Genomic DNA, 71,546 nt, shown 5'->3' with positions numbered 1-71,546 from the left:
GAGTTAGAATAAAGAGACTAAAGTCACACTTACTCACGTCTACAGTACTCAATCACATTACTTTATTCTGGACATAACAACTGGCGACAAGATAACGAACCATCATGCAAAAATGCAGAGAACTGTTGGTATCCTGGAGAAATCCTCAGAAGGGGATGACTGGGAGGCCTTCGTGGAGTGAATCGACCAATACTTCGTGGCCAATGAGCTGGAAGGGAGTGTGAACGCTGCCAAACGAAGGGCGATCCTCCTCACCGTCTGCAGGGCAACAACCTATGGCCTCATGAAGAATCTTCTTGCTCCACTGAAACCAACAACCAAATCATATGAAGAACTGTGTACGCTGGTCCGGGAGCACCTAAATCCGAAGGAGAGCATTCTGATGGCAAGGTATCGATTTTACACATGTCAACGGTCTGAAGACCAGGAAGTGACGAGCTACGTCGCCGAACTAAGGCGCCTTGCAGGATATTGCGATTTTGATGGATTCCTTGAGCAAATGCTAAGAGACTTTTTTGTGCTTGGCATTGGCCATGAGGTTATCCTTCGCAAACTATTGACTGTTGAAACACTGAACCTGAGCAAAGCCATAATGATAGCCCAGGCATTTATGCCCACCAGCGATAACACCAAACAAATTTTGCAGCATAAAGATGTTTCAGCAAGTTCTGTACACAAAGCAACGTCGTTTTCAGGCAGGAATGCATATGGCAGAGCGTACACGCCTGCAGCTGCACGACCTCAGATGACTCAGAGTGTTAATACGAGGCAGTTAACACCTTGTTGGTGCTGCGGAGGTGATCATCGAGCCCATCAATGCCGCTTCAAACACTGCGTGCAAAGGAAGTGAAACAATGGGACATCTCCAGCGAATGTGCAGACGAGCTACAAACCCTCCAAACCACCACATTGCAGAGGAAGACCGATCTATGGCGGATCAAACTGAACTAGAGACTCAAACCATAGTGGTAGGCAGAAGTGTATGGGGTAGACACCTTCACCACGAAATGTCCACCGATCATGTTAAAAGTTGAACTGAACGGAATTCCAGTATCCATAGAATTGAACATGGGTACGAGTCAGTCCATCATGAGCAAAAAGACCTTCGACAGGCTGTCGTGCAACAAGGCACACAGGCTCACATGCAAAACCTGGAAGAGGTTCTAAGTCGGCTCGATCACATGGGACTCAGGTTGAAATGCTCGAAGTGTGTTTTCCTGGCACCGGAGGTCGAGTTCTTCGGGAGAAGAATCATGGCAGATGGCATCAGACCCACCGACGCCAAGACGGAGGCCATCAAGAACGCACCAAGACCACAGAACGTGACGGAGCTGCGGTCGTTCCTGAGACTCCTCAATTATTTTGGTAATTTTCTTCCTGGGTTAAGCACCTTGCTAGAACCTCTACACATGTTGCTACGCAAGGGAGATGACTGGGTATGGGGGAAATCACAAGAGACAGCTTTTGAGAAAGCCCGAAATCTGTGATAGTCCAACAAACTGCTTGTCTTGTATGATCCTTGCAAACGTTTAATGCTAGCTTGCGATGTGTCTTCGTACAGGGTCGGGTGTGTGTTACAACAGGCAAACGAATCAGGAACATTGCAACCAGTCGCTTATGCGTCCAGGAGCTTGTCCAAGGCCGAAAGGGCCTACAGCATGAGTAAAAAAGAAGCTCTGGCATGCATTTACGGGGTAAAATAAATGCATCAGTAACTGTTTGGGCTTAAGTTCAAGTTAGAAACTGACCATAAGCCGCTCATATCACTATTCTCAGCGAGCAAAAGTATCAGTACCAATGCCTCTGCTCTCATCCAAAGATGGGCGCTCATGCTGTCTGCATATAACTCTGTAATTCACCACTGGCCAGGCACAGAGAACTGCGCTGATGCCCTCAGTCGGCTACCATTGCCCACCACCAGGGTGAAAATGGCACAGCCTGCAGACTTGCTCTTGGTGATGGATGCATTAGAAAACGAAAAGTCACCCATTATGGCCTGCCAGATCAGGACCTGGACCAGCCAGGATCCTTTACTGTCCCTTGTAAAAAACTGTGTCTTCCATGGGAGCTGGTCCAACGTCCCAGCGGAGATGAATGAAGAGATCAAGCCGTTCCAGCGGCGTAAAGACGAAATGTCCATACAGGCGGGCTATCTTTTGTGGGGTAATCGCGTGGTTTTGCCCCGAAAAGGCAGAGAAACGTTCATACGCGACCTACACAGTACCCATCCAGGCAAAGTAATGATGAAAGCTATAGCCAGATCCCATGTGTGGTGGCCCGGCATCGACTTAGATTTGGAGTCTTGCGTGCGCCAATGCAACACTTGCTCTCAATTGAGCAATGCACCCAGGGAGGCACCGTTAAGTTTATGGTCATGGCCCTCCAAACCGTGGTCTAGGATCCACGTTGACTTTGCTGGCCCGTTTCTAGGCAAAATGTTCTTGGTTGTTGTGGATGCTTATTCAATGTGGATTGAGTGTGTAATAATGTCTACAAGCACGTCCATTGCCACCATCGAAAACCTACGAGCCATGTTTGCCTCGCACGGCCTGCCTAATGTCCTTGTCAGCGACAATGGGCCGTGCTTCAATAGTGCTGAATTCAAGGAATTCATGACTCCCAATGGGATCAAGCATGTCACATCTGCCCCTTTCAAGCCTGCATCCAATGGCCAGGCAGAACAGGCAGTCCAAACCATCAAGCAAAGCTTGAAATGCGTGTCGGAAGGCTCCCTGCAGACCCGCCTGTCCCGAGTCCTGCACAGCTACCGCACGAGACCCCACTCGCTCACCAGGGTTCCCCCCAGCCGAGCTGCTCATGAAAAGGGCACTCAAAAAAAGACTTTCTCTCATCCACCCTGATCTCCATGATCACATTGAGGGCAGGCCGCATCGACAAAGCATGTACCACGATCACGTAAATTTGTCACGCGATATTGAAGTCAATGACCCTGTATTTGTACTCAACTATGGACATGGTCCCAAATGGCTTGCTGGCACTGTCATAGCCAAAGAAGGGAGTAGGGTGTTTCAGGTCAAACTTGCAAATGGACTTACATGCAGAAAGCATTTGGACCAAACCAAACTGCGATTCACAGACAGCCACGAACAACTTGAAGGGGACACCACCAACGTCGACCCTCCGACACACACATACACAAGTGGTAACCGACATCACGGTTGACCACAAAGCTGAACTCATCATCCCCAGCCGCCCAGCAAGGCCAGCTGCGCAGCAGCCCAGTGAAGAACCAACCAACTCACCTGCACCTTCATTTGTACTGAGACGATCGACTAGGGAGCGAAAAGCCCCAGATTGTCTCACCCTGTGAATAAGTGTACGATTGACTTTTGGAGGGGAGTGATGTTATGTATGCAACCCTGTGTAACCTGAATTCTACCGCCACCAGAGGGCGTATCTGTTGGAGTCCCAAGGGATCCCAGAATCCCTTGGGTGCACTGCATATAAGCAAACCTCCCATGCTGTACCAGCATTCTGGAGTTAGAATAAAGAGACTAAGGTCACACTGACTCATGTCTACAGTACTCAATCACATTACTTTATTCTGGACATAACAACAACTATTTACAATTTCAGCATTTCCATGAGGTGAAACTTATGTCAGCTCTTAATGGCTCTTAGCCACACTTTCGCCTTCCCATCAGCCCCCTCCCATGCCTGCTACTCCTCATCAATGAGGCCTCAGTGTCTACAGCAAGGCTGCTAGAGGGCTGCTGTGTTGGGGGGAGCAGACAATGCAGACGGCATCTGAGGACGCCCTGATCCAGCTCTTGGCCTGGAAGGCCCGGCTACGGACTGCTGCGTCTCATCATTGGCAGAAGCAGTCACTGGTGGCTGGGGTATCAACAGTACATGGTGCAGGGTTAGCGAGTCAGTGGTGGGAGCTGGAGTGCTGCCATCCTGAGGAAGGACAGCACCTTCCATTTCCTGGGAGCCACTGACTCTCCGACGGGGCTGGGCCTCAGCATCCGGAGCACGATGTGTCTCCACAACTGGTCTGCTTTGGCATTGTCACTTCCCCATTGGACAGTGGGGAACACAGAGAGAGAATGGCAGCAGTCATCAGTCGCATCACATCACCCAGCTGAAGCGTAGCTTGTGCCTACGATTTTTGCAATGCTGCAACGTGCTCACGGGCACGCGCCACACAATCTGGAACACCACTGTCGCTGGTGAGGCCACTAGCCTCTGTGTGTGGGCAATGAAGGCCTCGCTGCACTGACAATCTGTGATTCTGCGCCCGCAACACTCGCAGTGAGCTTGTCGATGCTCTCTGGGATCCATCCCAATACATCCATAAGCTCACGGTGCATTCCTGTGTTTTCACTGGACATTTCCACCAAGTCCAGTTCCATGTCTGCCTGTCGTTGAGCAGACCGACTTTGCCGACTCACCCTCCGGAGAGCTGGCCTGTGAGATTGCCCTCTCACACTGTGTTGCTGTCGGCGACTGGGGCCAGGAGCCTCCAAAGACTCAAACATCTCAAAGATCTCATTGCCGCCAGGTGATAAGTGTGGAGATGGGGCGACTGGAGCTCAGTGATGTTGGTTGTCTCCGCTGCCTCGTCATCACCGCCATGGCCAGACGTCGATGTGTCCCGGGAAGGCTGGCGCGATTGTGGCTGATCTTCTGCAAACACAAAAACACATGCGTGTGGTTAGCAGCAGGGCAGGGGGCAGGCTGACATGAGGAAGGTGGCATTGTACATGTTCACTTGAAGAATCGCCGCCACTTCATAATACGTCTCAATGCAGTCTCTTCAGGCACCCCATCCATTTACATACCCTCACTACCCGAAGGGGGCTCAGCATCGCCCCTGGCAACTGTCCGAGCTGCTACCCCAATTAGGGCTGATACCCATTCTTCAACATCATTCAGCTCGAGTATTTGAGGCGGCCCCCCGCCTGTAGGCAGCTGCTCTGTCCTGTTGTGGGAGTGCTTCAACTGCAAAGAGAAAAATAGGAAGGGTTCAGAAAGGGTTACTCTCCTGTTGTGGCACATATGCCTACCATAGTACAATTTGTGAGACTGTGTGAATGTTCCAGTGGCTTCCGTTCAATCTATTTCGATGTTGCATGAGCTTCATGAGCGATTGTTATGAGGTTAGAGGAATGTAACATAGGGGCTGCATGTGATCTTTCTGTGAGCCACAGCTGCAGTGCGAGTGTAGTGTGAGGAAGGATGTAAATTAGTGAGTTCATGTGCATCGATCATTCAAAGGCAATGGGTGTAGAAGTAAGCCTTCATCTTTGTTATACTTTGTGAATCCCACCCCACAGACAGCAAGATTTTTGAGAGGGACCATATGCATGAAAGACTTCACGTAGTGTGTGAGATTCATGTTAGAAGGAAAGGAGGCATAAATGTGAATGGTACTCACCCTGAAGAACCTAATAAGGTCATTGAACTTTTTCCGACATTGTGTCCCAGTTCTGGGCACAGTGTCTGCAGCAGAGACCTCCTGCGCGATGTCCCTCCACAGCGTCTTATATACAGGTGGGAGTGGTCTGGCTCCCCCAGCATGATGGAGTGAGGACCAACTCCTCTCCACTGCATTGACTAAGGCCTCACTTGCCTCATTGCTAAATTGCCTGGCATGCTGCCTTCCCTCCTGCTCCTCCATCTCTGCAGAAGTGGCTGAAGTGGAGTGGTTTATATGTGCATGCGCGCAGGAAGCTGCTGCACCCTGCATTAGCATTTGCGACCGGGAAAAAAAAACACTGCGCATGTGCAAAATGGCCACCTCCTTTAACCACACAGGTTTCAGCTCGTTGTGCAATGCCTGACTTAACGCCAATGCTCCTCCAACTTACTTTTTTACCAAAACTTGCAGTCGAAAATACAAACTGTTTTCAGACGCTAACTTTAATGCCCCATCACGATTAATGCCCCAACATCCAAAAAGCCCAAAATTTAGCCCCAAGTCTAAAACTTCTTAATTATCAAAATAGGCTAAAAAAAGAGTTGGGACTCTTTACCTTAGAGCCGTGTAGACTGAGATAATGAAAGGAATAGACAGTGTCCAGCTGACAGTTTATTTCAATGAAATAGGTTGGGAAGGACCAGGGGTCACAAATTTAAGTTGTAAAAGGTGAGATCTAGGTTCGATGTCAGAAGGTGATTCCTTTCCCAGAGAATAATATACCTCTGGAACAAGCTGCCATTTCATGTGGTGGATGCAGACTCACTGAATTACTTCAGGAAAAAGCTAGATTTGTTTCTGGGTGCGGCGGAGATCACTTCTTACTGAATGTAGATGCGGCAGGGAATTTAATGGCCAGAGTGATCTCTTAGATCCGATCATCTAGTTGGGTCGGAGAGATATTTCCCAGATTTTGATTCCCAAATTGGCCTGGGATCTTTATCTGTTTTTTTGCCTCTCCCAAGAGATCACATGGTTTCGGGTGGGGTGGAATGCATATATTGTGATACACAAGGTATCGCAATTGTGTGGGACAGGCTTGATGGACCAAATGGTCTTTACCTGTCTGTTATTGTTTGTATGTTCATACACCATTGTACGGATTTCAACTCAGCATCAAAGAACTTGTAAATTAAACAGTGTAAAACTAATTGTATTTAATTGACAATAGAGTATTGGCTTTAAAAGCACAAGCAATACTTTGGAGTTACATAGAAACATAGAAACATAGAAAATAGGTGCAGGAGTAGGCCATTCAGCCCTTCGAGCCTGCACCACCATTCAATAAGATCATGGCTGATCATTCACCTCAGTACCTCTTTCCTGCTTTCTCTCCATACCCCTTGATCCTTTTAGCCGTAAGGGCCACATCTAACTCCCTCTTGAATATATCTAATGAACCGGCATCAACAACTCTCTGCGGTAGAGAATTCCACAGGTTCACAATTCTCTGAGTGAAGAAGTTTCTCCTCATCTCGGTCCTAAATGGCTTACCCCTTATCCTTAGTCTATGACCCCTGGTTCTGGACACCCCCAACATCGGGAACATTCTTCCTGCATCTAACCTGTCCAATCCCGTCAGAATTTTCTATGTTTCTATGAGATCCCCTCTCATTCTTCTAAACGCCAGTGAATACAGGCCCAGTCGATCCAGTCTCTCCTCATATGTCAGTCCTGCAATCCCGGGAATCAGTTTGGTGAACCTTCGCTGCACTCCCTCAATAGCAAGAACGTCCTTCCTCAGATTAGGAGAAAAACTGAACACAATATTCCAGGTGAGGCCTCACCAAGGCCCTGTACAACTGCAGTAAGACCTCCCTGATCCTATACTCAAATCCCCTAGCTATGAAGGCCAACATGCCATATGCCTTCTTCACCGCCTGCTGTACCTGCATGCCAACTTTCAATGACTGATGTACTATGACACCCAGGTCTCATTGCACCTCCCTTTTTCCGTATCTGCCGCCAGTCAGATAATATTCTGCCTTCATGTTTTTGCCACCAAAGTGGATAACCTCACATTTATCCACATTATACTGCATCTGCCATGCATTGACCCACTCACCTAACCTGTCCAAGTCACCCTGCAGTCTCTTAGCATCCTCCTCACAGCTAACACTGCCACCCAGTATAGTGTCATCTGCAAACTTGGAAATATTACACTCAATTGCTTCATCTAAATCATTGATGTATATTGTAAATAGCTGGGGTCCCAGCACTGAGCCCTGCGGCACCCCACTAGTCACTGATTGCCATTCTGAAAAGGACCTGTTTATCTCGACTCTCTGCTTTCTGTCTGCCAACCAGTTCTCTATCCATGTCAACACATTACCCCCAATACCATGTGCTTTAATTTTGCACACCAATCTCTTGTGTGCGACCTTGTCAAAAGCCTTTTGAAATTCCAAATACACCACATCCACTGGTTCTCCCTTGTCCACTCTATTAGTTACATCCTCAAAAAATTTAGAAGATTTGTCAAGCATGATTTCCCTTTCATAAATTCATGCTGACTTGGATCGATCCTGTCACTGCTTTCCAAATGTGCTACTATTTCATCTTTAATAATTGATTCCAACATTTTCCCCACAACTGATGTCAAGCTAACCAGTCTATAATTACCCGTTTTCTCTCTCCCTCCTTTTTTTTAAAAGTGGTGTTACATTAGCTACCCTCCAGTCCATAGGAACTGATCCAGAGTCGATAGACTGTTGGAAAATGATGATCAATGCATCCACTATTTCTAGGGCCACTTCCTTGAGTACTCTGGGATGCAGACTATCAGGCCCTGGGGATTTATCGGCCTTCAATCCCATCAATTTCCCTAACACAATTTTCTGACTAGTAAGGATTTCCTTCAGTTCCTGCTTCTTGCTAGAACCTCGGTCCCCTAGTATTTCCAGAAGGTTATTTGTGTCTTCCTTTGTGACAACAAAACCAAAGTATTTGTTCGATTGGACTGCCATTTCTTTGTTCCCCATTATAAATTCACCTGATTCTGACTGTAAGGGACCTACGTTTGTCTTCACTAATCTTTTCCTCTTCATATATCTATAGAAGCTTTTGCAGTCAGTTTTTATGTTCCCAGCAAGCTTCCTCTCATACTTTATTTTATCCCTCCCAATTAAACCCTTTGTCCTCCTCTGCTGAATTCTAAATTTCTCCCAGTCCTCAGGTTTGCTGCTTTTTCTGGCCAATTTATATGCTTCTTCCTTGGATTTATCCCTAATTTCCCTTGATAGACATGGTTGAGCCACCGTCATCTTTTTATTTTTATTCCAGACAGGGATGTACAATTGTTGAAGTTCATCCATGTTGTCATGTATGTAACCTTTATGTAACTGTAACCTTCATAACAACACTGCATACTGTATACACCTAAGAAATGCACACCTTGACCACAGGGGGTGAACTTGTGGGAGACGCTCCTCACCTGGTCATCCAGGTATATAAAGGGAGGTCCCATGCACGGTCATCACTTCTTGGTCCTGTGAATAAGGTTCAGGTCACAGAGTGACCTTGTCTGCAGAATGTGCCTCGTATGAATTTATAGTAGTGTGTAAGGACATTACACATGTGATCTTTAAACGTCTGCCATTGCCATCCACCGTTAACCCATTAAGTATCATTTGCCAGTCTATTCTAGCCAATTCACGTCTCATACCATCGAACTTACCTTTCCTTAAGTTCAGGACCTTAGTCTCTGAATTAACTGTGTCACTCTTGTCGAAATCTCGACCTCCGAAAAGAATGACTCCGACACTTACAGCTCCGGTAGAAGTTTCCTTTTTAATTTACTTGCTCGCAAGGGGTAGGTTTCACTCAGTCAAGGGCTAAGTGATCACCTCCGCAATGGTTCAGTTTAACAAGATATTTATACAGTAAAACCAAAGTTCTGGCCTCTCCCTGTGCATTGCTCTGTCTCACATTCAGTGAATACAGATAAAGAGTTAATTACTATATCCTGGTCCTGACATGGTGTCCAGATATTTCCTTTTGTCAGGGTTATCAGAAAGCCAAACGGCCATTACTCCATGAGTCATAGGTAATGGGCTATCACCTGTCTTGTATTGTGTCAGGATTGTTTCAATTTCCTGGTCAGTTTATCTGTTTGCATCAAATGGATGAGGTCTCGGAAAGAGATAAAGGCTAGAAGATAAGGGTGGGGTGACATGGAACTCCTGTAGTGTAGACAATAGGAGAGCACCATGGGGGGTTACTTGTCTCAGCATGACTTGTCTCCTAGCTGTCTGATGGCCATCAGCCATCTAACAGCAGGTTTAGCTGTTTATGCAAGCTGACTGCTAAAATGCAGAAAGTTCTGGAAGGGCCAGGACTCCATTTTAATCAAAAGGCACACAAATACCGTATGGTATCAGCTTAGATAAAAATACTTTCCACATTCCCCCATTTTGTCCTTCACAAGGACAACTCAATCCATTCTGATCTTGTACAGTCTCTCCATTTCCATTTTCTTTAGTTTCATTACTCACTAGGCATATTATACCTTCAGGATTTCCTATTCTGGGAGTAATGCTTAGGAAGGGAGGCTGATGGTTATTATCATAATTGGGCTGGTACCATCCCTGGAAGGCTGTAAGTTTATACCCTGCCGACCTCCATTCTGTTTGCTCCTTCGTTTCTGGCCCCTTAGTTAGTTTTGTCCTGTTTTGCACTGTCAACCATTCTACCATTTCTGATTCGTTAAAGGGGACGGATCTCAGGGGAATACCCCCCTGGAGTGGACAGGTACATGGGAACATATCCAACAACTCGACAAGTTTCTTACTTGAGCATACCTATGACTCAGTGCCATAAATACGTTTACGTGCAATTCCCTTCGGTAGTGGGTCTGTACCCCTGGTGTAATCAATAATGTGAAGTAAAACCCTGTCAAGCCCAGCACCATCAGTCCCCATAGTCCATACAGTTCCTTATTCAGTCTTCCTTTTTCTGTTCCTCTGATTCCTTCGTCCCTTCCTCCTGGTCGGGTGCCCGTTTGCAATGGGATGCGTGGATCCATGTTGGTCTTTCCTTTACCTTGATTGCAGTATTGGTCGCCAGCAAGACCTGGTATGGTCCTTCGAATCTTGGCTGTAGACTGCTTTTCCTTTTAAAAATCTTGATGTAAACAAATTCCCCTGGCTCCAGGTTATGACACTTCCCTTCCGCTGGCTTGACTTGGGCTTCCTTTACCTGTGAATGAAAGCTGGAAATACATTTGGTTAGTGCAATACAATAATTCAACATATTTTCCTCCATTTTGTGGATGTCCATCTGTTTTGCAGTAAATGGTGCTGTAAAAGGTAGTCGTTGGGGACGTCCCATAACTATCTCATGCGGTGACAGGCCTGTTGTTCTGTTGGTTGCAGATCGCATTACCATCAAAGCTAAGGGCAGCAGTTCTGTCCATTTCAGTCCAGTGTCATTGCATAGTTTTGCCAGCTTATTTTTAAGCATTCCATTATATCTTTCAACAAGTCCAGCTGATTGTGGATGATAACTGCAATGAAAACGTTGATTAATCTGTAAAGCTTTACACATTTCTCTTATAACAGTTCCGTGAAATGTGACCCGTTATCACTGGAAAGCTTAGCAGGGATTCCGAAGCGCGGTACAATTTCTTTTAACAAACATTTAGCAACAGTAGTGGCATCGGCCTTTTTACATGGAAAGGCTTCAATCCATCTAGAGAACACATCTACAATAACTAATACATACTTGAATCCCATACACATAGGTAATTCAATAAAATCCATTTGTAAATGTACAAAAGGCCTGACTGGATTTGGGTGGGAGGCAGATTCTACTTTTTCCGTCTTACCCGGATTCATTGTCTGACAGGTAACACAATTTTCGCAGATTTGTTTTGCAATTGCCGAAATACCTGGTGCATACCAAGTTGCCAAAATATAATCTGCCAATCCCCCTTTGCCTGCATGTGTGAATGTATGAACACATCGGGCAATCCATGGAAGTAAGGATCTCGGGGCCACCACGCGGCAGTCATGGTGAACCCATATTCCTTCTGGATTTTATAACATTGATCCTTCGTCCAGGTCACCACCTCCTCCGTACCGGCCTGTGTCTGAAAGGCCAGCACGTCATTAATAGTGGGTGGCGGGTCTGAGCAATTATTTTTCCTTAGTGGGAACAATGACACCTGCATCCCCCCTTTCGACAGAGCTGCTGACTTAGCTGCATTATCAGCTCTGGCATTCCCAAGTGCCACCTCATTCGACTGGCCTGTATGTGCTTGGCATTTGATAATGGCAAGTTTCAAAGGGCATTGAATGGCTCGCAGGAGATTTTCCACTTGTTCTGCATTTTTGATTGTCTGAGCCTGTTGCATAGCATAATAAGCTGCTGCCAACGAAGGAAGACATCCTGGTAGTCCGCGTGCCACTGGGTCTAGTTGGGTACTGAAATATGCTACCGGTCGCTGCCTGTCCCCATGTAACTGAGTCAAAACAGATTGTGCAAAACCCGACTTGTGATGCACAAATAAGTTGAATAGCTTAGTGTAATCTGGTAATCCCAAGGCGGGTGCTGAAGTGAGGGACTGTTTAAGGTTCTGAAAAGCATTCCGGGATACCTCATTCCAAATCAACTTCTCTGGTAGTGCGGGCATGGACATGTCTAACAGTGGTCTAACAATCTCGGAATAACTCGTAACCCATTGCCGGCAGTATCCTGTCATGCCGAGAAGGTGTTTCATTTCTCTCTTGGTTACTGGTAGTGGGGCAGAGCAGATTGCTTTTACTCGGTCTTGTGTCAATTGTCTCGTATCTCTGACCAATTCGTGCCCTAGATACCGAACCTTTTCTGAGACAAATTGTAACTTTGCCTTTGACACCTTGTGTCCTTTCGAGGCCAGAGCTTTTAATAACACAAGGGAGTCCGTTTCGCAGGCCAATTTGGAGGGTGAGGCGAGCAATAAGTCGTCAACATACTGCACAAGTGTAGAACCTGCTGGTAAAATTACATCTTCCAGATCCCTCTTTAGGCATTGTGAGAATATAGTAGATTCATTCACAGCTCGTAGGTCATGGACAAACCTCCATTTGTGTGGGCTTCTGAACTGGACAAATCTGTGTGTTACACGGACTTCTCATTTATGCTTATGGTGATTCACAGATCACAGAATGTAAAGTACTTGTTTTCTAATTTTATTAAAAGGCTTCCAAACCCAAGATTTTTCCAATACACCCAAAATGTTGATCAAGAGATCACCTGAAATATCTCAAAATCCCAATTCAACTATTGTACTGTCACTCTTTATCAAAAAAAAATCCTCTTACTGAGCTAGAAGCTTTTGTACCAAGAATTTACACCAAGGACAATGAGAGTGTACTCCCCCAGCCTGCACCTCGAGAGACCCACAAAGGCTTTTTAAAAAAAAAAGGCATTACAACTTTTAACCACCATGTCTCAACAAACCTATCCTTTGTGCATTTCCTAGCTCCGTAACCTCTCATCCGAATAAATCCACACCTGCGCTTCTAACTTAAAATGTCTTAAACTTCCCACTTACAGGACAACACTATGAAGGGTTAAAAAAACTTCACTTTGTTTGAAAAAGTGGGTGGAGCTAAAACAAACAGGCAATTCCACAACCTTTCCAAACAGGTTTCCAGACACAAGGAAAAAAGACAGAAGCACTCTCATTCAAAGACAAGACATTCACGCACTCTCATTGAAAGACAAGACATTCACAAGTCTCTCTCCATTCAATAAAGCTTTTTCTTTTGCTAGCTTCATTTTTTTTTTAATCCATAAGTCACTATCAGGTTCTCTTTTTTTTTTACATTTGATTTATTTCCTCTGTTAATTTTACATGGACTTGAAGAATCGGAACCCAGGCCTTTTCTATTACTTTCCTTTTTTTTTTCTACCTGGATCTCTGTTTATAAGACACTCCTGGAGACAAGTTGTTCTCTCTAAATTAAATGAACCATCGGGTGGAAATGGCCTGTTTTCACCCTTAGTCCATTTTACCGTTTTTGTTTCTTTGGTCAATTGAAGACTGACCACAATTCTGGAGCATGACATAGGCTGGTGTGCCTTTTGTGGTGTTTTAACTTGCTCCGGCACCCATTCTGGATGATTAAGATTTTCCCACAGTTTCTGATCTCACAATCCTTTCGGCCAACCGAGTTCTCTACGCCCACTTCTCCTGGCCGTTACGTGGCCTGAAAAGGCTCTTAATTCGGGCTCAGTCTGGGTGTGTGAGAGATGTTGGCACGAACCAATCGTAGTTGATCAATCAGTTACTGTTTCTTTTCCTAATCAATCCTTGTGTTTTTTTTTCGAATCACAACTTTCCCTGGTGACTCTTCCCGTTTCTCTAATGGCAATGACTCACAAAGGTATTGCACCCAACAGTAATACAAGGACAACAAACAATATTCCCGTGAGTACACAAATCATAACCTCTAAACAAATTCTCAGTCTGCGTTATACGCCACTACAGACCGAGTCCTTAACTTATCCTAATAACAGCTGATAAAACTTAAGGTTCCGTACCCAAACTCTTTGATCGATTGCGCTCTTTTTTTTTATAGTCTTATCACATAAGAACCCCTTCCGAATTAAAAACAATAAAAATCTTATCACATAAGAACCTTCGATCGATTAGCGCTTTCTTTTTTCTTTTTTTTTAATAGTCTTATCACATAAGAACCCCTTCCGAATTAAAAACAATAAAAATCTTATCACATAAGAACCTGGAACCCTTTTCGATCGACTAGCGCTCCCTTACCTACTGAAACCTTCCCCGGGCTGTCTCGAGGTTTTTTTCCAGAACCTGCTCTCTTCTGCTGGCGAGCTGAGAAAGAAATGGTTATAAAAAAAATACCTTTAACTTTTAAATGCCGAGTCTTGTAGATGCAGTACCTCAGCTGTGGACAACAGATTACATCTGCGATTCAACAGTGAAGAAACCTCTTGTGAGCAAAGGCTCACCTTGTTTGGCCACCGAAGCCTTTCACTGGAGAGGCACTATGCCTGTATCCGTTTTACTCACAGAACAGAGAGTATGCATCTCGGTGGAACCTCCAATAACTGTCGAAATCTCGACCTCCGAAAAGAATGACTCCGACACTTACAGCTCCGGTAGAAGTTTCCTTTTTAATTTACTTGCTCGCAAGGGGTAGGTTTCACTCAGTCAAGGGCTAAGTGATCACCTCCGCAATGGTTCAGTTTAACAAGATATTTATACAGTAAAACCAAAGTTCTGGCCTCTCCCTGTGTATTGCTCTGTCTCACAGTCAGTGAATACAGATAAAGAGTTAATTACTATATCCTGGTCCTGACATGGTGTCCAGATATTTCCTTTTGTCAGGGTTATCAGAAAGCCAAACGGCCATTACTCCATGAGTCATAGGTAATGGGCTATCACCTGTCTTGTATTGTGTCAGGATTGTTTCAATTTCCTGGTCAGTTTATCTGTTTGCATCAAATGGATGAGGTCTCGGAAAGAGATAATGGCTAAAAGATAAGGGTGGGGTGACATGGAACTCCTGTAGTGTAGACAATAGGAGAGCACCATGGGGGGTTACTTGTCTCAGCATGACTTGTCTCCTAGCTGTCTGATGGCCATCAGCCATCTAACAGCAGGTTTAGCTGTTTATGCAAGCTGACTGCTAAAATGCAGAAAGTTCTGGAAGGGCCAGGACTCCATTTTAATCAAAAGGCACACAAATACCGTATGGTATCAGCTTAGATAAAAATACTTTCCACACTCTCCAGCTTTATAAAGAATTCTACCATATTATGGTCACTCTTCCCCAAGGGGCCTCGCACAACAAGATTGCTATTTAGTCCTTTCTCATTACACATCACCCAGTCTAGGATGGCCAGCCCTCTAATTTGTTTCTCGATATATTGGTCTGGAAAACCATCCCGAATACACTCCAGGAAATCCTCCTCTACTGTATTGCTACCAGATTGGTTAGCCCAATCTATATGTAGATTAAAGTCGCCCTTTATTGCACGCATCCCTAATTTCTTGTTTGATGCTGTCCCCAACCTAACTACTACTGTTTGGTGGTCTGTACACAACTCCCACTAGCGTTTTCTGCCCTTTGGTATTCCGCAGCTCAACCCATACAGATTCCACATTACCCAAGCTAATGTCCTTCCTTACTATTGCATTAATTTCTTCTTTAACCAGCAACGCTACCCCGCCTCCTTTTCCTTTTTGTCTATCCTTCCTGAATGTTGAATACCCCTGGATGTTGAGTTCCCAGCCTTGGTCACCCTGGAGCCATGTTTCTGTAATCCCAATTATATCATATCCGTTAATAGCTGTCTGCGCAGTTAATTCATCCAACTTATTATGAATACTCCTCGCATTGAGGCACAGAGCCTTCAGGCTTGTCTTTTTAACACACTTTGTCCCTTTAGAATTTTGCTGTAATATGGCCCTTTTTGATTTTTGCCTTGGGTTTCTCTGCCCTCCACTTTTAGTTTTCTTCTTTCTATCTTTTGCTTCTGCCCCCATTTTACTTCCCTCTGTCTCCCTGCATAGGTTCCCATCCCCCTGCCATATTAGTTTAACCCCTCCCCAACAGCACTATCATACACTCCCCCGAGGACATTGGTTCCGGTCTTGCCCAATACAGTTTGTTACTGCAAGATATTTTTTAAAAGATTAAAATGATCTCATTCCTCATACTGAGCCTTTATAGCTGTCTGGTAGATTGTGTTACATGTTTCTTTTTAATGATTATACAATTTTATCATCCCCCCTCCTTACACTGTGCAAACAGGCTCCTGCGCCCGTTTGTACCAGGTGTAACATTTTCCAGTATAATTAATGCACAGTAAGTGGACAATTAGCCCAACTTTTCAATTTCAATGAGGATTTGAAAGTCACAGTGGTTCATCTGTAGATTCGGAACATGACTGATCGCAAGTTCGGAATTTAACGCATGCAGAAATTCCAAACGTGCGGTCAATTTCAAAGGCAATATGATGGCGTACTCTGAAAGTACACCGTCATACCGACCACAAATTCAAGGCCAATATGTCTTATTTTGTATTGACCTTGATGCTCCCTTCAACCCTCCCCCATTACCTGATGCTGCCATTTGTGCTTGAAATTAGTTGGTGGTTCTCCAAAGTTACCAAAATCACCTGCTGTTCCTGTGGAGCATATAATGGTTTTGATGCACTAACATAATATGTTGTACATTCTTGTAATGCATGCAACTGTGAGTATGCTCACAAGCTTGTCAAGCTGTTGAGTTGTGAGTGGCATAGCCAGACATGTGATGTTCACAAGACTCAATAAAACCCCAGCCAGTTGAGTTCAGGGGATCCAATGTGTTGCTATAAATTATTAAGCAAAGAACCTATAAAGCAAATACATTACAATTCTCATCAGTATTCAAGTACATTTTGACACAGATATTTCTGTTCTTTGGAACTCAAGGGAAGCGGGTTGTGCTTGTAAACCACCCTTGTTGAAAACATCTAAAATTGAAGAAACCATGTTGCAACACCGCAGAAGATCAAACACAAGAACACTGAAGTTCTGGACACAGGAAAATAAATGACTGCGAGTCTGAGTCCCTGCTTGATTGAAATTGATGCTCATTAGTGAGAAAGCACTTCAAAGCAGATACAAATCTCAATCTGTGCAATTTAAAATAAGTCAGGTGCCATCATCCATCCAGTTCCATTAAGTGCAGCTTCATGATTTTGCACTGTTCGACTTAAGTTTTGCAGAGATTATCATTTGGACTCCCATCGTGACTCCGAAAGGAGACCAACGGAGCCGCAGTGCCTTTAAAACCTTGACCAATGGGCACTGAAGCCTAAAAAGTGAGCTAATCCACAGCCGAATGGGCAAATATACCACCAGCTCCAGGACTAAATCATGCAGACCAAAAGGCCACTGTTATGATTTCCAATCTGTGCTGAGCTACCCAATCTCAGCTGGAGCAAGAGTTGGGCTGCTACAATTGATGGGCTACAATTAACCTTAGTTCCCAAGGGCTAAAGAGGGGAAAAGAGGTCTCAAAAGTTGAATCCGATTTGGCTGTGTTTCCCTCGCAGATTGAACAGCTTACTGACGCTCACCATACAAGAATAGCCACTTGGGTCCAGCGGGATTGTCTTCCTTTCAAATCCTCCCCACCCCCTCAGCAACTTGTCTCCAGTTTGATGCTGCATGCCCTCACATGGGTGACCAGTTCTTGTGGAAGTTCCGGCAGGTGTCAATGCCATCAGGGTAAATGAGGAGAAAATTGGGAAAAATTACAAACAGATGCTGTGGGATCAAAGGACACAGATTCATACTCACCACTTTCATCCATAGAAAGGCCAAACCTCAGCAGAGCACTGGGAGCAGTGTGGTTCCCGTGGTCAGTGAGCATCGACGATGAGGTCCAACACCGTCTTCAGTGTGCCAATATAGCCTTCGGTCGCCTGAGGAAGAGTGTTTGAAGACCAGGACCTCAAACCCGGCACCAAGTTCATGGTCTACAGAGCAGTAGTGATACCCGCCTTTCTATATGACTCAGAGACATGGACTGTGTACAGCAGTCACCTCAAAACACTGGAGAAATACTACCAATGCTGCCTCCGCAAGATCCTGCAAATCCATTGGCAGGATAGGCGCACCACTGTTCGTATTCTCGCTCAGGCCAACATCCCCAGCATCCAAAGCATTGACCACACTCGATCAGCTCTGTTGGATGGGCCACATCGTCTGCATGCCTGACACAAGACTCCCAAAGCAAGTGCTCTACTTGGAGCTTCGACATGGCAAACGAGCCCCAGATGAGCAGAGGAAACGCTTCAATGACACCCTCAAAGCCTCCTAGAAAAAGTGCAACATCCCCACCAACACCTGGGAATCCCTGGCCCAAGACCACTCAAAGTGGAGGAAAAGCATCCGGGAAGGCGCTGAACACCGCGAGTCTCTTCGCCGAGAGCAAGCTGAAGCCGAGCATTGACAGCGGAAGGAGCGCGCGGCAACCCAGGCACTCCACCCACCCGTTCCTTCAACCACCGTCTGCCACATCGGTGACAGAGACTGTGGGTCCAGCATTGGACTCTTCAGTCACCCGAGAACTCATTTTTAGTGTGGAAGCAAGTCACCCTGGGAGGGACTGCCTAAGAAAAGAAGAGCATCAAAGAGTGAGTTATTCTGAGTGTCTCTCATGCACATAAGAACATAAGAACATAAGAACATAAGAATTAGGAGCAGGAGTAGGCCATCCAGCCCCTCGAGCCTGCTCCGCCATTTAATACGATCATGGCTGATCTCAGCAACTGTAATACAGAGTGGCTTTGGCGGAGGCCTACTTCCCGCCCCACCCCCACCCCCGGTCAGGCAATGATTGGTGTCGTGTTTACTAGCTATGGTAGAAAGTTCTAAGTCAGTTTTGAGCAATGTATCCAAAGGCCAGGAGGGGGAGTGCTGGGGAGTGCAAGTCAGATGAGTACCATTTATGAGGAAAACACCAGACTGGAGAGAAATGTGAAACTCTATGAGAAGCAACTCAGGACAAAGAACTGTTGTTGTTCTATATCTGTATCCATTCCAAATGAACCTTAATATATCAAAGTGAAAAGCAGAAAGAAAATAACTAATCAATACTACTTAGAAAGTGGCATATTGCGTTATTTAAAGAGATGGATCTGGATTTATATCCTCTCCCCCTCGCCTGGCCATAGTTACCTCTAGGTCATATCCTTTGGCTGAACTGCTGGTTATATGAATGTTCAATAATGGATTATTACTGCTCAGGGGAGGTGAAAGAACTTGCAGGACAAGTTCCTCTCTGCAGAAATGCATTCCATCAGCCGGCACAAGAAAGCATTCCGAGATCATTATGGAATAATACCTTAACCAGGTCCCTTGTGTTCTGCCCTTGCTGAATAACTAGAGAGCTGGGGGAGTTAAGGGATCATGAAATGAACAATCTAACCTTCAGGCATCTTGTCCTCACATTCTGGAACTCCCTCCCTAAATTTCTTCGTCTTGTTTTATTTCTCCGCATCTGCAAAGGCCTTCTTTCTACCTCCTTGGGTTTTTGGTCACCTTTTCCCTGTGTCCCCTGACACCCTCTTGTCCCCGCTCACATTCCTGCTTGTATCCAATGCTTAACTCTGAGGTGCCTTGGTATATCTTTCTGTGTTCAAGGCACTACATGAATGCAAACTGTTGCAGCGCACAACCATTAGAAAAAATACAATGTGAAATTTATATCCTCAAATGAAAACATCTCAAACACACAGCGCTTCCCATGCAAGAGATGAAATGGAGATAAAATCAAACTGAACGCAAACCTTTTAATTTTTTGGGGCCACCTAAATTGCAAGAAATGCCTTCCAGTACTGAAAATATACATTTTGTCTTCACGTGAAAGTGATAGATACACAAATGTAATTATCCATGCTGTTTAGTAACAAGATAACAAGACGCCTGCTGTTCTTAGTTATGTTGTTAGTCTCGTGCTGTTTTATGATGTACAGTTTAAGAAGGAAGTGAACCACAACATTCTTAAGTTGCTATGTGAACAATTTACTGATGTTCTCTGCGTGATCCAACTGTGACCCCTACAGGACTTTGACAGCAACGTGTTAACTGGAACTGGAGATGCACTGCCCTTTTTATTGAGTTTCCGCTGCAGTTAGTATACAATATATCTGTGTTTGCTGAGTACAATGAGATTCAATCGATGCAGTTTGTGGTTCATTACTTGACTGCTGAGTACACAATGGTGGACTGCGTCGCTTGTTTGTGTTACCCTGCCCTAAAATAAATAAAAGACTCTTTCAACATGGGCCGTTAAATTGGTTTTAAAAGAAACTTGAAATGAATGGCATTAGTAACAAATGTACGGCGGGAGGATAATAGTGATGTATACTGGCAGAAACAGACTATTAGTCACTGTCATTACTGTTGCGCTGAACTCCTTATTAATATTCCCTTCACAGTTTGGAAAGGATGCAAGAAATCACTCAAGAAATTGTCTTAAATTGTCAGTCAAGATGCTTATTAGGTTCATTTTATTTTTGTTAAGGGGAGCCTAATAATAATGCTGGCACTTGCAGCATAGAAATGTGGAGCCGTTGCCTTTTAAAGACAGCAAATTCACTGTCTGCGCACGGACGACGATTTCAGGCATTCTGCTGCCAGTAAAGTTGTATAACTGACCTTGTCGGGGTTGTGGTTGGCACTGGAGGCGGTGTGTTGGCACATTGTCTGCATTTTGTTGGGGAATTCTTTCAGAAATTGGCTGTGTATACTCTCACTTACCCCCCTCTCTTCTCCTCTCCTTGAAACATAAGCAGCATACAAATATAATGGTCCAGTAAAACCTGTCTTTAAATTTCTCTCCACGAGCAAATTTATTTATCGTTGTCCTTAGCTTCCTGCTGGCTGCCATTTTCCTCCAACAATTCTCACAATGGTACTTTAAAATAATGCACCACACATGCTACCATAGAGCGTACATCTCTCTATATTCTACCTCCTGTCATTCTGAACTCTATAGCATCTGTTACACTTGAATCCAGATACCCATTTATAATTCTTGTAATGAAGCTCATTAGACATGCCGGCATGTATCAAATGTTGCCCTGTTCTTAAAAAAAATAACAAAGTTTTTTTCAGTGCAGGTGTACCCCTCATCTTCTGACTTTATGAACCAGCAAAACTAAAGGCCATCAATATCAGATGTCACCAAGAAATCCGACAGGGAATTCAGGAGAAATGTCTTTACCCAGAGAGTGGTGAGAATGTGGCGAATAGTATAGATGCATTTAAGGGGAAGCTAGGTAAGGATATGAGGGAGAAGGGAATAGAGGGTTATGCTGAGTTAGATGAGGAAGGATGGAAGGAGGCTCGAGTGGCGCATAAACACCGGCATGAACTGGTTGGGCCGAAAGGCCTGTTTCTGTGCTGTATATCCTATGTCATTCTATGCAACTGCTTAAACTCACATAATGGTGCCTTGTGACCCAATTAAAAACGTTAAAGCCAAGTTCCCCTTAATTTTCATGCATCTGACTGATGCTAACAGGTATGTGTTCTGATTTAGAAGATATCCGCCCATCAGATAGCTGTGTTAAGACTAGGGGGCCTAGATTTAGCCTCCAGATAAGGCCTATTACTGCCGGAAAGTGGCGGCCACGCGATGTTGTCGAATGGCCGCCGATTTTTTATCGAATGGTCGCCGCTCGCAAAATTCTCCCACGCGTTTTTTCCGTCGGTCCCCACTTCCGCCTTGCTGCTGCCGAACCCTCCTAAGTACATCAGCAAAGCGCACCCCGCCGATCTCCCGCCCCGCAAGCAAAATTCACCTAAAAGAATCTTGCGGCCGCTGCGCGATGCCTCCAACAGTTTTTTCGGTCGGTGCACGATGTTTGCAGTGTGTGCAAAATGGTGGTGCAGCTGCCATTAAAGGGGAGGGCGCACTGCCACAGCCGGCATCTTATTTCTTTTTGTCGGCCGACTGCTAGGTCAGCTTGATGGCCCAGCTGAAACCCTCCCTGGTGGTGTAGTGTACCTAACTAAAATGGTAGAGTTCTTGTGTTTCCATAAGGGACCTGATATTCCAAGTCCCGAACTATAACTTGAACAGCGGAAGATGCCTGTGCGTGAATTCTTTTAACGTGGGGTGGCTGTTGCACACCAGCCACTACACGGGCTTGACAGAGCAAGGTCTTTGTCCAGTGACAAAGGTTATCCAAGATGACTGGAGACCAAGCTCCGCTGCCTAGTGCACACACATACTCCTACTGTCCTTAGAATTCATAGGTCGCAGGGTGGGCCTCACAGCCTCACTGGAGGCCAATGCTGCACTTTCCCTGGGCCCCGTCCCCACTGCTGGTACATGCTGCACTACTCCTGGGCCTCGGCCTCGATCCTGGGCTCCAGCTCGCTCCTGTGCCCCGACCTTGCCGCTCCCGGGCCCCAATCTCACTCCACTCCCGGGTCCCGATCTCACTCCACTCTTGGGCCTCGATCTCACCACTCCCGGGCCCCGATCTCACTCCATTCCTGCGCCCTAACCTCACCACTCCCGGGCCCCGATCTCACTCCATTCCTGGGCCCCAACCTCACCGCTCCTGGGCCCCAACCTTGCAACTCCCAACCTTGCCACTCCCGGGCCCTGATCTCACTCCATTCCTGGTCTCCAACCTCGCCACTCCTGGGCCCGAACCTCACCGCTCCTGAGCCCCTATCTCTCTCCACTCCGGGGCCCCGACCTCACCGCTCCTGGGCCCCGATTTCGTCGTTCCTCTGCTACTCATTGTCTACAATCTGCCGCTCCCCGCCGGTCCCAACCTCCACTCCACACCGCCTCCGATCGCCGGTCCCTGCCAGTCCCAACCTCCACTCCACACCGCCTCCGATCGCCGGTCCCTCCGGTCCCAACCTCCACTCCACACCGCCTCCAATCGCCGGTCCCCATCAGTCCCAACCTCCACTCCACACCGCCTCCGATCGCCGGTCCTCGCCGGTCCCAACCTCCACTCCACACCGCCTCCGATCGCCGGTCCCCACCAGTCCCAACCTCCACTCCACACCGCCTCCAATCGCCGGTCCCCATCAGTCCCAACCTCCACTCCACACCGCCTCCGATCGCCGGTCCCTCCGGTCCCAACCTCCACTCCACACCGCCTCCGATCACCGGTCCCTGCCGGTCCCAACCTCCACTCCACACCGCCTCCGATCGCCGGTCCCCACCAGTCCCAACCTCCACTCCACACCGCCTCCGATCGCCGGTCCTCGCCGGTCCCAACCTCCACTCCACACCGCCTCCGATCGCCGGTCCCTGCTGGTCCCAACCTCCACTCCACACCGCCTCCGATCGCCGGTCCCTGCTGGTCCCAACCTCCACTCCACACCGCCTCCGATCGCCGGTCCCTGCTGGTCCCAACCTCCACTCCACACCGCCTCCGATCGCCGGTCCCTGCTGGTCCCAACCTCCACTCCACACCGCCTCCGATCGCCGGTCCCCGCCGGTCCCAACCTCCACTCCACACCGCCTCCGATCGCCGGTCCCCGCTGGTCCCAACCTCCACTCCACACCGCCTCCGATCGCCGGTCCCTGCTGGTCCCAACCTCCACTCCACACCGCCTCCGATCACCGGTCTCCGCCGGTCCCAACCTCCACTCCACACCGCCTCCGATCGCCGGTCCCTGCCGGTCCCAACCTCCACTCCACACCGCCTCCGATCGCCGGTCCCTGCCGGTCCCAACCTCCACTCCACACCGCCTCCGATCGCCGGTCCCTGCTGGTCCCAACCTCCACTCCACACCGCCTCCGATCGCCGGTCCCTGCTGGTCCCAACCTCCACTCCACACCGCCTCCGATCGCCGGTCCCTGCCGGTCCCAACCTCCACTCCACACCGCCTCCAATCGCCGGTCCCTGCTGGTCCCAACCTCCACTCCACACCGCCTCCGATCGCCGGTCCCTGCCGGTCCCAACCTCCACTCCACACCGCCTCCGATCGCCGGTCCCTGCCGGTCCCAACCTCCACTCCACACCGCCTCCGATCGCCGGTCCCTGCCGGTCCCAACCTCCACTCCACACCGCCTCCGATCGCCGGTCCCCGCCAGTCCCAACCTCCACTCCACACCGCCTCCGATCGCCGGTCCCCGCCGGTCCCAACCTCCACTCCACACCGCCTCCGATCGCCGGTCCCCGCCGGTCCCAACCACCACTCCACACCGCCTCCGATCACCGGTCCCTGCATGTCTCGGTCTCCACTCCACACCGCCTCCGATCTCCGGTCCCTGCTGGTCCCAACCTCCACTCCACACCGCCTCCGATCGCCGGTCCCTGCATGTCTCGGTCTCCGCTCCATGCTGCCGACAATCGCCACTACGCGCGCTTCTCCTGCACCTGGGACCCGACCCCGCCGCTGGTCTTGTCCACGCTCCAATCTAACTAAAATAATCGCAGAGCTTGCAGCGGCTCTCCCCTTGAAGTGAAGGGGAGAGATGTGGTGACGCGCCAGCGTGATGACGTCATCAGTGCTACGCTGATGACTGACAGTGGCGGACACTCTGCCCGCCCCCACTTCCGCCCCTCTTATGACTGATCTTCTGCTCTCCACCCCACTTCCGTCCCCATTATGACTGACTTCCACCCTGTTCTAACAAAAAGACAAAGAGCTGAATTTCGCGCAAGAGGCCACCATATCCACTGCGGCGGTGAAAACACAGGAAAAAGTAGATGCGACCCGTTTCCGGCGGAGGTGAATGTCAGCCCCTAGACCTTACCAAACATGCCAGCCCATTAAATTCTTCAAACCAGTGAATAAGAAGCATTAGTGCTCATTTCACCTTTGGATGGTGCTTCCACATTTTACCCAGCACATCTCATGCTGCTGATGCACAGATGGGGCTTCCCTAGGTTTTCGGCCGCCCCCTTATTTACATAATGATGGTGCACTTCCATTGCATCATGCACTGGGCACACAGAGGTCACGATTTCTTGGGCACGACCGAAAAACATGTTGGAACAGCTTTTTAAAGTCACACCTGCACTTCCCATTGGCAGCAAAGATTGAGATTGGGCCATCTCTGATACGTTTGCTGCTGAGGTGAGGCAAGGGGCTGCGAATATCCAGGGGTCAGAGACGATAACCTAAGTCCACCTATTGTTTCAGATACTGAGGTCCACCAGTGCAGTGGGAAACCAAATAAAAGTAAACACCCAATCCAATGGTGCAATGGCAAGAAACCAGAAACAACAAGGACTAATCTCATCAAAACTCAGTACAGGCTATTTTAAAACTATTTCTATTTACTGTGCATTTGCAGAAGTGTGCTTTGCTCCAACTTTTAAAGTAAGTCAGGGCCCAAAATTGGTGGACATACTGCCCCCTACCGCCCGCGTACCGCCCAAAAATGCAATTTTCGCAAAAAAACACCTACAAACCGCCGACATACCGCCCGGCAAAAAATTCATCAGTGACATACCGCCGGGCGGTATGCACACTGCCCGCCCATGCAGACCGCTGACATACCGCCCAAAAGTGCAAAATTCGTGACTTACCACCGACATACCACTGGAGTTGCATACTGTCCTGGAGAAGGTGCTTTTAAGTTGATTTTAAGTGGGCAGTATGTACACAGAACTGACATCTTCATAGTTCTCCACAGTTTAATGTATTTTTAAATGGATGGTAGTAAGGCAATAATATAAATGTTCTAATAAAGCCTTATTTACTCATTTATTAATTAACTATAATAAAACATTTTGTATCTCTCACCCCCCAGTCTCACTCACCCCCCCAGTCTCTCCCACCCTGCCCCCACCCCCACAGCGATCTCTTCTCCCCCACAGCGATCGCGCCCCCCCCACAGCGATCTCTCCTTTCCCCCACAGCGATCTCCCCCCCACCCACAGCGACCTCTCCCCTCCCCCACAGCGATCCCTCTCGCCCCCCACCCACAGCGACCTCTCCCCTCCCCCACAGCGATCCCTCTCGCCCCCCTCCCACAGCGATCTCTCCCTTCCCCCACAGCGATCCCTCTCGCCCCCCCACCCCCACAGCAATCTCTTCTCCCCCACAGCGATCGCGCCCCCCACCCCCACAGCGATCTCTCCTTTCCCCCACAGTGATCTCTTCCCCACCCCCCCACAGTGACCTCTCCCCTCCTCCACAGCGGTCCCTCTTGCCCCCCCCCCCACACAGCGATCTCTCCCCTCCCCCACAGCGATCTCTGCCCCTCCGCCCCCTCTCCCCCCCCATACAGCGATCTCAGGCCACCCCACAGCACTCTCAGGCCGGCAGTCTCTGGACTCTCATCGGTGCCTCTCATGGGGGTGGAGCTTCACAGCAGCATTCGTGTGCGCACAACTCGGGTGCCAAAGATTCCCAAGTGGAAAGGCCTCTGCCGCACACCACTGGCTGCATTCCGCTCCCGCCTGCTGCACTCCTCTCGGCTTACCGCCAAGAAAAATTTGATGAAATTCCCGCCCACTCAGCCCCAGCGGTACCAGGCGGTAAAAAAAGATACACCGCCCATGGACCGCCGAAAAACGGGCGGACCATGTGTTTGACCAATTTTGGCCCCTACATGATCAACATTCTCCTTCCTCTGTGACGGTGTACAGGAGTGGAATTTCAAGCCAGAGAGCATAAGTAGGACTGAGTTCCCCTGGCAATGTACCCAGGGCTTGTGTGATAGGTGTGGTTCTAGGCCCAGAGTTTGGGCACCCTGTACTACTGGTACATTTAATTATAAAGTAGAAAGAACTTCTAAAAATTAAACTGGGGAAAGGGTTCAAACAACAAAAAGGATTAAATTCCTGCTATTAATTTTAGGCAAAGAGTTGACTTTAGTGCATATTGTAATTTCGGTTTTGTACTCTGACTTTTTTTGGTTAAATTATTGGCAGGAGGAATTTAAGCCCAAAACTTGTCAATCACATTCAGAGAGGCTTGAGATTGGCTGTTGTAGGAAAAAGGACAAGTCCATAAAAGAACAGTTACAATAAGGTCGGGGGAGAGTTTATTCAGCAACTAGACTTGAACTGGGAGCATTCGTTGATGGCACTGGAAAGTGGAAATGTTTTTATTTGTCTTTTTCAAGTGCTGCGATTCTTAAACTCACCACTTGAAATTAAAATTAATGAGCACAAAAAATTCACCCAACATTTTAAAGTGTGTGTCAAGAGGAGGAATACAGATATTTCATAAACATAAATACATAAAGGGGCAACCTGCCAAGGTAATGAAGTAAAACTTGTTCATTCAGTGTTCTCATGAACTTGTCATTCTGATATTGGAAGAAATGTTGTTATGAGTGGCACATTGGGGCTGCACAGAATGTGCTATTGACTGCTTCGTGCCCATAATTGCCTACACAATGGATTGGCAATGGAGTCCTGAGTTCTTAAATGCATACACAATTTCCGGTAAATTTGGGGCTTAAAAGAAGCATGCTCGCAATTTCAGAGTTAGATTCTGGGGCCAGACTCATTTCCATTGGGGTTCTGCCCGTAGAAGCAGAGCTTATATTTTGAATCGTAGTCTGAGATCTTCTCAAAATGTGCACACCAATGCTGATGAGGCGAGCATGGAACAGAATCTTGAGGTCTGATCTCATCATCTGTTGTCGTCTTTGGCAATGAGGAAAAATATCTTATCTGCTGCCTTTCCTCCTTATTGTCATCTTCCTCCTCTTCATCATCCGCTGACCCCTGTTGCTGTGCTAGATCTGCAAGAAATGGAGGCATTGAATGGATGAGCAAAACCCCCTGCTCTTCTTCAAAATAGTGCCACGGGATAATTTACATACACCTGAGAGAGCAGACAGGGCCTTGGTTTAATGTCTCACCTGAAAGATGTCACCTCCGATAGTGCAGCACTCCCTCAGTACTGCACTGGGGTGTCAGCCTAGATTTTAGTGCTCAAGTCTCTGGAACGGGACTTGAACCCCACAACTTTCTGACTCAGAGACAGACAGTGCTCCTTCAGCTGAGTTTTGTTGTAAATGGCATAAAGTTCAGGTTCTTTGAACTTGAGAAAAATATCTGGTGTCAAGACCCAAGCAGGTAATGAAGAGCTGCATTAAAATAGTGATGTCACGTTGACTCGTTTGCATTTTCCAAGTACTATCACAAAACAAATTGTTATGCTTTGATGTTTTGTGGTTGGGAGGGAGTTGGGGAAGAATCCGCCAGAGCTCCTGCACCATCCAGTGAGTTCTGCTGAAAAATGTGTGCATGTTTTGATACCTTGGAATCAAGCTCCTTTGTGATGACCTGCTAGACAAATAGCCTGCTAATGTACGCTGTCCAGTCTCACATGTGAATAATAGCCTGGGTACGTGGCAGGAGCTGGCCAGCACCTCTGAAACCCATACCCCGGCAGAACTGAAATGTTCGAGATCATTGGAGTGTTCAGTTTCAGCAGAAAACACTCCATTGAAACTGTGCAAATAACTGATTGCAGCATCAATACAAAATTGTTCCTTGCATGAAATCCATTCATTGTGGATTTGAATCCGATTGATGTAAATGGCATCATCTGAATCCCTGCCTGCTATTTATCTGCAGGATGTGTTAATGCATACGTCAGATTTGTCACTGTGAATGCGGAGTGCCATCAGAGCAGGGTATAAATCTCCAGAAGTCTATTGAACGTTTGACATCAAGGTTACTGACAATGGTGTGTGTTGCTTCACAGCTAGTATACCTTCCCATTAAAAGGAGCATATCATGTTCTAGCCCGGATGAAAAGGGAAGCGAATGAGTTTAGTTAAAATGCGCAAGATTGAGCATGTAATCAACCATGAATGGCGATAGGCAAAGTCTTGGGAGCACAAAGTAGATCTGGTGCTTTCTGGGACATGGGCAATAGCAGTCTTGTGTTAGTTTTAATTCACCAAATAACAGGGAACATTCAATACCATGGGCTGCATTGGTTTTTATAGTTTTAACCTTCATAATATATGATTTTCATGGTCCTTGCTCTTAAACTTCCATTGTGAAGCTATTTTAAAGGATTAGTTTTGTTGGGGGAGGGGGGGATTGTACTATATTTACATGTTGAGGCTATTTCTAGTGCGAAGCATGCAAGTTAGCCACGGGACCGTGAACTTTAAGGGCCCGAAATTGGTTAAAGCTAAGGCCCGCCCAAGTGCCGCCCAAAGGACCGCCGAGAGACCTGGTGCTACTTTGCCAGGGAGATTCCTCCAAAAGATCTGCAAAGACCGCCCGGCGGCAAAAAAACGACGTAAGCCCTGAATGTGGGCGGCAGCGGGAGCGAGCTCCCAATCTCAGTGGCAAATGCGATCCTCGCCAAAGTGGCGCCGAGGATAGAGTCGGGCCCAGGGAGGGTGGAACACATAAAAATAAAAATTTACACACAAAAAAACCCCAGTGGAAAACTTTCAGGGGACCCCATCCACGTGAATCGCTGTAAAAAAAAAAATAAGTTTACTAACCATTTTTTTCCAGTCTTCATACTTACCACTGGGGTTAGACCTGCCTCCACGCAGTGGTCCTTCCCCCTGCTGCCGCCGACTCCCACCCGGAGCAACCTGGCAGCTCAGCGGGTGGGAGGACATCAGCAGGTGTTTCCCAGCAGTCCATCCCTTCAACATGGCGGGAGGCCTAGAGGAAATTGACACCGAGGTGAGACCACCCAAAAAACTCGGTGGCAGCGGACGGTGAGTGCACCAAGTTCGGGGTCTAAACATTATTTTCTGTTTTCCTTTGTGGTGATTCAGTGATGATGGTAACTAAAGTCATCTGATGGTAAGCTGGCTGATGTTGAAGTTGCCCCCTGATTGAAGGTGTATATTTGGACTACCTAACTTATCTCCAGAGTGGCTTAATTTCTGCAGGCTGATAACTTTTCAAAAGTGTTTGTTGTCAAGCTTGTAAGAAAAGCACATTTCAAAAGAGTTACAAATACTGGTAAAAGACTTCCAAGAGGACATTTTTGAGACTCCAGGGTTGAAATTTGATACGCCGTTTTTGAGGCAGTGACACTGCCTAAAGAGTGATTTTACCGCCAGGCAGTAATCACTGCCTCAAACTGCCACATCCAGTTTTTCTGCCCAAATTTGAGAGAGCAGTGCTAAAAATGGCATTGCACACTCATCCTCGGGTGATAAAGAAGTGGTCGCTCAAGAGGCTTACCGAATTTCCCAACGGTCGGCTGCCGGCATGAGAACTGAAAAAAAAAGTTTCCAAAAACTTCTCTGGCCCACACCCACACTTCCCCACTGGTGCCATTAATACATAAATCCTGCAAAAATTAAAGTTAACAACTTACCTTGATCTCTGGATGATACCACCCCAGGGTCCCCGATGTACCGACAGCTTTTCCAGGCTGAACATACCTAATTTCGCAGCCGTTGCCCGCTCGATGATGTCACCGCGTGGGTGGCGGGAGAGCGTGCAGCGGTAGCTCTTGGCGCCAGCCCCACCACCCAACTAAATTTCTCCGGCCAGGAAGCCGCTCCCCGCCAGCGGTAAGTCCTTTGCCGCCCATTAGCCGCCCCTCTACAGCGCTAATGGGTGGTGTTATCAACAGAATTACGACCCACAGATCTTTTGGGTGTCCTAATGCTTCGACTATGATATCCCAAAAGTGAATGGAACATGCCATATCGCCAGGCCTGCTTATCGCCAGAAGCAATACATGGAAATAACTTGAATGGACTGAAAGGTGTCGAAATAGCTCTCAACAGAGGATAAAGTTAAAGAAAACCAAGTGCGGAGATGTGGCCTCAGAACAAAGTTCAACACGAACAAAAAAAATGGTGTCCCATCTCCCCACTTCACTCCTGGCCCCTCCCCCCCTTTTGTAATATTCTGATGGAGGAGATGACTATGTCAGATGGCTCCACAAATTCTGGCAAGTAAGTTTTTAATAATTAAACTTCTGGAATTCATATTAACTTGGTGGCTAGGCATAAAACTTAACACAGCATATTTTAACAGTGCTGTAACGTCTGTCGCCTTTCCTGTTCTGCATTCCATAAATTTCAGAAGAAAACGGAAGAATATTACAGTCATAGACAAGTCCTCAGACGATGCTTGGCACGAAGTTGTAAGTTACAACTTGTCATGTTCATATCTTCAAATGTGATTCATCTGTCCTCAAGACACGCTTGACTCCTTGAAAGGAAAGCAACCTACCCTGACTTAGAAATATATCGCCGTTCCTTCACCGTCGCTGGGGCAGAAACCTGGAATTTCCTCCCTAACAGCACTGTGGGAGTACTTCACCACACAGACTGCAGCGGTTCAAGAAAGCGGCTCACAAGCACTTTCTCAAGGACAATTAGAGACGGACAATAAATGCTGGCCTTGCCAGCGATGCCTACATCCCGGAACGAATAAAAAAATTCGCAGTGAAGTCGAAGAAAGAAGATAATTCCTGTTATTTGTCTTGCAAATACATAATAGATTTGCATTTCTCGTGACTAAATTAGCTGGACACATAATAAGTTGACTACAACATGTTGATTTTCGTCTTTTGACTGTGTTGGTCGGCAATTAGCTACCATCCTTTTTGTAGTTCTCAAATACATTTGTAAATGGGAATTGGTAATAGAACTGGTTAGGGAGAGGCAGGAGCAGCACAGAATATCTTCCGTCACAGATCAAAATTTTAAATGTTCAAAATTAGTAAGAAATGTTAGCTTTTTTAATGCATCAGTTAAATTGGTGACCAAGCTACACTTTTTTTCCCCTGTGCAACTGGTAAAGACAAATCTTCTAGAATTTTTTGAGGATGTAATTAGTAGAGTGGATAAGGGAGAACCAGTGGATGTGGTGTATTTGGACTTTCAAAAGGCTTATGACAAGGTCCCACACAAGAGAATAGTGTGCAAAATTAAGGCACATGGTATTGGGGGTAATGTATTGACGTGGATAGAGAACTGGTTGGCAGACAGGAAGCAAAGAGTGGGAATAAACGGATCCTTTTCAGAATGGCAGGCAATGACTAGTGGGGTACCACAAGGTTCAGTGCTGGGACCCGAGCTATTTACAATACATATTAATGATTTAGACAAAGGAATTGATTGTAATATCTCCAAGTTTGCAGATGACACTAAGCTGGGTGGCAATGTGAGCTGTGAGGAGGATGCTAAGAGGTGGCAGGGTGACTTGGACAGGTTAGGTGAGTGGGCAAATGCATGGCAGATGCAGTATAATGTGGATAAATGTGAGGTTATCCACTTTGGTGGCAAAAACAGGAAGGCAGATTATTATCTGAATGGTGACAGATTAGTAAAAGGGGAGATGCAACGAGACCTGGGTTTCATGGTACATCAGTCACTGAAAGTTGGCATGCAGGTACAGCAGGCAGTAAAGAAAGCAAATATAGCATGTTGGCCTTCATAGCGAGAGGATTTGAGTATAGGAGCAGGGAGGTCTTACTGCAGTTGTACCAGGGCCTTGATGAGACCACACCTTGAGTATTGTGTGCAGTTTTGGTCTCCTAATCTGAGGAAAGACATTTTTGCTATTGAGGGAGTGCAGTGAAGGTTCACCAGACTGATTTCCAGGATGGCAGGACTGACATATGAAGAAAGTTTAGATCGACTAGGCTTATATTCACAGGAATTTAGAAGAATGAGAGGGGATCTCATAGAAACATATAAAATTCTGATGGGATTGGACAGGTTAGCTGCAGGAAGAATGTTCCCGATGTTGGGGAAGTCCAGAACCAGGGGTCACAGTCTAAGGATAAAGGGTAAGCCATCTAGGACCGAGATGAGGAGAAACTTTTTCACCCAGAGAATTGTGAACCTATCGAATTCTCTATCACAGAAAGTTGTTGAGTCCAATTCATTGGATATATTCAGAAGGGAGATAGATGTGGCCCTTATGGCTAAAAGGATCAAGGGATATGGAGAGAAGGCAGGAATGGGGTACTGAAGTTGCATGATCAGCCATGATCATATTGAATGGTGGTGCAGGCTTGAAGGGCCAAACGGCCTGCTCCTGCATCTATTTTCTATGTTTCTATAATGCTGCTTTATTGCGGATATTGCAACTGCCTGGAGCAGTACTTGTTAAACTTGTGAAAGGAATATTTTATTGGAATTAACTTTAGCTGCATTTAACAATTAAACTAGATTATGTGAGGCTGTTTGGTTTTTAAAAAGGGGTCCAAAGATCTTGTTTGCGATCTTGCTACCCCAGATTACAGTTTGTGGATGGAATGACTCCTTAGCATAAAGAAGCAAACAGATTTTGTGTATTTTCTGAGCTTTGCTGGATTTCCATTTCCTCAATATGTTGTGGCCAAAGTGTGTGTTTGGATACCTATTTTTGGGCTGGGGATAGTTTGATCATTAAAACACTAATTTAAAGATGCACTGGTTGGGTTCCTCCTTTGTATTAAATGCGATGCATCTGTGTTCTTGGCCAGAATAGAGTGCTTGTCATCCATTGTGATGTTTTTTTTAGATTTGCTAAAGCTAAGATTACAAATATCTAGAGACTTGGATACAGAACTAAACACCCTTGCTACTGAAATGAAACGCCCTTGTGACTGAAATTATCTTGGATTTATGACATGGTACTGGTACTGTTGCATTTGTAGAACACAACAAAAATTAATGGCGTACTGTGATTAAGAATGATCTGCAAATGGAGGATTAGATCACATTGGATCTGTTTTTTTTAACCAATGGGGTTGGAAATACATTTGTGTGGTACACCTTACCTTGTTATAGTTTCAATGTTGATCTTGTACAGCCATGAGGTAGATTGTTTTTTACTGTTTTTATTAGCCATCAGTCTGAACAGGATCTTAACATAATTGTATAATTGTCAAATGCAATAAATTGACCGCTTGAACAAAAAAAAACATTCTCCTGCCAATTGAAGCTCTTTGAGTCATCTTGGGAGCAGTCTGGTGAGATTGAGGAGTCAGCCGCAAATACTACTGTCACGCATCTGTCAGTTTATTCAAGGACTTAGCAGGCAGAGGTACCTCCCATTAGTCCTCAATCACATGGTGATACTTCTCCGTCCAGTTTGACATACTGCGATCAAACCTAAATTAATCATGGAGTTACACAATTTACCGTTTACTGCATAAAGCTCAAGATATTAATTTTTTATTTGAATATTCTTGGAAAGATTTTAAAGTGCTTTTTTTTAAAAATCCGTGCTGTGATCCACTATAGTTTTCATTTGAATTCACTTATATAGCAAATGATCAAGCGTCGTATAAATGTTGCAAAACTGTTCACTTTTTATGGATTGTAGAAAGAATTCCTGATTCAAGCATAAGATTTATTGGCAGAGGTTTACCTGTGACACCACTAATGTTTACAACATAAGGTTGCTGGTAACTGCTCTGCTCCCCTCAGGACATAGGCTAACAGGTGTTAATCCATCTGAAGCACAAGCTGTAATTATTAACCCACATGCCACTGCTTTAATTTTATTGCCAAAGCAGAAGGTAATATTATTAATCAAGTGATTCACTTCAGGAGGGAAGGCAACATTGTTAAACAGAGGATGTTAAAGGTCATGGCATAAGACCAAGAGATGCATTACTCCAGTAAATGGAAAACAACATCCAATAGCTACTACAAAACAAGGATTTAAGGATTTATTGATTGGTTAAAATATATTGCAGGAAGTCAATGTGCGCACAGTACTGTCATCACATAACCCAACTTCCATTGACTTTGAACATTGATTCTTAAACCAAACTGTTGAGTTGAAAATTATTAAATATGATGATGGTGCCCTCTTAAACATTTCAGTTCTGTTTTCAGTATGACTTTTTTTTCAGATGGCTTCTGAGAACAGATGCTGATGTGGCAGTAAACCATTTCATTGTATTCCTATTGTATGATGTGTGTTCCAACAACACAAGTTCAGCATGGAAGAATTGGGTAGAGATGTGAAAACGGCGCAGTATGCACAGGATGGGCACGGGCTCAGTGTGAGGGATATAATGGCAAAGGAGAGATGGAGCATGTTGTAGTTTTTGTAAGGTAACGAGCTTGTTATGGGAGAAATTTTATAATGAACAATTGCAAGTTAATTTGGACCTTGAGTTTCCTCCCTTTTATTTTGCAATCTTCCTTCTCCTTTTAATTTTTTGAACCCTGTCTCTTCTGTCCACCTGTAGGATTAACAAACCTGCTTATCATCATCCTAGATCGCACTGTGTTGGATTGAAATGCACCAGTAGAATGTTGCATCTGTAGACTGATAGCATGGCATTCTCAAATAGACCAAAACCATTATAAGTCAAAGAAAAATGTTCACCGATAAGAAAGTACCAAAAGAACTTGCATTTATACTGTACTTTTCATGACTTTGTCGTTTTTCACAGCTGACGAAGTACATGGGGCTCTATTTTCCTCTTTGCCGATTGTTGGCGCCCAGGAGGATGTACGGCCGATTTTTTTGTGCCTGATTGTGGCGGAAAAAAAATATACAACTTCCGCCAAAGTAAAATTTAATTTTGGCGCTGCAGTACCCGAAGTTAAAGCTGGGGGTGGAGCTTCAAGTGTGCGCCGAAAAGTCAGTGAGCATGCGCCGGAAAAAAAAAACATTTTCCACGTGACGGGTTTGTCCGCACATCCACAGTGAACTTCCTGGTCTGGGTCAGCAGCTTGTGAGAATACATTGGGATCGGAGCTAGATCTGGACATTTAAATTTTAGCTGCAAAAGATGGATCCAAGGGAAGGGGAAGGAGAAGAAGAAGGGGAAGGAGGAAGGGCCAAGAGATTTGAGCCCCTGGTAGACATCATTCAGAGGAGATGGGATGTGCTTGAGAACAAAGGAAGAATGGTACAAAAGAAACTGAAATCCTTTCTACTAGCAAAACTTTGGGAACAATTTACAGAAGAGTTCAATGCAGTGGCCATGACCCTGAGAAGCAGCACACAGATCAAAAATAAATGGCAGAGCCAAGCAGTTACTGTAGGTAATATTTTTATTTATGCACTGCAATTACATTTGTAAATGTGACTATTTTGTGTGTGTGTGTGTGTGTGTGCGTGTGTGTGGCCACCACAGCAGAAGGACCCTCTCTTAAAAAGTTTTATTTTCATCTTTGCAGAGAAAGGTATCTCAGATCAACCAAGAAAGGTCAAAAACTGGACGAGGTGCGTGAAGTAGGCTGCAACTAACCGCCGTGGAACAGAGGATCGCTGATATGATTAAATCTCGCAAGAGAAGATCAACCACCAATGTGGACACCGGGCCGAGGTTACCGAGAGAGGGTAAGCACAGCCATGTACTCATGTCACCCTGCCCCCTCTGCCCCCTCCCCTGCTGCTAACCAAATATCTGCTCTGTTATATTTTGCAGATGTTGCACATCAGGAAGAGATAGCAGCTGAAGCAGAAGATCAGGAAGCCGTCAGTCCAGATATTCTACATCTACTTCAGGACAAGGATGAGCTGGATAATGAAGGGCAGCATGAAGACCCCAATAATGAGGTGGTTACATTGGAATTGGAGCCAGTGAACTCCCTGAGGATACCAAGCCCTTTGTTGAGCGATGCAACCGACACATTTCATGGGGTACAGTCAGAGGCTGCGGGTCCCAATGGGTTGCAGCAAACCACACCTGGGAGATGGCCGAGGAGGGTGGGAAGGAGAGCTCAACCTGAAATGCAGGATGCAGGGGACATATCACAGATCATGGGAATGAGTAGGGAGAGCATTGAGTTAACAAGATCACTCCTGGACGCTATGGGCGGGGTGAGAGTAAAATTTGCGGGATTATCAGTCAAAGTAGCAACACTGTCTGGAGGAATGGGAGCAGTTCGGGACAGATGAGGGAGGGGAAGTCGGAGATTAGAGAGGGAATGTCGGAGATGTTGTGTATAGAAGAACTCCACGAGGCTGAGTACTGTGAGCTAAACTTAGTGTGACCTTAGCCTTCTTTATTACAATTCCAGAGTGCCTAAACAACATTTCACCCAACCTTTTATACTGGCCCTGCATTTGTGCACAGGTGACCATTAGGACACCAACAGTCGCGCCCTCTGGTGGCAAGTATTAAATAGTTACATACATAACATCTCTCTCCCAAAGTCTTCGGTACAAGTTATTTACACGTTGAGGCGACCTGGAGCCCTTCGCTCCCTGGTTCATTGTCTAAGTTCAAACCCTGGCGTGTGTGAGTTGGCCGGACCATTGCTGCCTTGCACTGCGGCTGGTCTGACCGGACTGTCAGGAACGGTGGGTTCATCCTTGTGATTGACAGCGAGGTCGATTGCTGGTTGGGTGTGTGTTGGTGGATCGTTGATGGTGATGTCCTCTTCAAGTCGTTCTTGGTTGTCAGTAAATCGCAATTTGGTCGGATCTAAATGCTTTCTGCATGTTTGGCTATTTAATAGTATGATTATAAACACGCTATTCCCTTCCTTGGCCAAAACAGTGCCACCAACTTACTTGGGACCATGATCGTAATTCAGGACAAACACAGGGTCGTTAACATCAATGTCACATGAAACAGCAGCACGATCGTGGTACATGTTCTGCCGGTGTCGCCGGGTTTCCACGTGATCAATAAGATTCAGGTGGACTAGGGAGAGCCTGGTTTCGAGGGCTCTCTTCATTAACAATTCTGCCCCGGTGAGCGAGTGGGGTCGCTTCTGGTAACTGAGCAGAATGTGAGACAAGTGGGTCTGCAGGGAGCCATCCGTCACGCATTTCATGCTCTGCTGGATTGTTTGGACAGCCCGCTCCGCTTGACTGTTAGACGCGGACTTAAACGGAGCAGACCTGACAAGCTTGATGCCATTGCGGGTCATAAACTCATTGAATTCCGAGTTGGTGAAACACGGTCCATTGTCGCTGACAAAGATGTCGGGCAAGCCATGGGTGGCGATCATGGCATGGAGGCTTTCAATGGTGGCTGTGGACATGCAGGATGACATGATTATGCATTCAATCCATATGGAGTAAGCGTCCACAACTACTAAAAACATCTTTCCTAGAAAGGGGCCAGCAAATTCTACGTGGATACTGGACCACGGTTGGGAGGGCTTTGACCACAAACTCAGTGGAGCCTCCCTTGGTGCATTGCTCAGTTGCGAGCAAGTGTTGCACTGATGCACGCACGATTCCAAGTCCGAGTGAATGACAGGCCATCAAACATGCGACCTAACAATTGCCTTCATCATGACAATGCCTGGGTGGGTACTGTGTGGGTCATGTATAAACGTTTCCCTGCCTTTTTTTGGCAAAACCACGCGATTACCCCATAAGCGACAATCCAACTGGATGGATATTTCATCTTTGCGTCGGAGAAATGACTTAATTCATCTTGCATTTCCCCGGGAACGGCTGACCAGTTCCCATTTCGGACGCAACTCTTTACTAATGATAGCACCGGATCCTGGCTGGTCCAGGTCCTGATCTGGCGAGCTGTGACGGGTGACCCCTTGCTCTCAAAAGCATCCATGACCAGCAGCAAGTCTGTGGGCTGCGCTATTTCAATCCCAGTGGTGGGTAATGGTAGCCGGCTGAGAGCATCGGCACAGTTTTCAGTGCCTGGACTGTGGTGGATAACATAGTCATAAGCAGATAATGTTAGTGCCCATCTTTGGACGCTGGACGAAGCATTGGTATTTATACCTTTGGGCTCTGATAACAGCGAAATGAGCGGCTTGTGGTCAGTTTCAAGCTCAAACCGAAGTCCAAATAGGTATTTGTGCATTTTGTTAACCCCATATATACATGCTAACACCTCTTTCGCGACCATACTATAGGCTCTCTCAGCCTTAGACAGATTTCTAGACGCGTATGCAACCGGTTGGAGGTTGCCCGATACATTGACTTGCTGACAGCCTACTCCGTACAATGAGGCATCACAAGCTAGCACTAAACATATACATGGGTCACAGTGTATCAGTAACTTATTTGAACATAGCAGGTTCCTGGCCTTCTCAAAGGCTGTGTCTTGAGATTTGCCCCAAACCCAGTCATCACCCTTACGTAGCAACATGTGCAAAGGCTCTAACAACATGCTTAACCCAAGTAGAAAGTTACTGAAATAGTTGAGAAGTCCCAGGAATGAACGCAGCTCCGTCACGTTCTGTGGTCTGGATGCATTCTTGATGGCCTCTGCCTTTGAGCCCATGGGCCTGATGCCATCTGCTGCAATCTTTCTCCCCCAAAATTTGACTTCTGGCGTCAGGAAAACACACTTGGAGCATTTCAGCCTGAGTCCCACTCTGTCAAGGCGACTTAGAAACTCTTCCAGGTTGTGTAGATGTTCGATGGTTCATGACCAGTGATCAGGATGTCATCTTGAAACACAATGGTGCGCAGAACAGATTTCAGCAAACTCTCCATGTTGCTCTGGAAAATGGCTGCAGCCGAGCGAATCCCGAAAGGGCACCTGTGGTATATAAACAGCCCTTTGTGTGTGTTGATACACGTCAGTCTTTTCGAAGATTCAGCCAGCTCCTGTTTCATGGAGGCGGAGGTTAGGTCCAATTTGGTGAACGAATTCCCCCCCCGCTAACGTTGCAAATAGGTCATCTGCTTGGGCAGTGGGTACTGGTCCTGTAATGAGACTCAGTTAATCATTACCTTGTAGTCGCCATAGATTCTGACCGTACCATCGCTTTTCAACATTGGAATAATTGGACTGGCTCACTCGTTGAACTCGACTGGTGATATGATTCTTTCGCGTTGGAGTCTATCCAGTTCGATCTCGACTTTCTCCCTTGTGTACGGAACCGTCCGAGCCTTGTGATGGATGGGCTGTACATTAGGGCCTAGATGGATTGTACCTTGGCGCCTGTGAGGTTGCCAATGTCTGGTTCGAATAGCGAGGGAAACTTGCTCAGCACCTGAGCACACGAGGCATCATCCACTGAAGATAGTGCTCTAACGTCATTCCAATTCCATCTAATCTTTTCTAGCCAGCTTCTGCCGAACAGCATTGGGCCATTGCCTTGAACAATCCACAATGATAGGTCATGCACAGTTCTATCATGCGATACCTTCACTGCCGTACTTCCAATGACTGGTATGAGCTCTTTGGTGCAGCTTCGCAGCTTTGCATTAATCGGGCTCAGTTTGGGCCTTTGTGCTTTATTGCCCCACAGTTTCTCGAAAGCCTTCTGGTTCAATATTGACTGACTCGCACCCGTGTCCAACTCCATGAATACTGGAACTCCATTTAATTTGACTTTCAGCATTATAGGAGGGCTCTTGGTGGTGAAGGTATGTACCCCATACATTTCTTTCTTGGGTTGAGTTGCCTGTGCTGCATGATCCACGCTGGATCGATCATCCTCTGCCACGTGGTGTGTCGCAGCACGTTTTCACATTCGCTGGAGGTGCCCCATCATTGTGCAGCCTTTGCACAGGTAGTGCTTGAATCGACATTGATGGACCCGATCATTACCTCCACAGTACCAACACGGTGCTAATGGATTCACATTCACCCCCAATGGCAGATTTTGAGTCATCATAGGTCTTGCAGCCGCAGATGTCAGGCCCTGCCATCTGCAGTTCGGCCTGCTAGCGATGTCATTTAAAGCACAGTACTTGCCGGTGAGCTTCGATGTTGAGAAGATATCTGCTTGGTGTTATTGTCCGTGGCCATGCATGCCTGGGCGATCGTGATGGCCCTGCTCAGGTCTAGGGTTTTGGCAGCCAGCATCTTTCAAAGAATGACCTCATGGCTTTTGCCAAGCATGATAAAGTCCTGCAGAATTTGCCCCACGCAGCTCCAAAAACGCAAGGTCCTGCAAGGCGCCTCAGGTCGGCGACATAATCCACCATGTCCTGGACCCTGGAGCGATGGTGCGTGTAAAAACGATATCTGGCCATGAGGATACTCTCCTTCGGTTTGAGGTGGTCCCGAACCAGCGTGCAAAACTCTGTATATTCCTTCTCTGTTGGTTTTGTCAGAGTGAGCAGATTCTTGATGAGGGCATATGTTTTACATCCACAGAAGGTGAGGAGAACCGCCCTGCGCTTGGCCACGTTAGTGTCTCCTTCCAGCTCATTGTCCACGAAGTACTCGTCGAGATACTCGATGAAGGCTTCCCAATCATCACCCCCTACGAATCTCTCTAATATTCCAAAGGCAGCCATGGTTGCGTGAAGGTTCGTATTCTGTTACTCGTCGCCAATTGTTGTGTATAGAAGATCTTCACGAGGCTGAGTACTGTGAGCTAAACTTAGTGTGACCTTAGTCTTCTTTATTACAATTCCAGAGTGCCTAAACAACATGGCAGCCAACCTATTATACTGGCCCTGCATGTGTGTGCAGGTGACCATTAGGAGTCCAATAGTCGTGGCCTCTGGTGGCAAGTATTACATAGTTACATACATAACAGGAGATAAGGGAGTGAATGTCAGAGGCAGCTGATGCAGTGTCAGGACAGATTATGGAGGGAATGTCAGAGATAGCTGCTGCAATAAGTAGACACACCCAGACTGTCATTGCCCAACAGCAATTGGCAGCATCAACTGCTGACACTCACTTTCCAATCCCTAGTCCAACCTCAGGCTGGGTTGATCCTCAGGCTGAAGAAGATTCTGAAGAGGAACCCGCAACTTCCACAATGCTGTCTGCTAGGTCTGTCCCTGTCCAACCCCACCAACAATAAATGGGTCTTGTTGAAAGACGCAGAAAGCAGGAAAAACCTTGGGGTCAGAGTGAAGAAGCAGAAGTCTATAACAACGGGCACAGGTAGGGGTAGAGGCAATAATGGGGCAAGAGGGGCGTACAGCGCTAAGGTCTTTGAATAAGTGTGATATGTCCTTACTATATAGTACAATTGCACACGAGGCCCATGCTTGAGAGAAGGTCACTCTGTGACCAGCAACTTTTATTCCAGCACACAAGTTCACCACCTAGTGGTCAATGTTCTCACAGTGTACTACTAGTCAGTTTATACTTGGGTTACAATGACAGTTAAATACATGACATCACCTCCCCCCCAAAGTCTTATTGGGATCACAGGTTAAGTCTCTCTGGTGGTTTACGCTCCCTTGTAGAGCGCCTGAGTTGGGCTCCGGTTGTTGGGTGCTGGCCTGAGTGTCTGTGTTTGCGGTGCCTCAGGCCTGTCCGGACTGCCCACAGTGACTGGGCTCTCCTCCACTTGGTTCCGGTGTTCGGCCGCCTGTGGAGGAGTGAACTCTACATCGTGTTCTTCCTCTGCTTCTTCTATGGGGTTGCTGAACCTCCTTTTTGTTTGATCCACATGTTTGCGGCAGATTTGTCCACTGGTAAATTTAACTACCAGAATCCTATTCCCCTCTTTGGCAATCACAGTGCCTACGAGCCATTTAAGCCCTGCAGCGTAGTTAAGGACAAAGACAGGGTCCTTGACATCAACACATTGCGCCCTCACATTCCCGTCATGGTACGCACATTGTGGCTGGCACCTACTCTCAACAATTTCTTTCATGGTGTCGGGTATAAGGGATAACCTTGTTTTGAGCGTCCTTTTCATTAGCAGCTCTGCAGGTGGGACCCCTGTGAGCGAGTGTGATCGGGATCTATTGGCCAACAGGAGGCGTGATAAGCGGCTTTGTAGGGAACCTCCTTGGATTCTGAGAATCCCCTGTTTGATTATCTGTACTGCTCGTTCCACCTGGCCGTTTGAGGTTGGCTTGAACGGTGCCATTCTGACATGGTTGATACTGCCATGAAGTCCTGGAATTCAATGCTTGTAAAGCACGGGCCATTGTCACTGACCAAGATGTCAGGTAGACCATGGGCGACGAACATTGCCCGTAGACGTTCTACCGTGGCCGAGGATGTGCTTGAATTGAGAATGTCACACTTGATCCATTTGGAATAGGCGTCTACTACAGATTGATGGAGCATAACAAATTTCGTGCTCTATCAAAAGCCCTTTCCTGGCTGTCCCCCCAGACCCATTCACGACCTTTGCGTAGGAGCACATGTAGCGGCTCTAACAGCGTGCTTAATTTGGGAAGAAAGTTACCAAAATAGTTCAGGAGCCCCAGGAACGAACGCAGCTCTGTCGTGTTACGGGGTCTGGGTGCTCTCTGGATCACTTCCGTCTTGGATGCAGTAGGTCTGATCCCGTCTGCTGCTACTCTCATCCCCAGGAATTCTACCTTTGGAGCTAGGAAGACGCACTTCGCCTTTTTCAGTCGCAGACCTACCCGGTCCAGTCTGCATAGCACCTCCTCCAGGTTGCGGAGGTGTTCTTCAGTATCACAACCCATGATGAGGATGTCGCCTTGACAAACCACTGTCCTTGGAATCGACTTGAGGAGGCTTTCCATATTGCGTTGAAAGATCGCGGCGGCCGAGCGAATCCCAAACGGACATCTGTTGTACTCAAACAACCCATTGTGTGTCGTGATGGTGGTCAGTTTCTTCGACTCACTCGCCAGCTCCTGGGTCATGTAAGCTGAGGTTAGGTCCAATTTTGAAAAAAGTTTGCCACCGGATAGCGTCGCGAAGAGGTCTTCCACTCTCGGTAGTGGGTACTGGTCTTGGAGTGACACCCGATTGATGGTGGCCTTGTAATCGCCACATATCCTGACCGACCCATTCGCCTTGAGCACCGGCACAATCGGGCTCACCCATCACTGAATTCGACTGGCAAGATGGTGCCTTCCCTCAGCAGGCGGTCCAATTCGCCTTCAATCTTTTCCCGCATCACGTACGGCACCGCTCTGGCCTTGTGGTGTACTGGCCTGGCGTCCGGGTTTATGTGAATCACTACCTTGGTCTCCATGAAAGTGCCAATGCTGGGCTGAAATAGTGAGTCAAATTTGTCCAGGACCTGTGAGCATGATATTCGCTCCACAGAAGAAATTGCATTGACATCGCCCCATTTCCAGTTCATGACAGCCAGACAACTCCTCCCCAGTAGTGCGTGACCGTCCCCTGGAACAATCCAGAGTGTAAATCTATTCTCCGAATCTTTGTGGGTCATAACTACCGTGACGCTGCTGAGCATCGGAATGATCTCCTTTGTATATGTCCGTAGTTGTGCATCAATTGGCAATAATTTTGGCCTCCTGGCCTTGGATGCCCACATCTTGTGAAACTGTTTGCTACTCATCAGGGACTGGCTGGCCCCCGTGTCTAGCTCCATTGATACTGGGATGTCATTGAGGAGCACTTTCATTATTATCGGTGGCGTTCTGGTGTATGAACTGTATATGCGCTCCACATGAACTTCAGCTTCCAGCGATTTCCCCCAGTTTCCATTTGGCCTCGTAGGGCTTACATCGGGCCCTTCCTCCTTGTACATTAACCTAGCTGCAGGCTTCCTGCACGTACTTTTTTTTTTTATTCGTTGCCAATCTTTCCAATTCTTTGTCAGATCACAAACGCCAGAGGTCACCTTGCACCTGTCAAGGATCACTCTGCGCCAATGCTCTTAGCCAAAAGGCCTAGCGCCCAAGCACCGTTCCTGGAAGTACTGCAATACCAGGTTCGTGCCATGGAGGTGGATGGGTCAAGCCCCCTACCCACCTCCATGGAGGTGGATGGGTCAAACCACCCACCCACTCCTGCACATACTTTTTTTTTTCTTTTTTTTTTTCGTAGCCAATCTTTCCAATTCTTTGTCAGATCACAAACGCCAGAGGTCACCTTGCACACATCAAGGATCACCCTGCGCTAATGCTCTTAGCCAAAAGGCCTAGAGCCCAAGCACCATTCCTGGAAGTACTGCAATACCAGGTTCGTGCCATGGAGGTGGATGGGTCCAGCCACCCCACCCACCTCCTATTTCCAAAAAGCATAGGAGAACCACCTTCCTGATCCAGGGAGAACCACGTTGGGGTCATGGTTACTCCCCTGTCAGGTCAGTTACGCATGATCTTAGCCAAAAGGCCGAGAAGCACATACTTTTTTTTTTGTGTGAAATTCGTAGCCAATCGTTCCAATTCTTTGTCAAATCACAAACGCCAGAGGTCACCTTGCACACGCCAAGGATCACTCTGCGCCAATGCTCTTAGCCAAAAGGCCTAGAGCCACTGCACTGTTCCTGGAAGTACTGCAATACCAGGTTCGTGCCATGGAGGTGGATGGGTCAGGTCCCCCACACACCTCCGTGGAGGTGGATGGGTCAAGCCACCCCACCCACCTCCTGTTTCCAAAAAAGCAAGCATATACCTTCCTGATCCAGGGAGAACCACCCGGAGGTCATGGTGGCTACTCCCCTGTCAGGTCAGTTACGCATGATCTTAGCCAAAAGGCCGAGAAGCACATACTATTTTTTTTTAATTTCGTAGCCAATCGTTCCAATTCTTTGTCAAATCACAAACGCCAGAGGTCACCTTGCACATGCCAAGGATCACTCTGCGCCAATGCTCTTAGCCAAAAGGCCTAGAGCCACTGCACCGTTCCTGGAAGTACTGCAATACCAGGTTCGTGCCATGGAGGTGGATAGGTCAGGTCCCCCACACACCTCTGTGGAGGTGGATGGGTCAACCCTCCCCACCCACCTCCTGTTTCCAAAAATGCAAGCATATACCTTCCTGACCAGGGAGAAACCACCCGGAGGTCATGGTGGCTGGTCAGAAACGGTACTACACTTGATCTTAGCCAAAAGGCCGAGAAGCGAATACTTTTTTTTTTTTTTTTTAATTATAAATTCGTAGCCAATCGTTTCCAATTCTTTGTCAAGTCACAAACGCCAGAGGTCACCTTGCACACGCCAAGGATCACTCTGCGCCAATGCTCTTAGCCAAAAGGCCTAGAGCCACTGCACTGTTCCTGGAAGTACTGCAATACCAGGTTCGTGCCATGGAGGTGGATGGGTCAGGTCCCCCACACACCTCCGTGGAGGTGGATGGGTCAAGCCATCCCACCCACCTCCTGTTTACAAAAATGTAAGCATATACCTTCCTGACCAGGGAGAAACCACCCGGAAGTCATGGTGGCTGGTCAGGTTAGTTATGCAGATCTTAGCCAAAAGGCCGAGAAGCGAATACGCACCAAGTGACCGCTGATGTTGCAATTTCTGCAGGTGTATTGCTGATACCTGCAAGCTCTGGCTGTGTGTTTGCCTCCACACCTCCAACATGAGCCGTTGTTGAAACAAAAGGCCCATTACCAGTCGATCGTCTCTGACTTTCTGTTTTTAAGCATACCATTAACAGGTGTTGATGGCCCCATTACTGGCCGCATTGTCCCTTGTGATGGCATGAATCGCCGTTCAGCTCGCCATTGTCTCTGTTGAATTCCTCCTTTGGATTCAACTACATGCTCGGGCATGTCCGATTGCCTCTGTCTGCCTGGGGAACTGTGTGCCGCGTTAACAATGTTGACTCCCTGTCCATTTGCTGCATTTAAACCAAGATTTTTGTCAAACATCATTCTGGTCTCTTCCTCCCCTGAGATAAATGTCTGGGCCATCAAAGCCGCTGTTTCCAGGGTCAAGTCTTTTGTCTCAATCAGTTTCCTGAAAACCCCAGCGTGCCCGATGCCCTCAATAAAAAAGTCTCGCAGCATCTCCGCTCTGCATGCATCTGGGAACTTACATAGGCTCGTCAGTCGCAGGAGGTCTGCCACGAAGTCTGCAACACTTTGCCCTTCTTGCCGCCGGTGCGTGTAAAACCGGTGTCTCGCCATGTGCATGCTGCTCGCCGGTTTAAAGTGTTCCCCGATCAACTTACTGAGCTCTTCAAAAGTCTTGTCCGCCGGCTTCTCTGGTGCTAGAAGGTCCTTCATCAGGAAGTACGTCCTGGACCCACAAACCGTCAGGAGATGAGCCCTGCGTTTGTCGGCCGAATCCTGTCCCAGCCATTCCTTAGTGACGAAACTTTGCTGCAGTCTCTCAATAAAGTCGACCCAATCATCACCAACACAATACCTCTCATCTGTGCTGCTAGTGGCCATGCTCACGTGGTTTAAATCCCAGTTTCTCGTCGCCAATGATATGTCCTTACTATAAGTACAAATGCACACGGGGCCCGTGCTTGAGAGAAGGTCACTCTATGACCAGCAACTTTTATTCCAGCACTGAAGTGGTCAAGGTGGGTGGAGCTTTCCCTTTTATACCTGAAAGATCAGGTTAGGTCTGTCTCCCATAAGTTCACCACCTAGTCGTCAATGTTCTCACAATGTACAACTAGTCAGTTTACACATGGGTTACAATGACAGTTAACTACATGACAAAGGGGAAGGAGAGATGGCTGCAGCTCGAGTTCATCTGTTGTTTGTTTGTTTGTTGCTGCCACTTGTTGTTTTCTTCGTTGAAAAGTTTATAGTTCAATACAACATTTTTTTATTAAAATTAAGTAAAACTGCACAAAAGTTTAATAAACCTAATTTTTTTTTAAGTTAAGCAGAATCCTGCACAATATTTTTTGAATTAAAGCAACATAAACCAACACATTACGTACATTATCATGTACATTATTTTTTCACACTAAAATGTGCGAAGAGTCAACACTATTGGGCCATTTAGCCTTCAGGCAGCAAAGAGATCATGGATTAGCTGCTGATGCAAGTCTCTAGCTATGGCTATAGGTGCACGAGACCGCCTCTTCTGACGACGTCCTGCAGGTTGAGGTGGTGGCATTGGTTTGTCCTCCTTCTCCTGCTGCTAGTCCTCCTCATCCTCCTGCTGCTCCTCCTCCTCAATCACATTGTTAGCCTCATTGTCTTCCTTTCCCCCTCCCCACCTCCCCCTCCCCCCCACCTCCCTTCTCCCCTCAGGAGGATCTTCAATGTCTAGTGCCTGGCCTCTCATGATGGCCAAGTTGTGCAGCATGCAGCACATGACAGTGAACTGATCGACATGGTGAGAGGCGTGTTGCAGGTAGCCGACAGTGTGGTCCAGGCATCAGAAATGCTGCTTCAGTATGCCAATTGTCCACTCTATGATGCTCCATGTCGTTATGTACAACATGTTGTACCGACGCTCTGGCTCAGTGGGGGGATTGCGTTGGGGGGTCATAAACCAGGTGGCGAGCCCATATCCTTTGTCCCCGAGCAACCAGCTGTGCCCTTCTGGCAACTCCTGAAACATCATAGATATAACACTCTCATGTAAGATGAAAGCATCATGGGTGCTACCTGGGTATTTGGAATCCACCGCCATGATCCGATGCAGATCGCCACAGACGAGCTGCACATGGAGGGAATGGAACCCTTTCTTGTTGCGATAAACCTCGGAGTTGTCCAAAGGTGCTCTCAAGGCGTTGTGGGTGCAGTCGACCTTGTACCTTTGGGAAGCCAGCAATTCTAGAGAACCCCACAGCCCTGTCTCGCATTGCCTGCATGGCCATAGGGAAATTGATGAACTGGTTCCTTTTGGCATACAGTGCAGCAGTCACCTGTGGAATGCAGCAATGTGTGGCGTACTGCGAGGTGCAGCACATGTCCTGAGTTGCTGCTTGAAATGAGCCAGAAGCTTAGAAGGCAAGTGCTACAGTGACCTTCACTTCCACAGGAATGGGCAGTCCTCCTGCCACTTCGTGGCTGTATATCTGCCCTCACTAGTTGGCAGATCTCGGTGATGACCTCCTTTTTAAATCACAGCCTGCGAATGCAGTCTGCCTGACTCAGGTGTAGGTATGAGTGCCTGACCCTGCAGACTCGATCAGGGTATGGCCTCCTCTCCATTAATGCCTGAGTTACCTGGTTTCTGTGATGGTGACATCGTATTATCCATCGCCTCTGTATGGCAGGCATGTAAACCAGCCTTACTATATGAGGCATAGTAATATTTGCCCCTATAATTTTTATTTTTAATTTTGCTATTCTTGTTATTGTGAGACAGTACTTACTGAAGCACAAACCTTTGTTGGGTGACGCCCTAGTAGAACAGACCGCACCCTGATCTGCGTGTATGCGCAACATTAAGCTCTGTCTCAGTGGAGATACGACGCACAGTGATTTATGGCACGAAGAGCTTTTGCCGAAATGCGTATGTTCGCTGCTGTGTTGTGCCATCTCCGATGCACAGTTTGGAGTGCATGCCGACAGGATCGCTCCCTCGGCCGGACACAAGCACAGGAGCTCGGCGCTTGCATTCCACGCCGCCACCCCTCCGCCCCCCCGGGCTTCTTTACAAGCTGAGCCTGGCGGGGGGGCAGGTGGTGGAATCCATGCGCCGAGCTCCTGCGCTGGTGTCGGGTTGAGGGAGCGATTCTGCCGCCGGCCGGCCAGCTGGCACTCCTCGGACCCCCACTAGAGCCCCATGAGCAGAGGTTGAGTGGTGAAATGGAGGCGCAATTTGCCTTCTCGCATAACATGGAAACAATTAAACTTCTAACATTCGGTGGGAAAAATTAACTTTCCGAGTTGTTTTCCGAGTTCCCTCTGCAAAAATCATCATGAATCTGTGTTTTAAATTGTCGTCTTCCCTCGGTCCAAAAGCTCAGAAATAGACTCAATGCCGATTTCCTGAAGTTAACGGAGGGTTTTTCTGATCGGTTCTTAAGGCCACTGTGCGCCTGAAAAAAATCGTTGTTGGTGAAAATCGTTTAAATGGCCAAAAAAAGCCGAAAACAGCGCGGAAATCACTTTTAAACCAGACCTGCGCCAAAAGATCCGCCGCTGACAGTTGCCGCCGGCATACAAACTTTGAGGAAAGTTGCAAAATCAAGATTGCTCAAAAAAAAATCAGCGGACTCCAAAAAAACGGCACCCAATTGCGGCGAAAATAAAGCTCAAAAGGCTAGAACCTCGACTTTTGTTTCATGCTTAACGTCCACTTAACACACATTTTACCGCTGAAATGACGTATAATGCCCATATAATCGTCCATTCTTACCTCGACTTGCCCGACACCACCTGACTTCGGAGACTGCACTTTCACAAAGAGGTTATCACTGAGGTACGCCAGCTGATAAGGGCAGATGTGCAGCCTGCCAGCACCATCAGTACTGCACTGTCCGTCGAGGTCAAAGTCACCGCGGCACTGTCGTTCTACGCCTCAGGTTCTTTTCAGGCCACAGCTGGCGACATTTGCGGACTTGATCAGCTTCCCTATAACCAGGGAGGGACAGGGTGAGAGGGCTCTAGGATTCTCCAGAATTGCAAACTTCCCCAAGGTGCAGGGAGCAATCGACTGTACGCACATCACGATGCGGGCACTTTTTCAGGATGCAGAGGTTTTCAGGTACCACAAGGAATTCCACTCCCTGAATGTCCAACTGGTTGTCGACCACTAGCAAATTATACTGACATTGAATGCTCAATTTCCGGGCAACATCCATGATGCTCACATCCTGCGTGAGAGCACTGTATCTGACTTGTTTCACAATCAGCTACAAGGTTAATGCTGGATGCTTGGTGACAAAGGATATGGCCTCGCCACTTGGCTGATGACCTCCCTGTGTGACACCCACACTGAAGCCGAGAGGCGATAAAACAAGAGCCACAGAGCAACTCGCAATATCGTGGAGAAAACCATTGGAATGCTGAAGCAGTGTTTTAGATGCCTGGACCACTCAGGAGGCGACCTCCAATACCACCCTGAGCAGGTAGCACAATTTGTGGTGGTGTGCTCCATGCTGCACAACTTGGCTATCAGGAGAGGACAAGAATTGCCTGATGAGCCTGACAGTCTACCTCACCAGAAAAAGGAAGAGGAGGATGAGGAGGCGGACGCTGACATCGGCCCAGACAATCAGGCTGACGCTGAAGCCATTCCCCCGCCCCCCTGTAGACTGCATGAAAGGGCCCGTGGTGGCATGATAGCTGCAAGAGCCTTACATCAGGAGCTCATCAATGATCGCTTTGCCTGAAAGAAGGTTGGTGTTATTTACAAGGCTGACACACTGCTGGGTGTGCAGGTCATACTTCAATGGTAGGCATCATCTTGGTGACAGTTAAAGTTTAAGTTGATGGAAGTTAAGTGTAATTGTACCCTTTGATGTTAAGGAATCACCAGCGTGTAACGGTGCAGCTATCTGAGTCAATGCGCTACAAGGTTTTGTTAAATAAAAAACATTTAAACTGAACATTAGTCTGAAATCATCAGTATTTCTGTACAAACCAACTCTTCCGCCCCCCCTTCCATACTGCTTCTCCCCACCTCTATCCCTTCCCCTTCCCCTCCTGACTCCAAGCCGCCTGGCCGAGGAGTTCCTCAGGCAATGCTTCATTGGGGTGGGTGGGGGGGAGTGGGGGGTGACGGCCGAAATGCTGCTTGGACGGATACAGGAGAGGACGGTCCCGAGGTGGGAACGTGCTCCGAGCCAGAAGCAAGATGTTGCTGCTGGCTCTCATGTGTGGTTGGTAATGGGGGTGCAGCATCTTCGGGTGCAATGCAGCGCTCCGGGACCACTGGAAGCCCTCTGTCACCAGTGTTCCTGTCTACCAGCTCCAGGGCCTCCTCCATCCCTTCCATGTTATATCTTATTTGTTGGACAAAATCGCAGTGCCAGCTATGTTCTTGGTGCTTAGTAAGCTTTTTGCTACTGGTGAATCTCCCTCATGCCTCCCACAACAGCCAGACAAGCACACACCACAGCCACACACGCTTTCAGTGTCTCTGAGCTCCCTCTCTTTCTGTCTCCTCTTCTGCGTATGTCATGATGACCCTTGACCTCCTGAATCACGGGAATCAAGCACTGCCATGCCGTTGCTAAGGACGGCCACACTTTACGGCAGAAGGTCAGCAAAATTTATCACTGCCGCCCATTTCATATTGCTCGCAGTAATGCCCATTTTCAAAAATGGAGATGAGGTGCTTTGAGAATGGGCGAGAAGCCGGCGATCTGAAAACCCTTTTTTAATGCCCGTGCCAGAATTAACGACCATTTTTGTGCGATAAGCACAAAAATGGAGGTTCCAGTCCTTAGACACTGTTGTAAAGTAATCAAAAGCATCCAATTGTCACATTGCAATGTACCACAAACTGCGATAAGATAAATAATTAGATAATCTGCATATGTGGTGTTGATTTATGGAGGAATGTTGTCTAGGACACCAGGAGAACTCTCCTGCTTTTCCTTTAAATAGTGCTATTGTGTTCCAAACACAGATGAGGCTGCACACAGGGAGGTTAAAGTAACAGTGACCTCAGTCTTTATTAAGACACTCCAGAGTGAGCAACAGGCCTTAGGGGCCGGCTTATATACAGTGCTCCCAAGGGATGCTGGGATCCCTTGGGACTTCAGGCGATGAGCTCCCTGGTGGCAGAACATGTGAGTGCATGCTTTACAGATACACAACATCACTCCCCGCCCCCCAAAGTCAAAGTGAAAACTATTTACAAGATGAGGCAGTCGGGAGCCTTTCTTTCCCTGGTGGACCGCCTCGGTACAAATGTCTGTTCTGGTGTGTTGGCTGTGCCCTCGCTGGGCTGGCGTGTTGTTGGCCCTGCAGGACTGCTAGGTGAGCCTGGCCTTGCTGGGCTGTTGGGCATGATGGGTTCGATTTCCTGGTCCGGCGTGGTGGCGTTGATCCTTTGGGTGTGTGTTGTGGGCTCGAAAAAGGTGGTGTCTGCTGTGGGTTGTTCAGGGCAGTCTGTGAACCGCAGCCTCGTTTGGTCCAGGTGCTTTCGGCAAATTTGACATTGTCTAGTTTGACTACAAACACCCTATTCCCTTCTTTAGCTATCACCGTGCCCGCGATCCACTTGGGACCTTGTTCAGCACATACACAGGGTCATTCAGATCAATTTCCTGTGAAATAGTGGTGCGACCATCGTTTACATTTTGTTGCTGCCGCCTGCTCTCTACCTGATCATGCAGGTTGGGATGAACCAGTGAGAGTCTGGTTTTAAGTGTCCTTTTCATGAGTAGCTCAGCTGGGGGCACCCCTGTGAGTGAGTGGGATCTCGTGTGGCAGCTGAGCAGTACTCGGGACAGGCGGGTTTGGAGTGATCCTTCTGTGACTCATTTAAGGCTCTGTTTGATTGTTTGTACTGCCCGCTCTGCCTGTCCATTGGAGGCTGGTTTAAACGGGGCCAAGGTAACATGTTTGATCCCATTGCGGATCATGAATTCTTTAAATTCGGCACTGGTGAAACATTGTCTACTGACCAGTATGTCAGGCAGACCGTGGGTGGCAAACATGGCCCTCAGGCTTTCAATGGCGTCGGTGGCGGTGCTTCTCGACATTATTTCACATTCAATCCATTTTGAAAAAGCATCCTCCACCACCAGGAACATTTTACCGAGAAACGGATCTGCATAGTCGACATGGATCCTCGACCATGGTCTGGAGGGCCAGGACCACAAACTTAGGGTGCCTCTCTGGGCACGTTGCTCAACTGAGCACATACGCTACATTGCCGCACACAGGACTGTAAGTCAGAGTCGATACCGGGCCACCAAACGTGGGATCTGGCTATCGCTTTCATCATCATTATACCCAGATGTGTGCTGTGGAGATCTGAGATGAACGTCTCCCTACCCTTTTTTGGTAGCACTAAATGGTTACCCCACAACAGGCAGTCTGCCTGAATGAACAGCTCGTCCTTTCGCCGCTGGAATGGCTTGATTGGCTCTTGCATTTCAATGGGGATGCTGGCCCAGCTCTCATGCAGTAAACAGTTTTTTACTAGGGACAGCAGAGGATCTTGCCTGTCCATTGGAGGCTGGTTTAAAGGGGACCGAGGTAACATGTTTGATCCCATTGCGGATCATGAATTCTTTAAATTCGGCACTGGTGAAACATGGCCCTTGTCACTGACCAGTATGTTAGGCAGACCGTGGGTGGCAAACATGGCCCTCAGGCTTTCAATGGTGGCGGTGGGAGTGCTTCTCGACATTATTTCACGTTCAATCCATTTTGAAAAAGCATCCTCCACCACCAGGAACATTTTACCGAGAAACGGGCCCGAATAGTCGACATGGATCCTCGACCATGGTCTGGAGGGCCAGGACCACAAACTTAGGGTGCCGCTCTGGGCACATTGCTCAACTGAGCACATACGCTACATTGCCGTACACAGGACTGTAAGTCAGAGTCGATACCGGGCCACCAAACGTGGGATCTGGCTATCGCTTTCAAGTCCGAATCTGGTGGGCCGTAAAAGGTGATTTATCATTTTCAAACGCTTCCATGACCATCAACAAGTCTGCGGGCTGCGCCACCATCAACCAGTTTGCAGGCTACGCCATTTCCACCCCCGTGGTGGGCAATGGTAGCCGACTGAGAGCATCCGCACAGTTCTCGGTGCCTGGCCTGTGGCGGATAGTATAGTTATACGCTGATATTGCGAGTGCCCACCTTTGTATGCGGGCTGAGGCATTCGTATTTATCCCCTTGTTTTCAGCGAACAGGGATGTGAGGGGCTTGTGATCGGCTTCCAGCTCAAATTTGAGGCCAAACAGGTACTGATGCATTTTCTTTACCACGAACACACACGCTAATGCCTCTTTCTCAATCATGCTGTAGGCCCTCTCGGCCTTAGACAAGCTCTAGGAAGCATAGGCGACAGGTTGCAACTTCCCCGCAATGTTAGCTTGTTGTAATACACACCCGACTCCGTACGATGATGCGTCACATGCTAGCACAAGTCTTTTACACGGGTTATACAATACAAGCAGCTTGTTGGAGCATAAAATCTTTCTCCCCAAAAACTCCACTTCTGTTGCCATGAAGACGCATTTCGACCTCTTCAGCCACAGCCCTACGCCTTCCAGTCGCTGGAGGACCTCCCCCGTTCTTGTAGGTATTCGGCGGTGTCCCAACCTGTGACCAATTTGTCATCCTGAAAGACCACCGTGTGTGGTACCGACTTGAGTAGGCTCTCCATGTTTCTTTGGAAGATCGCTGCAGCTGACCGAATTCTAAACGGGTATCTGTTGTAGATGAACAGTCCCTTGTGCATGTTGATGCAGGTGAGGCCCTTTGAAGACTCCTCCAGCTCCTGCGTCATGTAGGCCGAAGTCAGGTCGAGCTTGGTGAACTTCTTGCCTCCTGCCAGCGTCGTAAATAGGTTATCTGCCTTAGGTAACGAGTATTGGTCCTGTAGCGAGAAACGATTAATAATTACTTTATAATTGCTGCAAATCCTGACCGTGCCATCACTTTTGAGTACTGGAACAATCGGGCTGGCCCACTCGCTGAATTCCACTGGGGAGATGATGCCCTCGCGTTGCAGCCTGTCCAGCTCGATTTCCACTCTCTCCCTCATCATGTGAGGTACCACTCGCGCCTTGTGGTGAATGGGACGTGCCTCTGGGACCAAGTGGATCCGTACCTTTGCCCCGGAAAAGTTTCCAATACCTGGCTCAAAAAGGGAAGAAAATTTGTTCAGAACCTGGGTACTTGAGGCCTCATCGACATGTGATAGCGCTCAGATGTCATTCCAGTTCCAGTGGATTTTGCCCAGCCAGCTCCTTCCAAGCAGTTTAGGGCCATCGCCCGGGACAATCCAGAATGGCAGTTCATGCATCGTGCCCTCGTAGGTGACCTTGACCAAGGCGCTGCCCAGAACAGTGATAAGCTCTTTGGTGTACGTTCTCAGTTTCGTGTGGATGGGGCTCAGGGCTGGTCTGAGTGCCTTGTTGCACCACAGTCTTTCAAACATCTTTTTACTCATGATGGATTGGCTAGCGCCAGTGTCCAGTTCCATGGCTACGGGTAAGCCATTCAATTTTACGTTTAGCATTATAGGTGGACATTTCGTCGAAAATGTGTGCACCCCGTGTACTTCAGCATCTGCCTCCTCTCTCTGAGGCTTGAAATTGCTTTGGCCCACCATGGACCGATCTTCCTCTGCCACTTGGTGGTTAGCAGGTTTTGCAGAGCTTGCAGCTCGTTTGCAAGCTTGTTGGAGGTGCTCCATTGTTCCACAGCTCTTGCAAACATACCCTTTGAAGTGGCATGAATAGGCTGAATGGAAGCCTCCACAACGCTAACAAGGTGTGAATTGCCTTGCATTCATCCTTTGTTGGGGTCTCTGAGTCATCTGGGTCACCTGAGGCCTGCTCGCAGTTGCAGACTCGTGGGTTCTGCTCTGTACATTTCTGCTCACAAACACAGTTCCAGTTAATTTATGAACATTGCTAGCACTTGTGTGCTGAGAGATTTGATTGGTGTTATCACTGGTGGACATAAACGCCTGTGCTATTGCAATGGTCTTACTGAGGGCCGGTGTCTCTACAGTCAAAAGTTTTCGTAGGATGGTCTCGTGACCAATGCCCAGTACAAAAAAGTCTCTGAGCATTTGCTCCAGGTAGCCATCAAACTCACATTGTCCTGCAAGTCGCCTTAGCTCGGCGACGTAGCTCGCCACTTCCTGACCTTCAGATCGCTGGCACATGTAGAACCGATAACTCGCCATCAGCACGCTCTCCCTTGGGTTAAGATGCTCCCGAACCAGTGTACACAGCTCCTCATACGACTTATCTGTAGGTTTCACCAGAGCCAGAAGATTCTTCATGAGGCTGTAGGTCACTGCCCCACACACTGTGAGGAGGACCGCTCTCTTTTTTGCAGCGCTTCCTTCTCTGTCTAGCTCGTTGGTCTAGCCGTTCGACATAGGCTTCCCAGTCCTCACCCTCCGAGAATTTCTCCAGGATGCCCACAGTTTGCTGCATCTTTGCGTTGGATTCGTATTCTTGTTGTCAGTTATTGCATTCCTAACACAGATGAGGCTGCACACAGGAAGGTTAAAGTAACAGTGACCTCAGTCTTTAATAAGACACTCCAGAGTGAGGAACAGACCTTCGGGGCTGGCTTATCTACAGTGCTCCCAAGGGATGCTGGGATCCCTTGGGACTTCATGGGATGAGCGCCCTGGTGGTGGAACATGGGAGTGCATGCTTTACAGATACACAACAAGTGCCATGGGATCTTTTAGGTCCACCTGAAAGAGCAGATGGGAATTATATCTAATGTGAAAAACAGCACCTCGAACAGTGCAACCCTCCCTCAATATTCCACTGAAGTGTCAGCCCAGATTTGGTGCTCAAATCTCTGGCATGTATCTTGAATCCATGACCTTCAGACTGCCAGTGAGCCAAGGCTGACACTTTGATAGTTGCAGTCTGTAACCAACATGCACTATCAGAAGCAGATCAGCTGTTAACCCAGCTCCAATTAGAAGATTCTTTCATCATCATGTTGAACTTGAATTTTAAACTGATCAGTCTGTAATTAGGGATGGGTATGTTAAACGGTTTTATAGCCGACATGCAAATTTCCAGTTGAATCAATTCCTGGACCAGCTGGGAGTATCTTTGACTGAAGATTTTGCGCTGTACTGCCATATTTGACCTCTGTGTCAACTTTACGTTACTTCTTTTTCAGTAGCTGTGTGTGCCTCTCTCGCTCTGTGTGCGCCTCTCTCGCTGTATGTGTGTGTCTCTCTCGCCGTATGTGTGTCTCGCTCGCTCTGTGTGTGTGCCTCTCTCGCTCTGTGTGTGTCTCTCTCGCTCTGTGTGTGCCTCTCTCGCTGTATGTGTGTGTCTCTCTCGCTGTATGTGTGTGTCTCTCTCGCTGTATGTGTGTGTCTCTCTCGCTGTATTTGTGTGTCTCTCTCACTCTATGTGCCTCTCACTGTATGTGTGTCTCTCTCGCTCTGTGTGTACCTCTCTCGCTGTATGTGTGTGCCTCTTTCAATGTATGTGTGTGTCTCCCTCACTGTATGTGTTTGTCTCTCTCGCTGTGTGTGTGTGTCTCTCTCGCTCTGTGTGTGTCTCTCAAGCTGTGTGTGCCTCTCTCGCTCTGTGTGTGCCTCTCTCGCTGTATGTGTGTGCCTCGTTCGCTGTATGTGTGTGTCTCTCTCGCTCTGTGTGTGTCTCTCTCGCTCTGTGAGTGTCTCTCTCGCTTTGTGTGTGCCTCTCTCGTTCTGTGTGTGCGTCTCTTGCTCTGTGTGTGCCTCTCTCACTGTTTGTGTGTGTCTCTCGCTGTATGTGTGTGTCCCTCTCGCTTTGTGTATGTCTCTCTCGCTCTGTGTGTGTCTCTCTCGCTGAGTGTGTCTCTCTCGCTCTGTGTGTGTCTCTCTCGCTCTGTGTGTGTCTCTCTCGCTGTATGTGTGCCTCTCTCACTCTGTGTGTGCCTCGCTCGCTGAATGCGTGTGTCTCTCTCGCTCTGTGTGTGTCTCTCTCGCTTTGTGTGTGCCTCTCTCGGTGTGTGTGTGTGTCTCTCTCGCTGTATGTGTGTGCCTCTTTCAATGTATGTGTGTGTCTCCCTCACTGTATGTGTTTGTCTCTCTCGCTGTGTGTGTGTGTCTCTCTCGCTCTGTGTGTGTCTCTCAAGCTGTGTGTGCCTCTCTCGCTCTGTGTGTGCCTCTCTCGCTGTATGTGTGTGCCTCGTTCGCTGTATGTGTGTGTCTCTCTCGCTCTGTGTGTGTCTCTCTCGCTCTGTGAGTGTCTCTCTCGCTTTGTGTGTGCCTCTCTCGTTCTGTGTGTGTGTCTCTTGCTCTGTGTGTGCCTCTCTCACTGTTTGTGTGTGTCTCTCGCTGTATGTGTGTGTCCCTCTCGCTTTGTGTATGTCTCTCTCGCTCTGTGTGTGTCTCTCTCGCTGAGTGTGTCTCTCTCGCTCTGTGTGTGTCTCTCTCGCTCTGTGTGTGTCACTCTCGCTGTACGTGTGCCTCTCTCACTCTGTGTGTGCCTCGCTCGCTGAATGCGTGTGTCTCTCTCGCTCTGTGTGTGTCTCTCTCGCTTTGTGTGTGCCTCTCTCGGTGTGTGTGAGTGTCTCTCTCGCTGTATGTGTGTGTCTTTCTCGCTGTATGTGTGTGTCTCTCTCGCTCTGTGTGTGTCTCTCTCGCTGTATGTGTGTGTCTCTCTCGCTGTATGTGTGTTTCTCTCTCGCTATATGTGTGTGTCTCTCTCGCTCACTGTGTGCCTCTCTCGCTCTGTGTGTGCCTCACTCGCTGTATGTGTGTTTCTCTCTCGCTCTATGTGTGTGTCTCTCTCGCGCTGTGTGTGCCTCTCTCGCTGTATGTGTGTGTCTCTCTCGCTGTATGTGTTTGTCTCTCTCGCTGTATGTGTGTGTCTCTCTCTCTCTGTGTGCGTCTCTCTCGCTGTATGTATGTGTCTCTCTCGCTGTATGAGTGTGTCTCTCTCGCTCTGTGTGTGTCTCTCTCGCTGTATGTGTGTATCTCTCTCGCTGCATGTGTGTGTCTCTCTCGCTCTGTGTGTGCCTCTCTCGCTCTGTGTATGTCTCTCTCGCTGTATGTGTGTGTCTCTCTCGCTCTGTGCGTGCCTCTCTCGCTGTATGTGTGTGTCTCTCTCGCTGTATGTGTGCCTCTCTCGCTCTGTTTGTGTCTCTCTCGTTGTATGTGTGCCTCTCTCGCTGTAATTGTGTGTCTCTCTCACTCTATGTGTGCCTCTCGCTGTGTGTGTATCTCTCTCGCTCTGTGTGTACCTCTCTCGCTGTATGTGTGTGCCTCTTTCACTGTATGTGTGTGTCTGTCTCGCTGTATGTGCGTGTCTCTCTCGCTCTGTGTGTGTCTCTCTCGCTGTATGTGTGTGTCTCTCTCGCTGTGTGTGTGTGTCTCTCTCGCTCTGTGTGCCTCTCTCTTGCTGTATGTGTGTGTCTCTCTCGCTCTATGTGTGCCTCTCTCGCTCTGTGTGTGCCTCTCTCGCTGTATGTGTGTGCCTCTTTCACTGTATGTGTGTGTCTCTCTCGCTGTATGTGTGTGTCTCTCTCGCTCTGTGTGTGTATCTCTCGCTGTATGTATGTGTCTCTCTCGCTGTATGTGTGTGTCTCTCTCACTTTGTGTGTGTCTCTCGGTCTGTGTGTTTCTCTCTCGCTGTGTGTGTCTCTCTCGCTCTGTGTGTGTATCTCTCGCTGTATGTGTGCCTCTCTCACTCTGTGTGTGCCTCCCTCGCTGTATGTGGGTGTCTCTCTCGCTCTGTGTGTGTCTCTATCGCTTTGTGTGTGCCTCTCTCGCTCTGTGTGTGTGTCTCTTGATCTGTGTGTGCCTCTCTCGCTGTATATGTGTGTCTCTCTCACTGAATGTGTGTGACTCCCTCGCTGTATGTGTGTGTCTCTCTCACTGTATGTGTGCCTCTCTCGCTGTATGTGTGTGTCTCTCTCGCTCTGTGTGCGTCTCTCACGCTCTGTGTGTGTCTCTCTCACTGTATGTGTGTGCCTCCCTCGCTGTATGTGTGTGTCTCTCTCGCTTTGTGTGTGCCTCTCTCGCTCTGTGTGTGCCTCTCTCGCTCTGTGTGTGCCTCTCTCGCTGTATGTGTGTGTCTCTCTCGCTGTATGTGTGTGTCTCTCTCGCTTTGTGTGTGCCTCTCTCGCATTGTGTGTGTCTCTCTCGCTCTGTGTGTGTCTCTCTCGCTGTGTGTGCCTCTCTCGCTGTATGCGTGTGTCTCTCTCGCTGTATGTGTGTGTCACTCTCACTCTGTGTGTGTCTCTCTCACTTTGTGAGTGCCTCTCTCGCTCTGTGTGTGTGTCTCTCGCTGTATGTGTGTGTCTCTCTCGCTGTATGTGTGTGTCTCTCTCGCTCTGTGCGTGTCTCTCTCGCTATATGTGTGTGTCTCTCTCGCTGTATGTGTGTGTCTCTCTCGCTCTGTGTGTGCCTCTCTCGCTGTATGTGTGTGTCTCTCTCGCTGTCTGTGTGTGTCTCTCTCACTCTGTGTGTGCCTCTCTTGCTCTGTGTGTGCCTCTCTCGCTGTATGTGTGTGCCTCCCTCGCTGTATGTGTGTGTCTCTCTCGCTTTGTGTGTGCCTCTCTCGCTCTGTGTGTGTCTCTCTCGCTGTGTGTGCCTCTCTCGCTGTATGCGTGTGTCTCTCTCGCTGTATGTGTGTATCTCTCTCACTCTGTGTGTGTCTCTCTCACTTTGTGTGTGCCTCTCTCGCTCTGTGTGTGTGTCTCTCGCTGTATGTGTGTGTCTCTCTCGCTGTATGTGTGTGTCTCTCTCGCTCTGTGCGTGTCTCTCTCGCTGTATGTGTGTGTCTCTCTCGCTGTATGTGTGTGTCTCTCTCGCTCTGTGTGTGCCTCTCTCGCTGTATGTGTGTGTCTCTCTCGCTGTATGTGTGTGTCTCTCTCACACTGTGTGTGCCTCTGTTGCTCTGTGTGTGCTCTCTCGCTGTATGTGTGTGTCTCTCTCGCTGCATGTGTGTGTCTCTCTTGCTATATGTGTGTGTCTCTCTCGCTCTGTGTGCGCCTCTCTCGCTGTATGTGTGTGTCTCTCTCGCTGTATGTGTGCCTCTCTCGCTCTGTGTGTGTCTCGTTGTATGTGTGCCTCTCTCGCTGTATGTGTGTATCTCTCTCACTGAATGTGTGTGACTCCCTCGCTGTATGTGTGTGTCTCTCTCGCTGTATGTGAGCCTCTCTCGCTTTATGTGTGTGTCTCTCTCGCTTTGTGTGTGTCTCTCTCGCTCTGTGTGCATCTCTCTCGCTCTGTGTGTGCCTCTCTCGCTGTATGTGTGTGTCTCTCTCGCTGTGTGTGTGTGTCTCTCTCGCTTTGTGTGTCTCTCTCGCTCTGTGTGTGTCTCTCTCGCTGTGTGTGCCTCTCTCGCTGTATGTGTGTGTCTCTCTCGCTGTATGTGTGTGTCTCTCTCACTCTGTGTGTGTCTCTCTCGCTTTGTGTGTGCCTCTCTCGCTCTGTGTGTGTGTCTCTCGCTGTATGTGTGTGTCTTTCTCGCTGTATGTGTGTGTCTCTCTCGCTCTGTGTGTGTCTCTCTCGCTGTATGTGTGTGTCTCTCTCGCTGTATGTGTGTTTCTCTCTCGCTATATGTGTGTGTCTCTCTCGCTCACTGTGTGCCTCTCTCGCTCTATGTGTGTGCCTCACTCGCTGTATGTGTGTTTCTCTCTCGCTCTATGTGTGTGTCTCTCTCGCGCTGTGTGTGCCTCTCTCGCTGTATGTGTGTGTAGCTCTCTCGCTGTATGTGTTTGTCTCTCTCGCTGTATGTGTGTGTCTCTCTCGCTCTGTGTGCGTCTCTCTCGCTGTATGTGTGTGTCTCTCTCGCTGTATGTGTGTGTCTCTCTCGCTCTGTGTGTGTCTCTCTCGCTGTATGTGTGTATCTCTCTCGCTGCATGTGTGTGTCTCTCTCGCTCTGTGTGTGCCTCTCTCGCTCTGTGTGTGCCTCTCTCGCTGTATGTGTGTGTCTCTCTCGCTGTATGTGTATGTCTCTCTCGCTGTATGTGTGTGTCTCTCTCGCTCTGTGCGTGCCTCTCTCGCTGTATGTGTGTGTCTCTCTCGTTATATGTGTGCCTCTCTCGCTCTGTTTGTGTCTCTCTCGTTGTATGTGTGCCTCTCTCGCTGTAATTGTGTGTCTCTCTCGCTCTATGTGTGCCTCTCGCTGTGTGTGTGTCTCTCTCGCTCTGTGTGTACCTCTCTCGCTGTATGTGTGTGCCTCTTTCACTGTATGTGTGTGTCTGTCTCGCTGTATGTGTGTGTCTCTCTCGCTCTGTGTGTGTCTCTCTCGCTGTATGTGTGTGTCTCTCTCGCTGTATGTGTGTGTCTCTCTCGCTGTATGTGTGTGTCTCTCTCGCTCTGTGTGTGCCTCTCTCTTGCTGTATGTGTGTGTCTCTCTCACTGTATGTGTGTGTCTCTCTCGCTCTATGTGTGCCTCTCTCGCTCTGTGTGTGTCTCTCTCGCTGTATGTATGTGTCTCTCTCGCTGTATGTGTGTGTCTCTCTCACTTTGTGTGTGTCTCTCGCTCTGTGTGTTTCTCTCTCGCTGTGTGTGTGTCTCTATCGCTGTATATGTGTGTCTCTCTCACTGAATGTGTGTGACTCCCTCGCTGTATGTGTGTGTCTCTCTCACTGTATGTGTGCCTCTCTCGCTGTATGTGTGTGTCTCTCTCGCTCTGTGTGCGTCTCTCACGCTCTGTGTGTGTCTCTCTCGCTGTATGTGTGTGCCTCCCTCGCTGTATGTGTGTGTCTCTCTCGCTTTGTGTGTGCCTCTCTCGCTCTGTGTGTGCCTCTCTCGCTCTGTGTGTGCCTCTCTCGCTGTATGTGTGTCTCTCTCGCTCTGTGTGTGTCTCTCTCGCTGTATGTGTGTGTCTCTCTCGCTGTATGTGTGTGTCTCTCTCGCTCTGTGTGTGTCTCTCTTGCTTTGTGTATGCCTCTCTCGCTCTGTGTGTGTATCTCTTGCTCTGTGTGTGCCTCTCTCGCTGTTTGTGTGTGTCTCTCTTGCTGTATGTGTGTGTCTCTCTCGCTTTGTGTGTGTCTCTCTCGCTCTGTGTGTGTCTCTCTCGCTGTGTGTGTGCCTCTTTCACTGTATGTGTGTGTCTCTCTCGCTGTATTTGTGTGTCTTTCTCACTCTGTGTGCCTCTCGCTGTATGTGTGTCTCTCTCGCTCTGTGTGTGCCTCTCTCGCTGTGTGTGTGTGTATCTCTCGCTGTATGTGTGTGTCTCTCTTGCTATATGTGTGTGTCTCTCTCGCTCTGTGTGCGCCTCTCTCGCTGTATGTGTGTGTCTCTCTCGCTGTATGTGTGCCTCTCTCGCTCTGTGTGTGTCTCTCTCGTTGTATGTGTGCCTCTCTCGCTGTATGTGTGTGTCTCTCTCACTGAATGTGTGTGACTCCCTCGCTGTATGTGTGTGTCTCTCTCGCTGTATGTGTGCCTCTCTCGCTGTATGTGTGTGTCTCTCTCGCTTTGTGTGTGTCTCTCTCGCTCTGTGTGCGTCTCTCTCGCTCTGTGTGTGTCTCTCTCGCTTTGTGTGTGCCTCCCTCGCTGTATGTGTGTGTCTCTCTCGCTTTGTGTGTAGCCTCTGTCGCTCTGTGTGTGCCTCTCTCGCTCTGTGTGTGCCTCTCTCGCTGTATGTGTGTGTGTCTCTTTCGCTCTGTGTGTGCCTCTCTCGCTGTATGTGTGTGTCTCTTGATCTGTGTGCCTCTCTCGCTGTATGTGTGTGTCTCTCTCACTGAATGTGTGTGACTCCCTCGCTGTATGTGTGTGTCTCTCTCGCTGTATGTGTGCCTCTCTCGCTGTATGTGTGTGTCTGTCTCTCGCTTTGTGTGTGTCTCTCTCGCTCTGTGTGCGTCTCTCTCGCTCTGTGTGTGTCTCTCTCGCTTTGTGTGTGCCTCTCTCGCTCTGTGTGTGCCTCCCTCGCTGTATATGTGTGTCTCTCTCGCTTTGTGTGTGCCTCTCTCGCTCTGTGTGTGCCTCTCTCGCTGTATGTGTGTGTCTCTCTCACACTGTGTGTGCCTCTGTTGCTCTGTGTGTGCCTCTCTCGCTGTATGTGTGTGTCTCTCTCGCTGCATGTGTGTGTCTCTCTTGCTATATGTGTGTGTCTCTCTCGCTCTGTGTGCGCCTCTCTCGCTGTATGTGTGTGTCTCTCTCGCTGTATGTGTGCCTCTCTCGCTCTGTGTGTGTCTCGTTGTATGTGTGCCTCACTCGCTGTATGTGTGTATCTCTCTCACTGAATGTGTGTGACTCCCTCGCTGTATGTGTGTGTCTCTCTCGCTGTATGTGTGCCTCTCTCGCTGTATGTGTGTGTCTCTCTCGCTTTGTGTGTGTCTCTCTCGCTCTGTGTGCGTCTCTCTCGCTCTGTGTGTGCCTCTCTCGCTGTATGTGTGTGTCTCTCTCGCTGTGTGTGTGTGTCTCTCTCGCTTTGTGTGTCTCTCTCGCTCTGTGTTAGTCTCTCTCGCTGTGTGTGCCTCTCTCGCTGTATGTGTGTGTCTCTCTCGCTGTATGTGTGTGTCTCTCTCACTCTGTGTGTGTCTCTCTCGCTTTGTGTGTGCCTCTCTCGCTCTGTGTGTGTGTCTCTCGCTGTATGTGTGTGTCTTTCTCGCTGTATGTGTGTGTCTCTCTCGCTCTGTGTGTGTCTCTCTCGCTGTATGTGTGTGTCTCTCTCGCTGTATGTGTGTTTCTCTCTCGCTATATGTGTGTGTCTCTCTCGCTCACTGTGTGCCTCTCTCGCTCTGTGTGTGCCTCACTCACTGTATGTGTGTTTCTCTCTCGCTCTATGTGTGTGTCTCTCTCGTGCTGTGTGTGCCTCTCTCGCTGTATGTGTGTGTCTCTCTCGCTGTATGTGTTTGTCTCTCTCGCTGTATGTGTGTGTCTCTCTCGCTCTGTGTGCGTCTCTCTCGCTGTATGTGTGTGTCTCTCTCGCTGTTTGTGTGTGTCTCTCTCGCTCTGTGTGTGTCTCTCTCGCTGTATGTGTGTATCTCTCTCGCTGCATGTGTGTGTCTCTCTCGCTCTGTGTGTGCCTCTCTCGCTCTGTGTGTGCCTCTCTCGCTGTATGTGTGTGTCTCTCTCGCTGTATGTGTATGTCTCTCTCGCTGTATGTGTGTGTCTCTCTCGCTCTGTGCGTGCCTCTCTCGCTGTATGTGTGTGCCTCTTTCACTGTATGTGTGTGTCTGTCTCGCTGTATGTGTGTGTCTCTCTCGCTCTGTGTGTGTCTCTCTCTCTGTATGTGTGTGTCTCTCTCGCTGTATGTGTGTGTCTCTCTCGCTGTATGTGTGTGTCTCTCTCGCTCTGTGTGTGCCTCTCTCTTGCTGTATGTGTGTGTCTCTCTCACTGTATGTGTGTGTCTCTCTCGCTCTATGTGTGCCTCTCTCGCTCTGTGTGTGTCTCTCTCGCTGTATGTATGTGTCTCCCTCGCTGTATGTGTGTGTCTCTCTCGCTCTGTGTGTGTCTCTATCGCTTTGTGTGTGCCTCTCTCGCTCTGTGTGTGTGTCTCTTGCTCTGTGTGTGCCTCTCTCGCTGTATGTGTGTGTCTCTCTCGCTCTGTGTGCGTCTCTCTCGCTGTATGTGTGTGTCTCTCTCGCTGTTTGTGTGTGTCTCTCTCGCTCTGTGTGTGTCTCTCTCGCTGTATGTGTGTATCTCTCTCGCTGCATGTGTGTGTCTCTCTCGCTCTGTGTGTGTCTCTCTCACTGAATGTGTGTGACTCCCTCGCTGTATGTGTGTGTCTCTCTCACTGTATGTGTGCCTCTCTCGCTGTATGTGTGTGTCTCTCTCGCTCTGTGTGCGTCTCTCACGCTCTGTGTGTGTCTCTCTCGCTGTATGTGTGTGCCTCCCTCGCTGTATGTGTGTGTCTCTCTCGCTTTGTGTGTGCCTCTCTCGCTCTGTGTGTGCCTCTCTCGCTCTGTGTGTGCCTCTCTCGCTGTATGTGTGTGTCTCTCTCGCTGTATGTGTGTCTCTCTCGCTCTGTGTGTGTCTCTCTTGCTTTGTGTATGCCTCTCTCGCTCTGTGTGTGTATCTCTTGCTCTGTGTGTGCCTCTCTCGCTGTTTGTGTGTGTCTCTCTTGCTGTATGTGTGTGTCTCTCTCGCTCTGTGTGTGTCTCTATCGCTTTGTGTGTGCCTCTCTCGCTCTGTGTGTGTGTCTCTTGCTCTGTGTGTGCCTCTCTCGCTGTATATGTGTGTCTCTCTCACTGAATGTGTGTGACTCCCTCGCTGTATGTGTGTGTCTCTCTCACTGTATGTGTGCCTCTCTCGCTGTATGTGTGTGTCTCTCTCGCTCTGTGTGCGTCTCTCACGCTCTGTGTGTGTCTCTCTCGCTGTATGTGTGTGCCTCCCTCGCTGTATGTGTGTGTCTCTCTCGCTTTGTGTGTGCCTCTCTCGCTCTGTGTGTGCCTCTCTCGCTCTGTGTGTGCCTCTCTCGCTGTATGTGTGTGTCTCTCTCGCTGTATGTGTGTCTCTCTCGCTCTGTGTGTGTCTCTCTCGCTGTATGTGTGTGTCTCTCTCGCTGTATGTGTGTGTCTCTCTCGCTCTGTGTGTGTCTCTCTTGCTTTGTGTATGCCTCTCTCGCTCTGTGTGTGTATCTCTTGCTCTGTGTGTGCCTCTCTCGCTGTTTGTGTGTGTCTCTCTTGCTGTATGTGTGTGTCTCTCTCGCTTTGTGTGTGTCTCTCTCGCTCTGTGTGTGTCTCTCTCGCTGTGTGTGTGCCTCTTTCACTGTATGTGTGTGTCTCTCTCGCTGTATTTGTGTGTCTTTCTCACTCTGTGTGCCTCTCGCTGTATGTGTGTCTCTCTCGCTCTGTGTGTGCCTCTCTCGCTGTGTGTGTGTGTATCTCTCGCTGTATGTGTGTGTCTCTCTTGCTATATGTGTGTGTCTCTCTCGCTCTGTGTGCGCCTCTCTCGCTGTATGTGTGTGTCTCTCTCGCTGTATGTGTGCCTCTCTCGCTCTGTGTGTGTCTCTCTCGTTGTATGTGTGCCTCTCTCGCTGTATGTGTGTGTCTCTCTCGCTGTATGTGTGCCTCTCTCGCTGTATGTGTGTGTCTCTCTCGCTTTGTGTGTGTCTCTCTCGCTCTGTGTGCGTCTCTCTCGCTCTGTGTGTGTCTCTCTCGCTTTGTGTGTGCCTCCCTCGCTGTATGTGTGTGTGTCTCTTTCGCTCTGTGTGTGCCTCTCTCGCTGTATGTGTGTGTGTCTCTTTCGCTCTGTGTGTGCCTCTCTCGCTGTATGTGTGTGTCTCTTGATCTGTGTGCCTCTCTCGCTGTATGTGTGTGTCTCTCTCACTGAATGTGTGTGACTCCCTCGCTGTATGTGTGTGTCTCTCTCGCTGTATGTGTGCCTCTCTCGCTGTATGTGTGTGTCTGTCTCTCGCTTTGTGTGTGTCTCTCTCGCTCTGTGTGCGTCTCTCTCGCTCTGTGTGTGTCTCTCTCGCTTTGTGTGTGCCTCTCTCGCTCTGTGTGTGCCTCCCTCGCTGTATATGTGTGTCTCTCTCGCTTTGTGTGTGCCTCTCTCGCTCTGTTTGTGCCTCTCTCGCTGTATGTGTGTGTCTCTCTCACACTGTGTGTGCCGCTGTTGCTCTGTGTGTGCCTCTCTCACTGTATGTGTGTGTCTCTCTCGCTGCATGTGTGTGTCTCTCTTGCTATATGTGTGTGTCTCTCTCGCTCTGTGTGCGCCTCTCTCGCTCTGTGTGCGCCTCTCTCGCTGTATGTGTGTGTCTCTCTCGCTGTATGTGTGCCTCTCTCGCTCTGTGTGTGTCTCGTTGTATGTGTGCCTCTCTCGCTGTATGTGTGTATCTCTCTCACTGAATGTGTGTGACTCCCTCGCTGTATGTGTGTGTCTCTCTCGCTGTATGTGTGCCTCTCTCGCTGTATGTGTGTGTCTCTCTCGCTTTGTGTGTGTCTCTCTCGCTCTGTGTGCGTCTCTCGCTCTGTGTGTGCCTCTCTCGCTGTATGTGTGTGTCTCTCTCGCTGTGTGTGTGTGTCTCTCTCGCTTTGTGTGTCTCTCTCGCTCTGTGTGTGTCTCTCTCGCTGTGTGTGCCTCTCTCGCTGTATGTGTGTGTCTCTCTCGCTGTATGTGTGTGTCTCTCTCACTCTGTGTGTGTCTCTCTCGCTTTGTGTGTGCCTCTCTCGCTCTGTGTGTGTGTCTCTCGCTGTATGTGTGTGTCTTTCTCGCTGTATGTGTGTGTCTCTCTCGCTCTGTGTGTGTCTCTCTCGCTGTATGTGTGTGTCTCTCTCGCTGTATGTGTGTTTCTCTCTCGCTATATGTGTGTGTCTCTCTCGCTCACTGTGTGCCTCTCTCGCTCTGTGTGTGCCTCACTCGCTGTATGTGTGTTTCTCTCTCGCTCTATGTGTGTGTCTCTCTCGCGCTGTGTGTGCCTCTCTCGCTGTATGTGTGTGTCTCTCTCGCTGTATGTGTTTGTCTCTCTCGCTGTATGTGTGTGTCTCTCTCGCTCTGTGTGCGTCTCTCTCGCTGTATGTGTGTGTCTCTCTCGCTGTATGTGTGTGTCTCTCTCGCTCTGTGTGTGTCTCTCTCGCTGTATGTGTGTATCTCTCTCGCTGCATGTGTGTGTCTCTCTCGCTCTGTGTGTGCCTCTCTCGCTCTGTGTGTGCCTCTCTCGCTGTATGTGTGTGTCTCTCTCGCTGTATGTGTATGTCTCTCTCGCTGTATGTGTGTGTCTCTCTCGCTCTGTGCGTGCCTCTCTCGCTGTATGTGTGTGTCTCTCTCGTTATATGTGTGCCTCTCTCGCTCTGTTTGTGTCTCTCTCGTTGTATGTGTGCCTCTCTCGCTGTAATTGTGTGTCTCTCTCGCTCTATGTGTGCCTCTCGCTGTGTGTGTGTCTCTCTCGCTCTGTGTGTACCTCTCTCGCTGTATGTGTGTGCCTCTTTCACTGTATGTGTGTGTCTGTCTCGCTGTATGTGTGTGTCTCTCTCGCTCTGTGTGTGTCTCTCTCGCTGTATGTGTGTGTCTCTCTCGCTGTATGTGTGTGTCTCTCTCGCTGTATGTGTGTGTCTCTCTCGCTCTGTGTGTGCCTCTCTCTTGCTGTATGTGTGTGTCTCTCTCACTGTATGTGTGTGTCTCTCTCGCTCTATGTGTGCCTCTCTCGCTCTGTGTGTGTCTCTCTCGCTGTATGTATGTGTCTCTCTCGCTGTATGTGTGTGTCTCTCTCACTTTGTGTGTGTCTCTCGCTCTGTGTGTTTCTCTCTCGCTGTGTGTGTCTCTCTCGCTCTGTGTGTGTATCTCTCGCTGTATGTGTGCCTCTCTCACTCTGTGTGTGCCTCCCTCGCTGTATGTGTGTGTCTCTCTCGCTCTGTGTGTGTCTCTATCGCTTTGTGTGTGCCTCTCTCGCTCTGTGTGTGTGTCTCTTGCTCTGTGTGTGCCTCTCTCGCTGTATATGTGTGTCTCTCTCACTGAATGTGTGTGACTCCCTCGCTGTATGTGTGTGTCTCTCTCACTGTATGTGTGCCTCTCTCGCTGTATGTGTGTGTCTCTCTCGCTCTGTGTGCGTCTCTCACGCTCTGTGTGTGTCTCTCTCGCTGTATGTGTGTGCCTCCCTCGCTGTATGTGTGTGTCTCTCTCGCTTTGTGTGTGCCTCTCTCGCTCTGTGTGTGCCTCTCTCGCTGTATGTGTGTGTCTCTCTCGCTGTATGTGTGTCTCTCTCGCTCTGTGTGTGTCTCTCTCGCTGTATGTGTGTTTCTCTCTCGCTGTATGTGTGTGTCTCTCTCGCTCTGTGTGTGTCTCTCTTGCTTTGTGTATGCCTCTCTCGCTCTGTGTGTGTATCTCTTGCTCTGTGTGTGCCTCTCTCGCTGTTTGTGTGTGTCTCTCTTGCTGTATGTGTGTGTCTCTCTCGCTTTGTGTGTGTCTCTCTCGCTCTGTGTGTGTCTCTCTCGCTGTGTGTGTGCCTCTTTCACTGTATGTGTGTGTCTCTCTCGCTGTATTTGTGTGTCTTTCTCACTCTGTGTGCCTCTCGCTGTATGTGTGTCTCTCTCGCTCTGTGTGTGCCTCTCTCGCTGTGTGTGTGTGTATCTCTCGCTGTATGTGTGTGTCTCTCTTGCTATATGTGTGTGTCTCTCTCGCTCTGTGTGCGCCTCTCTCGCTGTATGTGTGTGTCTCTCTCGCTGTATGTGTGCCTCTCTCGCTCTGTGTGTGTCTCTCTCGTATGTGTGCCTCTCTCGCTGTATGTGTGTGTCTCTCTCACTGAATGTGTGTGACTCCCTCGCTGTATGTGTGTGTCTCTCTCGCTGTATGTGTGCCTCTCTCGCTGTATGTGTGTGTCTCTCTCGCTTTGTGTGTGTCTCTCTCGCTCTGTGTGCGTCTCTCTCGCTCTGTGTGTGTCTCTCTCGCTTTGTGTGTGCCTCCCTCGCTGTATGTGTGTGTCTCTCTCGCTTTGTGTGTAGCCTCTGTCGCTCTGTGTGTGCCTCTCTCGCTCTGTGTGTGCCTCTCTCGCTGTATGTGTGTGTGTCTCTTTCGCTCTGTGTGTGTCTCTCTCGCTGTATGTGTGTGTCTCTTGATCTGTGTGCCTCTCTCGCTGTATGTGTGTGTCTCTCTCACTGAATGTGTGTGACTCCCTCGCTGTATGTGTGTGTCTCTCTCGCTGTATGTGTGCCTCTCTCGCTGTATGTGTGTGTCTGTCTCTCGCTTTGTGTGTGTCTCTCTCGCTCTGTGTGCGTCTCTCTCGCTCTGTGTGTGTCTCTCTCGCTTTGTGTGTGCCTCTCTCGCTCTGTGTGTGCCTCCCTCGCTGGAAATGTGTGTCTCTCTCGCTTTGTGTGTGCCTCTCTGGCTCTGTGTGTGCCTCTCTCGCTCTGTGTGTGCCTCTCTCGCTCTGTGTGTGTGTGTCTCTCTCGCTGTATGTGTGTGTCTCTCTCGCTATATGTGTGTGTCTCTCTCGCTCTGTGTGTGTCTCTCTCGCTGTATGTGTGTGTCTCTCTCGCTGTATGTGTGTGTCTCTCTCGCTCTGTGTGTGTCTCTCTCGCTTTGTGTATGCCTCTCTCGCTCTGTGTGTGTATCTCTTGCTCTGTGTGTGCCTCTCTCGCTGTTTGTGTGTGTCTCTCGCTGTATGTGTGTGTCTCTCTCGCTTTGTGTGTGTCTCTCTCACTCTATGTGTGTCTCTCTCGCTGTGTGTGTCTCTCTCGTTCTGTGTGTGTCTCTCTCGCTCTGTGTGTGCCTCTTTCACTGTATGTGTGTGTCGCTCTCGCTGTATTTGTGTGTCTCTCTCACTCTGTGTGCCTCTCGCTGTACGTGTGTCTCTCTCGCTCTGTGTGTACCTCTCTCGCTGTATGTGTGTGCCTCTTTCAATGTGTGTGTGTGTCTATCTCACTGTATGTGTTTGTCTCTCTCGCTGTGTGTGTGTGTCTCTATCGCTCTGTGTGTGTACCTCTAGCTGTGTGTGCCTCTCTCGCTGTATGTGTGTGCCTCTCTCGCTGTATGTGTGTGTCTCTCTCGCTCTGTGTGTGGACCTCTCGCTCTGTGAGTATCTCTCTCGCTTTGTGTGTGCCTCTCTCGTTCTGTGTGTGTGTCTCTTGCTCTGTGTGTGCCGCTCTCACTGTTTGTGTGTGTCTCTCGCTGTATGTGTGTGTCCCTCTCGCTTTGTGTGTGTCTCTCTCACTCTGTGTGTGTCTCTCTCGCTGAGTGTGTCTCTCTCGCTCTGTGTGTGTCTCTCTTGCTGTATGTGTGCCTCTCTCACTCTGTGTGTGCCTCGCTCGCTGAATGCG

General features: G+C 48.4%; 4 pseudogenes; all 4 read right to left on the bottom strand.

The window, feature by feature from the left end:
* Window positions 1–44,548: 44,548 nt before the first annotated feature.
* On the bottom strand, window positions 44,549–44,750 carry LOC139233299 (U2 spliceosomal RNA; annotated as a pseudogene).
* Window positions 44,751–44,876: 126 nt separating this feature from the next.
* Window positions 44,877–45,115, bottom strand: LOC139233230 (U2 spliceosomal RNA; annotated as a pseudogene).
* A 122-nt stretch (window positions 45,116–45,237) lies between these two features.
* LOC139233279 (U2 spliceosomal RNA) lies at window positions 45,238–45,472 on the bottom strand (annotated as a pseudogene).
* Window positions 45,473–45,607: 135 nt separating this feature from the next.
* On the bottom strand, window positions 45,608–45,838 carry LOC139233237 (U2 spliceosomal RNA; annotated as a pseudogene).
* Window positions 45,839–71,546: the final 25,708 nt, after the last annotated feature.

This window comes from Pristiophorus japonicus, chromosome 20 (assembly GCF_044704955.1).
Source record: "Pristiophorus japonicus isolate sPriJap1 chromosome 20, sPriJap1.hap1, whole genome shotgun sequence".
NCBI lineage: Eukaryota > Metazoa > Chordata > Chondrichthyes > Pristiophoridae > Pristiophorus > Pristiophorus japonicus.
Note: the sequence above shows the minus strand (reverse complement) of the source record. Positions and strands in the feature narration are given on the sequence as shown.